We start from the raw sequence: 62,066 nt of genomic DNA on the forward strand, positions 1-62,066 counted from the left end.
CTCTGTATTGGCTCTCTAGCCTGTGGAGAAGCAACCGGTTCTTAAAGCGCTCGCCAGTCGAACCAACTAAGAACCAGCTATAGCACTGGCTCTGAACTAGCACCTGGAACTGCTTTGGTGGAAAAGGGGTACTTGTAGACCATGTCAAGTTGGGAATTGTGAGAATCACTATAATCAACCTCTATGGGAGGAAGAGTGTGACGACTAAATCTAGTGAAGGTCACAGTGCAAAAAAGTATAAAATATAAACCAGAATAAGAGGAAACAACTGAAGAAAATAGAAAAGTATAAAAAAATATATAAAAAACAAAAGGCAAAAAAAAAAACCATTTAAAAAAATATAAAAAAATAAATAAAACACTATTAAAACAATGATTTTACAGTACCACACAGTTTTAATGAATTTATTCTTTATTGGAATCAAAAGAATTACGAACCACAGAAACCACCAACACTAGGCAAAACAATATGAGAAAGGAGAAATATGCAATTACTTAAGGGGAATTGTACTTATTTTTCGCATAAATATGCTTGTAACCAATTGATTTAATATATAATTGTACTTGTAATCACTTATCTATAATGCAAATATGCTAATTAGAATATTACATGGCCAAAACATGTATAAGACACCAGTATTCCTGGTCTAGGAGGAATACAAAGGAGTAATGGTTATTTTAAGGACCTGACAGCCGCCATTTTGAAAATGGGGCCTTTCTTGGAGTCAAACTTTGGTAAACTTTTAGTATGTTTTTAAGTACATCTGATACTACTGTAAACCACTGAGAAACCTTTTGTTAGAATTTTTTGGGGTCAATCCATATTTGCAGCTGACTATTATGGTTTACACCATCCCAAGTAATCCCACTACCATTGCACTTATTAGGATAAATTGACCTACATATAGACTATAGATGACAACTAGAAAGTCAGCTTCACGATTTGAATATGCAAATACAGGAGCGCATCATAAGAGCTCTTACAGTATATGTGAAAAAAATGAAGCTAAATAATAATCTAACAAAATAAAAAATAAAAACCTAGATGTAGTCACTGTGCCATCTGCCCTATCACTCACAGTTGACTCCAGAAAACTGAAAACACCTGGGGCACAGAGACTAAAGCCGATCACAGGAGGCCTAGTAACACAACTGTGTTTTCCTGACATGGCCAGAGTGTATTACAGTGGTGTCTGGGCATAACAACAAAAACCCTGTTGGTTAAATTATGTAACATTATCATCCCCAGCAACCTTGTACTTGCCTCAGTGTTCAATCACAGCATCCAGAAACTGTTAATGCACAATCTCATGTCTGGACTTTGTCTGCTCAATGTTTACATAGCCTTGTGTTACACAGAACGGTCACAGATTTGATCCTTTGTGAGGTGAACCATTTCTGCTCCATTCTCTTAAGAAAATATATCTGTTCTAGTTGTAATATTGAGCAGAGCTCCAGGCAACAAATGCAAATGCAAAGTTATAGGCTTGTGTGGGAGGGAAAATTGATTCATGTGAGAGGAAAAAAAGCTGAATGCATTGCTCAGACCCAGATGCAATCATTTTAACATCTCAGATCAATTTCAATCTGTGTTTCTCTGCATGCGTATTTATAGCTTCCTTGCTCCTGTTAATTACAGCATTAAAGTGGGATCTGCTGTAACCTATCTAGAAAATATAATAATTATAATTAAAGTGAAGGATCATTATAAGAGACTGAAAACTGTATAGACATTTTTGACAGTTTGCCAAGTGTGAAATGAAAGAGGAAGAAACTCTTTAGGTGCAGGTGGGTTACTATAGTCAGGAAGCTGGCTGTGAATTTATTCCAAGCATTATTCTCTGAATTCCTGGTCCTGCCTCAAAATCACACCAGAGGATTTCCAGTGCATCCCGGAAACAGGAAAAAAAGCCCATTGTAAAGAATACTCTTGTGCCAGAAAGGTCAAAACATCAGCCAGTTCTTAAACATTCTCAGCAGGCAACAGAAAGGCAGAAATGTCACAATTTGTGTAATGAAGAGCTGCCAGGATGAAATTATATCCTTATATTTCAGCAACTCATTTTGGTAAACTAAGCCTCTAAGAAAAACATCCATAAAAATGAATTTCACACAAACGCCTGGGTCTTATTTTAACCCCCAATAGTCCTTATTTATGTATTCCCGTCTATTTATATGAATTTACTTATTAATGTTTAATATCACCAATGGGTTTAACATTTTGAATTATAACTACAGTACATTCCAGCTATCTCCTACTACTTAACAAACGCGCCCCCTCGTGGACCACTACGATCACGATCGGAATAAACCAATCAAGATGCATGAAAACTAAAACTTAGAGCTGCCACAGACTTCCATGGTGGGAGCAGCGCACGATCTGCTCTATTTTTTGCGGACATTAAGTCATTTGCGTTTGTGCAAACCTTCAGGAATTATCGACGGACACGACGCAGAATAACACCACGCTTCATGTAACCAAATATCCACCTTACACTGTACAGAACCAACGCGTCTGAGTGCGTGGATTCGACCACAGATGTGCCTTGGAGCGATACTGTGGACACGCGTGGATCTGTTGCCATGCTGACGAGAAATGAACAGGTTATTTAAATTGCACCGTTGTGTCGTGAAGGATTCAAAGGCTTAGGGTTCCCGCTATCCAAGTGTAGTGCGATGGGCGTCAGACTGATGAAGATGCGGCACCTGTAACCTGCACTAGTCTCCAGTTCCGGTGAATTAAACGGCATTCGGAACGCTGGAAAACGAGTGTGCAGGTGAGGTTTCTAAATCATTTATTGCGATCAACGCTGTTCTTACATTGGCTTTCTGGATCATTTATCTCACAGAACTTAGTTGGACTTGGTGTAGCGTAATGGATAAAAATGGGTGGTGACTGAAAGGTGAGAGGTTCACCTGTAGAGGTCAACTAGGTGTGTTTTTGCTCAAGATGTGTAACCTCAGATTACTCCAGGAGGGACTGAACCTGTCACTTTGATGAAAGCTTCAGCTAAATGAATAAGCCTTAATAAGTCTCTGTAGCATATAAAGTGTAATGCATGTTATAACATATTAAAAGGACAGAGTTTGATTATTCTAATCAGTTTTTTTTCTTTTTCCAAAATGTCTGCATTTTTAATCCAAGCCTAATGTAACTTAACCTGTATTTTACATTAAATAACATATGCATTTAACTTCTTTATGCTGCTGAACTTCAGCTGTTATTGCCCAGGATATATGATGCAGTTCTTTTAACACTACTTTATACAGGATAGCCTCTATCAGCGAAATTCCAACAGCAAAGCATATATGAAACACGAAACAGTTCATGAGACAGCAAAAATGTAAAAAGGATATTAAAGTGTATACATAAATAACATTAAAACATGCGGCAACTTGCCTCGACCTGAAAATTCCTGAGCACAGTTCAAGTAGGGTTGCAAAGCTGTGAATTATTTTTGGGTAAATATCCAGGAAAGTTTCCATAATTTCTGTTATGTTTCTGAAATCCCCTACATTCTTTGCAACCCTAAATTCAATAATTTAGTTTCCACATTTGAATAACCTTTTTTACCTTTAAAAAAAAAAAGAAAATTGCTAAGCGCAAATATTCCATGTAGTCTCTTAATTTATAAAAGGTTATAATAACTACATTATGGTATGTATACAAGAATTATACATTTCTGTTGATTCATGTAGTATGCCACGCTACAGAACAATGCTGTTACTCTTGGGCTTTTCCAGTCAACTACCCATCTATTCTAACACTGAGAAAAAATATATGAGTGTTGTTTGTCACAACTTTAATTATACAGGTGAAGAATAATAAGTAACAGCTATGTATATCATATATAGATATATCATGAGCCTTATGAGAAGTATCCAGTTTGGTTGTCTTGGCAATGCTTCTTTATATACTTTGTATAGGGTAGTAATTTGTGATGGGATCTATGAATAAACATCTTTTATGTTGATCTGTCTTCAACAGCAAAATCACAGTCATTTTTGGACTGTCACATAAAATGACTGAAAATGAAAGCAAACATTCATAGAAAGCCAGCAAATATATTCAGGGAAATTGTTTTATTATTTGATTTTTTTGACCTATTATTTTTGTATTTTGACCCCTGTGTCACTCGCACATGCTAACATAGTTAAAACACACATATATTACTTAACTACTTGTTAGTCATCTGACTCATTTATCCAAAGTAACCCACAGTACAGTAATTACAGGGAGAGTCCCCCTGGAGCAATCTTGGGATGGGCGCTTCCCTTGAGGACGCAATGGTTAGAGGATTCATGAATGATCCGTAATAATTTGATCCTGTGACCTCTGGGCAGACAGCTTGTATCTTTAATCGCTACAGTACCCCACCCCCCTCCATATGTTGTTGATTAGTTAGCTGTTGATTTAGACATTTTGTAAAAAATACAGTCAGCACTTTATTTGTTGTAATGAGGTTGCTGTTCACTGAAGGCACTTCTGTTTTGTTTTATGGCTTCTAATAAATTGCAGACATGTGAGGTATATTTAGAGCAACAATCTGGATCCTGTCCATGATTTCTCGCTCTCTTAAGAGAATGTGTACAGACAAAGAAAGCAAGCAAGAAAGAGAAAGACTATATGACATCATGCATCTGTGTTTAAACTTTGACCCCAAACCCTAACTCCTCCTTTACTCACGCGCTCTCTCTCTCTCTCTCTCTCTCTCTCTCTCTCTCTCTCTCTCTCTCTCTCTCTCTCTCTCTCTCTCTCCCTTTCTCTTGCTCTCTCTCTTTCTTGCAGTCAGCTATTTCACTTCATGCCCTGACATGTTAAGGAGCAGGAGGGGAGGAGATAAAGGACCAGAAAAACCGGTAAGCAGCTGGGAGCCGAGGAGAATATGCGAAAGGAGGAGTAGATTTCAGTCTGTCCGGCAAAACCATAAGACCTGTGAGGAGGAAGAAAGGAGCAACAGAAAGACGTGAAGCGAGAGTAATACATTTGAGGCGAGTTTGAACACTGCCATGGAGAACACATAAAGGAAAAACATGAAACTGCACATTTCAAAGGTAAGATTTTGTGTAGTCTTTCTCTTTCATTCACTGTTTTTCTTGATCTCTCTTTAAGTTTATTTCTTTATTGCTTAGGACAGTTTGAGTTGAGGGTTGGGTCAGCACCTTGACTCACTTGCATATCCGAGCTCTCGCTTTCATGGGAGTTTGACAGATACGTTCTACCCCTCTTTCTGTTTCTGTTTCCCTCTCAACCTTTCCCTCTCCCATATCATGGCTGAGTTAAATGCAAAGCTTTTATTTATAGGTGAAGTGTGTAATTTCTGTGCCGCTAGCATCATCAAACAGAATTGAGAAAATAATGACTTTTCAGTCGGTAAAAGCTTCCATGTTTTTGGAGCATAATGGCTAAACGCAGCACCACCAGATTGCTTGAGATATACATTACAGTAGCCTATGCCAAGATCGCATTCATAAAGTAAGCCACTCACAAATTAATCTCTGAAACATGAAAGTTATTATTATTATTATGACTTGTATCTTCATATTAAACTGGGTTAGGAGAAAGTATTTAAACATCAACCGAATTACACCCTTCTCATCAAGCTTTATGTTTGTTTTGTCTTACAGGGCTTCTGACTAGCAGCATGACTTGGACCTACGGGATTGCAAAATACAAACACACCTGCAGCCAACAGTCATCTGAGGACACTCTCTGTGATTCTCCATGCCGGAAACCTTTCGGTAGCAAACATTTGCATACAGCCCAACCGAACTCCACTGCTTTTTCTGTGTTAACATCAGGGCAAGCTGTTTGAAGAGATTCTAGGAGCCACCTGCTTCGCTTGTTCTGTTAGGGACTATGGAAAAGGGTAAATCCTCATGGTCCATCCCTGTTCATCTCCTGAGGGCCAGATGAGGAGCATGTTACCCAGCTTGTTACGGGGCCGGAGGTTCTACTGCCGTGAATGGGCCCTCGAGAAGCTACAAAGATGGCTAGAGGCACGAGACTCCACCAAGAGTGTGGAGGGAACAGCCCGTCTCTCTCCAGGGGTCCTAGTGACTGGGGGCCCAGGCACGGGTAAGACAGCCCTCCTCACAGAACTGGTTTGGCCCCAGTCAGAAACATGCAGGGTGGCAGGGTTGGCATCACGGTGTTTGGCCTGGCACTATTGCCAGCGAGAAGATGTGGGCAGTATTGAAGTGTGGAGATTTGTCCTGGGGCTGGTTGAACAGCTGAAGGAAAATCCACTTCTGGGACCGAACTATGTGAAAGCGATAAGCAGTACTGCTATTGCTGCTGTCCTGGAGCCCCTCCACTGCCAAAGAGAACCTGATGACACTTTTAAAAGGTTGGTTTATTCATTGCAATGTCACTTATCATAATTGGATAGAAAGTTTCAGAGTTTGTTTTTTTTTAGACAGAATGTTCCTTCTGAACTGTAGAAAATTATGTGAACACATCAGTTAATTATTTTGAAACATAATGAGTAAATACAGTTATATTGTTATTAGAACCTGATGTATCATTGCAATCTGAGGAAAAATATATAATTAATATATGAAATATGTAACTGCCATAATACTTTTTATTTTTCAAGTATTTACTCAGTTTCTTCTTGAAAATCATGTTTATGTACAAATGATAACATTTTAGATTACAAATCTTAAAAATTTACTATTTCAGTACATCTAAAAAACACTTTTCCCTTTCTCTGAATTTCTCACATTTTTCTCTTGCTTTTGCTCTGCAACAAATCACTCACTGTTCAAGATCCTTTTGAACTCATTTCTGTCAGCCTTTAGTCCTCCAAGCATTTCATGTTTGCTCTCCAAGCATTACTCCTGTGAGAAATCCCAGATGTTTCACAGCTAGGCCTTTGGTGTACCTTGCACTATCCCTCTGTATTTCACATTGTTTGTGCAAGGAAAATGACACTTCAGTGGGGCCTTTAAATGACTTTTTGTTGTGTTTCTTCTCTAACAGAGTGTCAGGCTCCTGAACATTGTAGCATTGAACATGGAATTTTAAGATCAAATAATCAATTATACCCTCAATTCGTGACGTTTTGTGTAACAAATACATTGAAGAAGATGCTTGTTTTTAATATAATCCACACAGCTTTCTCTTAGTCTTTAAAAAAAAAAAAAAAAAAAAAAATGAGTGCATTTTTGTCTGTGATATTTGGTTGGCAAAGCCAGAGGGGAAAAAAGACTTACAATTTTAAAATCATGTAAACACATTTTCTTGCATCTTCTGGTTATTCATAGTAAGCTGATGTTTTTAGTGTTTGTTGTGAATGTACAAGAAAGACTTTGTCAAAAGCAGGAAAAGGGGCTATTGTTCTGCTTTTCTGCCACATATATTTATTTATTTATTCCTCTCGTCGCAATAATGACGCCTATTCACAGTTATCACAATAGCCCAGCGTTCAGTGTAGATGGATGACGCTATTTACAACCTTTGGAGGAAAAAAGGGGGTAAAGACAGAGAGTTTGTGTCCCTTGGTGAGGTCGCCAACTTTCTCTGTTCTATTTATCTTCTTTCAGTGTTTGCTCTTACACTGGTTCTTTCAGTTTTCCCTCACAGATCTGACATACAGGCCCACATTTCACATTTTCCTTACACATGCTGACAAACTGTTGTGATGTTTTTCTCTGGTCCTGGTGAGAGAATGTAAGAAGGTTTAGTTTAGGGGTGAATTGCGAGCGTTAGTCCCTGCTGTATTCAGCATACTCTCTGATGTACATAAGCTATCATTAACACTGTTTATTTAAAAGACAACCAATGATGAGGACAGTTTATTTTATCAGGACATTAACTTTTGTCATCAGGAAATAATTATGACTTGTTTATCAGTTTGAAGCTCAATAGATAGTGATATAGTTGTAGTAAACAGAAAATTCCTTTAGCATTATTGTATTGTAAGTAGATTAAATCACTAAATGTTTTGCCTAGTGCAATGGAATTGTACTTATAGCAACTGTAACCTATTCTCAGTTCAAGTTTGGACTTCATCTGATTTTGGCAGTGAGGACTTATTTAGTAAATATTTCCAGCTGAAGCAGTGGTTGGTTGTAAATCCTGTATTTTAACCTTCAGCTGCCTTGCCATGATCAAAAGCCTTAAACCTCCCAATTTGTCCACAACTAAAGTATAAAAAGTTTCACGTAACCGTTCTCTGTTTGACAACTTTAACTTGCATGGCCATTCCTGGGGTCAAGACAAGCCCATAGCTTGTCTTTTGTAGACAGAATGAGTCAGGAAGAACATTTATTAGGTTGTTCGGCTCAAGCTGTGATCTGTGAGCATGTTAAAAGGGCATTAGCTCAACAAATTATGTGAGCCCACGTGTTGGAGATAAGGAACTGATAAACACGGCATGCTTATGACTATGTATTTTATGGTGGAAGTATGAGACAGGAAGTTCAATACTGAACTGTTTAACCAAAACAGACAAAATAAGGTGTGCTGTTTAAAATACTATACTATTAAAGAAAACAAGTGCTGATATTAATTATTATCGGAACTATGAGCTATGCTGACTAAACAGAATGCAGCGTTTCCATTAGGCAATTAATTTTCTCTATGCAATTAAATAAAACCAATAAAGAGTTCAAAAAAGTCCATGGGCCAAGTTAAGCAGATGTGAAAATCTGCCTTTTATGTGAAAATCGTTTTTTAAATTTGAATAAAATTAAAACTAAAAGACTTTCAAATCATCATGAGCCAATATTTTATTCACAATAGAACATAGAGAACATAACACATTTTTAAACTGAGAAATTTTACCCTTTTATCCGCTAAATGAACTCATTTCAAATTTGATGCCTGCTATAGGTCTCAAAAATGATTCTGTCATTGGCCCAAGAATACTTCCAGAAACCACTGTCGGTAAACACAATCTGCCGTGCCATCTGCAGATGCCAAATAAAACTCTATCATGCAAAAAGGAAGCCATATGTGAACATGGTCCAGAAGCGCCGTCGTGTCCTGTGGGCCAATGCTCATTTAAAATGGACTGTTTTAAAGTGGAAAATTGTGCTATGGTCAGTCAAGTCCAAATTTGCCATTCTTGTTGGAAATCATGGATGCCATGTCCTTCGGGCTAAAGAGGAGGGAGACCTTCCTGTGTGTCATCAGTGTTCAGTTCAAAAGCCAGCATCTCTGATGGTATGGGGGTGCATAAGTGCATATGGTATGGGCGGCTTGCATGTTTTGGAAGGTACTATGAATGCTGAAAGGTATATAAAGGTTTTAGAGCAACATATACTCCCCTCCCTCGACGTGTATTTCAGGGAAGGCCTTGTGTATTTCAGCAGGACAATGCAAAACCACATACTGCAGCTATTACAACAGCATGGCTTCATAGTAGAAGAGTCCGGGTGCTGAACTGGCCTGCCTGCAGTCCAGATCTTTCACCTCTAGAGAACATTTGGCGCATCATTAAACGAAAAATATGTCAAAAACGACCACAAACTATTCAGCAGCTGGAAACCTATATCAGGCAAGAATGGAACCAAATTCCAACACCAAAACTCCAGAAACTCATAACCTCGATGCTCAGACGTCTTCAAACTGTTTTGAAAAGAAGAGGAGATGCCACACCATGGTAAACTATTTTGAGACTTCTAGCAGGCATCAAATTTGAAATGAGCGCATTTTGTGCATAAAACTGTAAAATTTCTCAGTTTGAACATTTGTTATATTATCTATGTTCTATTGTGAATAAAATATTGGCTCATGTTATTTGAAATTCTTTCAGTTTTAATTGCATTCAAATTTAAAAAACATCCCAACATTTCCGGAATTCAGGTTGTGTATATATATATTATTATTTAAAACAAGACTTCTACTTGTTGATTATGAAAATAAGATATTTTACATTTATTGGAAAATATTTAGATATTTAGTGTTGGAAGTTTAAATAGATTAATTTATTTGGCTGTATCATGATTCTCAAACTAACAGAGCACCTCAGTGTTTAGTTGCCTGCATATTAAGCTGGGATAGATGAAAGCATATTATCATAAATCACATCACATTTAAGTGTTTGATTAAAAGGGCAATCGAGTCAAGTGGGTCAGTGATAAGAGCAACACAGATATGTGAATGTGAGTTTGATAAGGAAGCAGCACCTTCACACTGTCTACTGGTATGCCCTAGAAGCAACAGGAAATCACTGAGCTTCCATAACACTGAGTCATGATACCTCTGCAACCACACCTCAAATCAGACGAAGTGGCCAAAAGAAAAAATGCTGAAGAATAAGACCGCTTTTGAAAAGCTGGGAGTTCATTGGATGGTTTTTAAAGGATGTTGTATATAATTCCAGATAAATCCTTCTTATAATTGCATTCTTTACAAAACAATGTCACATTTGTGCACTTGTTTCCTTCTCAGATAAGCTCTGTTTTAGTTCTGAATTGACTTTTCAATCATATGTGATGACATGTCTTTCCTATTTTCGATTCTTAAAATGAATTCCTCACTTCCTCAATGTTTTTGAGAGAAATATGTCCCTCCCCCCACCCCTGTTTATGTATGTTTAATTATTTTGAACTCTTTCTCCTTTTCATTTTTCTTTAGGGCAGTATTAGAGCCCCTCTTGTCCTTGACACCACCCGCTCACAGTGTGTTTATTGTGGTTGATTCACTGGACTTGGGGTATTGTGGAGGTAATGGAGTTGGAGAAGGCTCAATATCAGGATCTGCGGCCACTCACAGTTCCTCTATTGCAGAGCTCCTGCTAAAATACATACAGCTCTTGCCCCCCTGGATCTTGCTAGTCTGCTCTGCACGCCGCCAGAACAAAGCCATTTGCAAGATGTTTTCAGGTACAATCTCAAGATGATGCACAAATCACTTCATAAGCACAGTGAAATGTGAGTTGGTTAGCTTTACTGGTTTCTTTAAGTGTTGAACATTGTTCATCTTAGTTAAGACTACAGGGACTTTATGTTCTGTGTTTAGAAACCCATTTAGTCTCAAATGAATAATGTTCTCCACACTTGTATTCACACTTGTATTCTGACAAACATTCTGTATTCCCAAACAGCTTGTGATTCCTTTTTTCTTTGCGTTTTGCTCTTATGTCAATATAATATGACTTTGTAGTACTTTGTTTTTTTTTACTTGATGAAATGACATGGTCTTATGAGATGAGGGTCCCACGCACTCATTAACTCTTGTGGATGAGATCTGAAGTATAGCGTTAAGAGACTACAATCTATTGTGCACTAGTTGTCTGTCTATTTCTCCTTTTATAAACACATCTTAATGCAAGATCCTTAACTTTGGCTTGGAAAGCCTCAAAGGCCATCATGTTTTACCTCAGCCCACGAAATGAAAAAACAGGAAAAAAATAACTGCAGTTTGCTAAAAACATACTGAAATTATTTTGACAGTTTTGTTGTTAATTTGTATAGTAACTTGAAGTAGCAAAAAAATATTTGGAATTACATAAATGTAAAAAAAATTAAATGAACTAAAGTACTAGTACTGCACTCATAATGCACATTAAAAGTAATACTGTATACATGCATACACACATACTGTATTTTGAACCACTCAGAGACACTATAATGATAATAAACACTATAATGAGATTCATAAACATTTATGTACAGACAGAACATGCTGCTGACTATATATAAAATTAAATCACAGCTTTTTGTTGCATAAAGCAATTTCAATGTTAATCATGCAGCCATAAAAACTCATTATGATGCTTTAACAATTGTTGTGTACACTGCTCTGATTTTATCTCATGTCTCTATCATTTAGGTTTTAGGAGGTTGTGTCTGGATGACTTAAGAAAGCCTGCAACTGTACGAGATGTACAGCAATATATCCTGCGGAGACTTGACCAGGACGGGGCTTTGAGAAGACAACTTACACCAGAGACAGCTGAAATGCTTAATCTTTTGCACATAAAAAGCGGTGGCTGTTTCTTGTTTCTTGAGCGAGTACTAGATGGTGTTACACATGGTCTAGTAGGACTTCGAGAAATTCGGGACATTCCTGGCACACTGAATGGCCTCTACCTTTGGCTCTGTCAGCGCCTCTTTCCTCGAAGACTATTTGTCCATATAAGGCCTTTGCTGAATATCCTTTTGGCATCCCCACAACCACTAACAGCTGAGCAGCTCTACACTATTGCCAAAAGCCGTGACTTCTACCTTGGGATTGGAGACTTCAAAGCGCAAATGGGGGCACTGGCATCTCTGTTTGTAGATGGCCCTGAGGGCAGTAAACTCCTCTTTCATAGCAGTTTTGCAGAATGGTTAACTGATGTTAAATACTGCACACAGAAGTTTCTGTGTTGTATGAAGGATGGTCACCTCTCTTTGGCCATGTCCCTCTCTCTTCGTGCCAGTAGTTTGGATACAGAGGAGACTTGCCAGCTGGCCCACCACCTCCTCAACGGTGGAGTCCATGAAGGGGAACCAGCACTCCTGGCACTGTGGTTGCTATGGACTGGAGTTCCATCACTTAATGGTGCCAGAAAAGACTGTTCTTGTAGTCATACACCCGTATTAGTTCAGCAAGATGTACTGCAACTCTTAATGAAATGTGGAATTTACCCTGCAAGCTGTTCACCAGACAATAGCTCCAGTGTCAGGGTTCACTGTGTTGGAGGAGGACGCAGGATAGTTCGGCGAGCATTACAGAGGGAAGACTCTGTTAGAGCACTTCTTGACAGTGGAATCAGTGTCAACCGTACAGACCCATCAGATGGACGGACTTTACTAGCAGCTGCAGCACATGCTGGACTTGTAGATGTAGCAGCATTGCTGTTATGCCGTGGAGCAGACCCTTTACTGAATGACAATCAGGGGCAGACTGCACTGACGCTTTCTGCCAGACAAGGCCATGTTGGTGTGCTGCAGGTGTTGCTAGAGTGGGTGCTGGAGCAAGGGAGCAAGAGTTCTTGCTCCCTTGCTCCAGCACAAGCTCCAGTACAAGCCCTGCTGGAGCATGTGGACAGTGAGGGATGGACTGCTCTTCGCTCCGCTGCATGGGGTGGCCACAAGGAAGCTGTGCGTCTACTTCTGGAAGCAGGGGCAGAGATTGATGGCTGTGATTCAGATGGACGGACAGCCTTGCGAGCAGCAGCATGGGGTGGACATGAGGAAATTCTGTTGACCCTCCTTGATCATGGTGCTGAAGTAGACCACTCAGATTGTGAGGGACGTACTCCACTAATAGCAGCAGCCTACATGGGTCACAAAGAGGCAGTGGAGATCCTTTTGAATGCTGGGGCTGATTTGAATTTAGCGGATGGAGATGGACGTACCGCTCTGTCTGTTGCTGCATTGTGTGTGCCATCAGCAGCTGGAGGACGAGGGCATGGAGAGGTTGTAAGCCTTCTGTTGGAGCGAGGTGCTGATCCAGAACATAAGGACAGAGATGGAATGACGCCTTTACTACTTGCCTCTTATGAAGGGCACGAGGAAGTGGTTGAACTCCTCCTAGAAGCTGGAGCTGATGTAGATGAAAGTTCTGGATCTCATTCTTCTGCAATCACTCCTCTTCTTGCAGCTGCAGCTCTGGGGCATGCTGGCACAGTCAACCGTTTGCTGTTTTGGGGGGCAGCAGTGGATGGCATCGACGGAGAAGGCCGCACTGCTCTCTGCTTGGCTGCAGCAAAGGGTAGTGTTGAAGTTGTAAGAGCACTGCTAGACAGGGGTTTGGATGAGAATCACAAAGATGACCTGGGCTGGACTCCATTACATGCTGCAGCTTGTGAAGGTCACAAAAGTGTGTGTGCAATATTGACAGAGCAAGGTAGCATGGCGCGTGTAGGTGAGCTTGATGTAGAGGGTCGGAGCCCTCTAATTCTAGCTGCACAAGAAGGGCACTGCAGTACGGTCAGGCTACTTCTAGACCGAAAGTCACCCATTGATCATTGTGCATATGATGGACACTCTGCACTCAGTGCGGCCACTCTCCAGGGACATAGGGAGATTGTAGAGTTGTTGATGCGTAGAGGGGCAGACACTGATGTCCGTGATGCTGAAGGAAGACCTCTTCTTTATTTGCTGGTCCTGGAGGGGCGTTTAGACATGGCCATCCTACTCATTGAAAAAGGCGGTGTCCCTCTGGAGTCAAAAGATGAAGAGGGGCGAACTGCACTCCATGTAGCAGCTTGGCGAGGAGACCTGGAAGGTATTGAACTGTTGCTGAAATATGGAGCTGACCCAAATGCTAGAGATCTTGATGGTCGGCCTCCTTTGCACTCTGTGGCCTGGAGAGGCCATGCAGCTGCTGGCAGGCTGCTGCTTAGGGCTAAAGGTCTTAACGTAGACCTGGCTTGCAAACAGCAGGGTGCCACAGCACTTAGCATTGCTGCTCAGGAGGGGCATGCTGAAATTGTGGCCATGCTTTTAGAGAAAGGTGCAGAACCAGACCACGTGGACCGTTATGGCCGCAGCCCAGTCAAGGTAGCAGGAAAACAAGGTCATTTCACAATTGTGCGACTTCTGGAGAGCTATGGCGCAAAACCCTTCTCAGGTCTCATACCTTTTACACCTAGTGGTGCTCCCAACAATTCTTATCTTTCCACCATAATCAAGACCCAAACATCCATTAGTTCAGGAGAAGTGGGTGTTGATGTAGTTCCAGCCACTTCTTCTCCATCTTCGACCTCAGTTTCTGCCTCCTGTTCCCCAGCTTCCACTGCAGAGCGTTTTCACTCCATTCCTGCCTCACAGACCTCCACCTCCACCTGCCACTCCCTGGCCACAGTACAGACTGTGCCTGCTGACAGCCTAAATTTCATCCAGCAGATTCAAGAACATTCGCTTCCTCGTTGCCGCAGTCGGCCATCCACCTTGCCCCTACCTGGATCAAATCCAGCCAGTCTTCAGGGCAGAGCTTCTAGGCACAATCAAAAGGCTGTTCCCAAGAGCAGTCCCACAAATGAACAGTGCACACTCACTGAACATCTGGACTCAGACAAACCCTTAAAAGGGCTTAGATATTCAGGGGATGGCAACTACCTCTTAAAACCTAAAACTCCTTACATCATAGAGGATGTGATGGAGAAGAGCCTCAAACAAGCTGGAGGGGTAGATCTAAAGTGGAACTCTGTTATGGCTTCCTTAGGGGTAATGCCAAATCAAGAGAGCCCAATTCGACAAACAAAAATTGGGGAAAGCCCCCCTTTGGGGTACCCACATTTTCACTTCCAATCACATGCACAAAAAGATGATTGGGGGGGAATTCAAAAGACATCCATGTCTCCAACCATTGACCTTTCAGCGATTTCCCCACATAGTGCCTTACTTGATGAGTCTGTGTTTAACATGACAACTACTGACCCCCAGCTGAATCTCAAGCAGGCAATTAAGCTGCAGTTTGAAGGGCCAACCAGTGCAGCACTTTACAAGCGTGAAACCCCTCTCTGAGGTGAGGCATTACATTTCTCAACATATAAAACATTACATTTGCCTTGTAATTTGTTGATTATCTTGTAAATATAAAGTTTATTAATTAATCAAAGGTTTATTTATTTGAATGCCCATAATGTGTCTTATCGGGCAGTTGTCAGATATCCCAGATGGAAGTGAACCACATTCTGCTTTTAAGCTTCACTCTTTATGATTGTAACTTGGAATGTCTGGAATTCTAATGACAACTTTGTCTTTTGTAGGCAAACCTGGACATTTAGGAGTTCAAGGAGGTGAGGGTTGTGTGGGTAATCACTGCACTGTGTGTGGGAGGTGTTGATAGTAGAGGAAGATGGCAGATGAGAGAGTCATAAGACACTGACGTCCACCTCTCTTTAACCCTTTGACCCCAAAGCACAAAAGAAGAGGGAAAGACATAGGGAGCTTAGAGGAACCGGAGTTCAAAAGGCTCAAGCTGTGTACATTCCAGAGTTTTTCCTCCTCATGCCGTCACAATGAGAGCAGCTGGCACTCTCACATACTCTGAAAATATTTTTACATTAAGAGGAACATTTATGGATATTTGCTCTGCTTGTGTTATGCATTAGCAAAAGTCAACATATACATACCCCAGGGATTTTTGTGCACATATCTTAACATAAATGACAAATTTTTCATAGACAAAAGAGCTATTCATTCTTTCATCTTCATACACATTGAGGCTCAGCAGTACCACCTTTGTTTTATGTTGGTGAAATATAAGAGCTAATAAGAATTCTGTTGAAATTGGAGGACATCTACATTCAGAACAGTCTTTTTGGGTGACCTGCTGTACATTGCTCAGATTTTGTGATTTGCACCCAGACTTGGACTTGCTGGGACAAAAAGGTATTTTTCTAAGCGCCACTGTCGCTTAGTGTCTTTATATTCCAGCTTTGTTTTCACGACTAATGGAAGTCATCAGCAATGCTTATGTCTTTTAAAGATGTGCTAAATTTAACATACTATTTGTTTCAGGACATAGACATGTCCATAATTGCTATTCCTTATTTACCTAGAGTTTTAAATTACGCATTCTGTCATATTGTCAACAGTGATCTAGTTGACCTATCACCAAGGCAAATTAATATTTTAAAGCTTCATTCGAGTTAAATTACAGAAAGAGATAGGAAAAAGAAAGTGAGAAGTTACTGTTCTACAAGCAGTTAGGGAGGAAGATTTGACCTCCCATACATGCTCATCAGAGGATGACCAAATTTAAGTGTAAGGTCTTGAAAAACTTAGAGGGGCAACGAGAGACAGTAATGTGAACTGTACATTTTGCCATAGGTAATTTATAATGTTTTATAAATTTATAAAAATTTGAGATGCACTAATTAAAACTGTATATGATTTTGTGTGTCTGTGCAAATTTGTGTGGGAACGAGCAAGAAACAAACATTACATCCTTTTGTTTTACATGCAACAGGTCCTTTAGCACCTCTGCCCCTCACATTTATTTAGTAAATGGAAAAATGTTGCACATTCTTCAACAAGCTTTTCCTTATTTATACATTATCAGTAATGGCTAACATTTGTTGTACCCCCCCCCCCCCCCCCCCCTCCTCCTCCTCCTCCTCTTTCACGCACACACACTCACACAAACATCTCTCCCTGTGAGGGGTATTTTTTTATTGCCCCTCTAAAGTTTACTGGCTACTTCCATAAATCCCTTCAAAGCAAACAACTGTGGCTGTGTGTGCAACAACAAGCAAAATGCCACTCATTTGGCATACAGACACTGTTCATACTGTAATATACACACTGTAACCATAGGATACAGCACCCACAAACACCTACACTAACCACCCATATTCAAGAAACTGTTACACACAAACACACTGCAAGGAAAGGTTTATTTATTCTTAATAAGAATTCTTATAAGGTAAATTTCCTTAAGACATGCACAACACAAACAATAGAGACATACTGGTCCATATTAACAATTATTTCTTATCCATAAGCACATCATTATAGGTTGCATGTGGATCTCAAATATGCAGCTACATACTGAGACTTGTGGCAAAACTGTTACTGTTACAACAAGCTAGACCTCATAAATGAAATTATCAAAAAAGTTTACTATGTCATTATCATCTATTTAAAATTCTCAGAGACATTTTAATTTCTCAGACTGCCGAGACATTTTAAAGCATATCATTTTGAAAGTTGGTTATCTGTGTTCTTTCATTTATTTTATTTTTTTTCAAAACATAACTAGTGTTTATCCTATCTGAGATTATGTGGTTTGGGGTTTGCAGACAAACTGCAAACTCAGGCATTCCTCTATAATGAAGGACAACTTGCACCCAGTTCTTTTATAGGTGGGATTTTTTTTTCTCCTCTTGTAGACACTGCAGGATATATTTTTATTTGAGAATTTTAAGAGCCATCTAACATTCCTTTCTGAATATCATTATTTACTAGAAGGCTTATTCATTGCAACCAGTATATGGGACTTCACAGACAAGATGGTGGTTTAAAATAATTTTTCTATTATTCCTGTTAAGTCACAATAATGCACACCAGAATATCTTTATTAAGACTGAATGTAGTTTTGCAAAAATCCAGATCGACTCAGGTTGCATTCAAAATATACATTTGATTAGTTAATTCATTCCCTGTGAGTCAAATCCATGACCTTGGCATTGCTAAAGACATGATCTTCTGTTTTTAGCTACAGAAATGTAAGCATTGTTACCTATTAAAATGCCCATGGTTAAATATTCAATGTAAAAGGCTGATACATTTAACTTCCTAAAGCAGTTTAAGAATGGAACAGGTAAAACAGGTTTCTCTTTCTGGGAAGTTCATCTGCCTGTTTTTTTCTCACAATTCCACATCCCACACTATTGTGACCTGACAAGTAAGCATATCTGCTATAAAAGTTTTTCAAACCACTGTTAGAGGTCATTCATTGCACATGAGGTGAAAAAGGTACATGCGGACTTGTGATGAAAACCTTAGTTGAATTAATTCCGGCTTCAGTCACACAAAGCCAAAGACAAGGCTCCACTTCCTGACCGACAAGGAGACACCATATCCTCTGACTGTGTAAACAAGGGAGAGGAAAACCTTTCTATCGAATAACAACCCATTTTTAGGGCAGAGGAAGGATATCACAAAGCCTAAAACATATTTCTATCAAGTTTATTTCTGTATGAAATTAGGTTATTTAAATGTTTGTGTAGACCCTTCAAGAAGTGAGCAATGTCTTTTTGATTAGATTATAGCCATCCTGTTTTTTTTGGACCAAGCGAATGCGTTTAGCCTAAATTCAAAAACTGAAAAGGAGTAGCAGACTGGGTGTGTTTGTTAGTCAACATTCCCTGTTGAGCTTTGAGAGACTCTCACTCATGCAGCAAGTCATTACAGAACGCCGAGGATTCTAGAGCTAGCAGGAAAGCATTCCAGAATTATTCAAAAGATTCCAGCGGTTCTGGTTCACTTTTTAAGATTTCACCATCATACCAAGAATGTTTCACATTCAGTAGTTACATTCCTGTTTTTATTCAAGGGCCAAGTATACTAATGATGAACAGAAGTGCTCAAATAGAGAAGCTTCTTTAATGTTATGTTTTAAGAAAGACATTTATGCATAAAAATTTTGGTATTCTCTCTAATCAATCAAAGCATCCTTTCTAATCAATCTTAAAGACTTTTTCAACAGGAGCCATGTCCATTATGAGTTGGTGTTGGGATTTTTTCATTTTTTTTTTTCATTCTTGAGTTCACTGGTAAATAGTTCCTTTCCAAATGCATTAACATGCTGATGTATCATTACTGCCTCCTGCTGGCAAGGTTCTTCAGTATCAATAGCATACAGTATAGTCTCTTTACAAAGTCAAGCAAGTGTGGTAGAAAGAAAAATCGCCAGGGATTCGAAACAAATGTCAAAGCACAACACACAATATCCTAGGTTAGTCAGCCTATGCATTCTGTCTGACTTGTCTATAAAAGTAAATACATTTTTTCCCAAGCCCTTTTCTGAATATGTGAAGTGTTTTGTTAAGCTATACGTATTCAAACACACATACACACACTTGTATAGATATATCACCTCCACCCCAATAAAATATCTAACAAAGCAGAGTTTAGAGTATTTCGAGTATTATTTAGTATTTAGTATTATAAGCGGTTATTTGGCATGTATATTTGAGGGATTTTAATGGTTTTTAAATACAGATATTACTCATCTCTACTACTATTCCTGCTCATTGTAGATTGTCAAACATTGCTATACACCATGCAATATGATATTGTACTGGCAGAAAATAGTAAATTTAATATATATTGCCAAATACTCATCTCATTAAGTGACATGTTCCTTTTGGGTCACTTTATTTTAAGGTCCAATTCTGCTGCTTATTAATAGTAATGTAGTTGTTAAATTTAGGTACTGGGCAGGATTAAGGATGTAGAATTTGGTCATACAGAATGTGCTTTACAAGTACTAATAAACAGCCAATATGTTATCAATAGGCATGTTAATAAGCAACTTTAATAGTGAGAATTGGTCCCTATACTAAAGTGTTATCCGTTTTTGAATTTTAAGATTTGTGGTAACTCTTCATTTGTACTGATAAATTTTAATGCAGTGGTGCATGCTGTCTGACACAACTAGGATATCATTAGGTAAAAGTGCCAGTCCACGAGGGCTGCTCAGTCCATCAGACGCAATCACTCGTCCTGCCCCTTCAGAGGGATATAGAAGCACCCGATGTTTTTCTCCCCAGTCTGCCACCAAAACAGATCCATCCTTATCAATGCAGAGGCCCCAGGGACAGGAGAGTACGGGTCCTAAGCTAGAACAAACACCCAGTATTCGTAGGGTGTCCCATCCTGGTCCTAAAATCTTCACACAAGGCTCCTGCCCCATTTCACTGCCTCGCTCAGACACTGCAACCAGACCAGAGTGCAAGCATGCTGCGACCAGGTAAGGCCTGTGGAAACCGGTCACCACAGTGCGTTCCAATCTGGAACCGGTTTTAGGTTCAAGTTTTAGTGCTGTAAGAGTACCCTTTCGTATATCTGCAACTAAGAATTCATCTCTTTGGGTGACTGTCACTCCCCTTGGTGCTTCCAACTCATCTCGAGGTACTCCTGCAATGTAGGGTCCCCCTCCAAATGTTTGGAGGAGACGCCCATGCCGACTAAGGATCAGGAGAGCCCTCTCAGCCGCACAGCTCAGAGCAATCAAACCCTTGGCATTAACAGCCACATCGAAGTAATTGCGGCAACGTCGCAAGGAGCCTCCCAAGTCATTACTTGGAGAAGTCACTTGCTGTAGGACATTGCCATGGGCATCAGTTACCTGTACACGAGCATTCCCACAATCCACAAGGAATAGTTGACCTTGCGGTGTTGCATGGACACCACTGGGCAGATTGAGATCCGCACGTCCTGAGCCTTGTTTACCAAACTGACGGACAAGACGCACCTCTTCTGGTCCCAATGATTCGTAATCTTCCTCTAACTCTAGAAGAACTGGCTCACTCCTTTCTCCACTCAGTCTGTTCTCATTTAGAGAATTCTGCCGTCCTGATGTGAAGTGGTTCAGTCTTCTCTGAGATGATTTATCGATAACAGACATAGAGAGTGAACGAGACACTCTATTGGAACAAGAAGCATGTTGTTGGGTGTTCTTTTGAGAGAAGTTACCATGACTGGGACAGGTTTTAGTCCGTGATACCTCCTTTCGTTTTTGGAAGGTGGGGCTTGAGAGTGAGGACATATGACTCTTAGTTACACTCCATGTGCTTGACTGGTGTGTTCTGGTTTCACTGAGGAGTCTGTTGCTGTAGGAAAGGTCAGCAGCTGATCTGGAGAGGCGAGCAGTAGGACGCAGGGAGTTGGTAAAATCTCTGGGGGAGCTGACAATGAAAGTGTACCCAGAATCTACACTGTCTGCAGGGGATGGTGCACGGTTTTGTGGGTGGTCTTCTGAGCATGCGCTTAATTGAGAACAAGACCTGCCACGAAGGAAATGGTTGTTGCTGCCTTGACTAGAGGTGATCTCTCTGGGGCTCTGCGGTGATGAAGATCCAGTCCGTCTGACATGACCTTTATGGTCAAACTGATGTAAGAACCAGCCACCTTGTTCCTGGTGACCTTGCTCTGGAGATGGAGAGAGTTCTCGTTGCCTTCTTGTTCTCTGTGAAGCAAACTGTGTGATTGGTCCATTTTGTATACGGGCAAAATCCTCACCCTCTGACTCACCATGACTAAGTGATGGTACAGCTAAAAAGAGCTCATCACCTTTGCATTCAGATGAAGGAGATTCACACTCATCCTCCTGTGATGAATCCCGTTCACATGGGACGTGTTTAGGGGATCTGTGAGGCAGTTGTGGGGACTGAAGCTTCACCTCTTCCCCTGATTCTTCATCACTTCGGGCTGACAAACGGAGCTTCCGGACAACCCTCAAGTTCCCACTACTATTTGATGAGTGCCTTGGATTAGACCCAGGAGACAGGACTTGGTTTTGCCCAGGACTTGTTCCATCAGGTGTGCTCTGGCCCTCTCCACTGACATGAGCCCCACCGCGTGCTTCATTCGCATGGAGAGAACACATTTGCCCCTGTGGCCCACAGCCTCCAACAGGAAAATGGACATTGTGGTCTTGTACATTGATCTCACCAAATGTTACAGTGTTTGGTTGGGCACTTGGTTTAAAAGACACACGTTTGAGCGTAAGCGAGACTTCCCAAGATTGGACTAGTTCTGCAACACCCTTAAGAAGCTGGTCCCGCTTCAGATCCCCTTCTCGATCTTTTTTACCGTCACCACCACCACATATCTTTATTAGCTCTCTAAGTTTAATGACTTTATATAACCGCTGGTCAACCAATCTTTGTCCAACCCTTATGGCTGCTCCATTGTCCCTCTGCACCTGTTCCAGTCTGAGCTGTAGGTCCCTGTGATCCTGTTCTACCCTTTCCAGTAGACGGCGCTCCTCCCTTTGTGCTCCAAGCAGTGCACGCTCCACACCTCGACCTACCGTCTGTGCTTCAGTCACTTGTTGCTCCCTCAGTCGCCTGAGGTCTGTTTCACATCTTGCTAAATCACATAGGGCCTGGGTAGCCCAACACGGTAATGAAAACGAAGAGGCTGAAGGAGTAGGCTGTAGGTCCTCATGACCTTCTACGTCTGACTGTGCTGATGGGCTTAGAGGGGGCTGTGGAGATGTGCAAGGGGAAGTCTTGTTGCTCAATGGAGATCCAGTAGACATCTTTGCAGAGAATCTGTAGAGGCTATTTGAGAAGGCTTGTGTCAAGGCCTTTTTTGGACCTGTTAGGAGAGGTACAGAGAAAGAGGGATTGATACTGAGGCCATTAGAAAAATGAGCTTCATTGCACTAATTTGTATTTAATATTAAGGCATTTACCAAAAAAAGACTATGGTAATGACATTAATTTAATCAATATAATTGATAATATCATAATATGACATTAAAGCACAAAAGAAACAGGTTATGAAAACTCATCAGAAGATCCTCTCTCAAGTAAAAGTTTTAATCTTCATTTTACGATGCACTCATTTTGTTAATGTTACTGTCAAACAGGTTTCACATCAACTTTGCAAACACTCAAATTAGCCAATAATTCTAAAATATTCAAGAAGAAAAAGTAAATAAGAAATCCAGCTTGTATCGATGTGCTGAAACACACAATCAACATTTCATGAAGCATGTCTACGTCTCCCTTTTGAAACTGACCTTTACAGTACATGGCACCTCTATTAGTAATTTATACGCTTTTAAGTATTCTTGTCATATTGGAGTCTCAAAGTGAAAAATAAAAGGCAAACACCTACTTATGTGACTTATGTGAATAAAACACCTTAATGTGCTTTTTAGGTCAAGCAGTCATGCATCATCAATACTCTCTTTACAGTTTAGGAAAAAAGGAGATGTAGTTGCTTTGCTGCAACCACAGTCATGACAACAGCAGCCATGTCATAATGATACCATAGTAAAAAAATAAAAGAATAAATACACCAATTAAATAATTGTAATAAAGAGTAAATTAACATATTATAAATAGCTTAACATATAATTATATATAATATAACAATAATGTGCATTATATTTTAAAATAAGCATTGAGGGGACAGTAGTGCAGGTGTACTGTAAATTCACTCTTATACAATTATTATCCAAATTATTGTAACAATGTTATGCAATTAAATTTATGATTGTTAACACCAATTACTACATCAAAATATGTGCTGGATTATAACTTCAGAAATATTAAAACATTTAAACAAATAATTCAAAGAAGTGAATACATTTTTTTAGTTTTTTAAAAAAGTTGTTTCATCTTACCCTTTTTTATTGTCATAGCTAAGATGTTTCTTGGAGATAACAACATAACACTCAAGCTATTGTTTCAGGCTGTTGTACTGACTGAAAGTAGGAAACATTAAGAGGCTTGCTTCTGGAATTTGATATGGTTTGCTGTCTTGCGGAACAGTTGCTGAGCACATTTGAGAGGGCAAATAGTGAAACAAGTCCAGAGAACAAATGATGCACATTTTGTTTTTCTTTTCTGACTGCATTCATATTACTGGTGTATCAGCTATATATGGAACACATTATTGTGCTACTGATTATTTATTTGCTTTTTAGTGTTAGCATTATTATTAGTTCTTTTATTACTTTCCCTATTTAAGAGTTGCAAAGAAAGTATCCCTTTCCCACTGTACTGATGTGCATGTGATAAACAAAACTTTGACCTTGACTGACAGATAGAAAGCTGAGAAACTCTGACAGAACTGATGAATCGAGGGAACCAAGGAATGGCTAGAGGAAGACTACTGGAAAACAGAAAGTGAGGCAGACAGACAAATGTGAGCAAAGGAGAGGGAGAGACAGATAGAAGAAAGAGAATCAGAATATTTCTAGCACTGAGGAGATTATTAGCATTTCAAATTCAGGCAGGCAGGCAGTCAACGAAGGAGGACAGCATCTATGTGGGAGGCAAAAGACAGACTGTCATCGCAAAACTGAGAAGTGCACTTGCTCTCCGTTGCTCACTTGTATTCTCTTCAGGCCCCTTCAAGCTCAGTGTGACATCAGGCTACACATCAGCACAATACTCTAATACTTAATTCATGATGAAGTTTAAAGCAGTCGAGTCCAAAGTGTGCATGTGTAGTGGGAGGAAGAGATATCGCAAGTAAAGAACATTGCGTTATTATCAGAGGCCATGAATATTCATGCTGTGAATATACCATTTGATAGCAGTGCATACTTGAGATGCATGATAAATATAATGCAGTTGCTCTTAGATTTGGAAAAAAAAAGAACTACACACTATAAGTGGGATAAATGGCAATATACAACAATCTAAAGAAAAGCTTATCAGCAAAATTATGTAATGTAGTACAATATTTCCCATTCTTCCTATACAATTTGAGACAGCGCCTACTTTATACAATGCTATTTTACAGCACTACTCCTGATTGGTTCAGTTTGAGAGACAACGGTATAAAAGAGAGGAGGGACAAGGTAGAAATATAGATGTCAGCAAGACATGCCAAGCAGGAGAATTTCTGAAATAATGACATAAGGGACTATTTCCAGTATCTATTTGCCAAATCAGCAAAGTTGTCTCTGTGTGTAGTTTAAAAAAAATGTGTGCAATTGTAATAGCATGAAGAAGATTCAGTCAACGAAGATTTATAAATCTGAAAAAAGAATGCCAATGTTGTCTAAGTTTTCCACAGTCTTGGTGAACTTCTTTTGTATGCTAATTTAGAAAACTGGAGATGAAACCATTGCATTGCAGTAGAAATGTGAACAGACATTTGCATAATTGTAACTGCATGCAAAGTCATTTGATATGCTGCATGTGTTTGTGTGTTCTCATGTGTCTTTTCTGTAGGTATCCGCTCACGTTACTTCTTACATTATCTATGAGGCTGCTGCAGAAGAACTCTGCGTATTGGCTTTGCACAAGAAGAACAGTGAACAAAAGCAATTAACTATTTTTAGTGTGCAATAAACAGTTATTAAACTAAATCTGTATCTTCATGCAAAAGCAATTAACCATAAATATCACTCCACTAAACAAACTGCAAACTGGCAGTGCCAGATAACATTATGAATAGATTCCAACTACTTATAACCAAAGAATGTAACACAAGTAATTCACAATGATGTTCATTAACTGCTCTTTAAAGCTATTGTAAAACATTGTATTTCTTTAAACAACTTTAAAACGGCCATTAGAAGAAAACAAAAACATTAGCGCATTTCAAAAGTAGTGTGCAACACAAAACTAACCAGAAAAAAAAAATAGTATTTGACACTATAATACTAATGAAAAAATATTTGGTCTAAAAACTGAACTGAAGTTGAAAGTCTTACCTGTGGCTGTCACCTGCTCCTCTGTCACTACCCTCCTCTCCCACAAGCATGAGGTTTTTTTCTCTTGCTAGTTGCCCCACTGTTGCTAGGAAACGGTACAGAACTAATTCAATTAACTAACAGTAACTTTGGTGTGTGAGATTATGAGCTGACCTGAAACACATTTTTCATTAAGAATTAGTTAAGAGGAAAATTAAATTCAAATGTAAACGTATTTGTCACAATGTAAAATTAAAAGAATTTCAGGACCTGCAAGTTCTACTCTCCTCCTGCACCAGGGTATATGTTCATTTCAATAGAGCAAACAATCACTGAATTGAAAAACTTTGTATTTTTCTACATTATCATTTTCTGCAGTCAGTTCATATATACAGACTCCACGCAGCAATAATTTCTTAGGTATGCCATTTATTACATTTTTTATAAAGTTTAATTTTACTAATCTACATCGTAACTTTATTTAATTATGAATTTATTTGCATTTAAAAATTAACAAGCAAGTACTTGCAAGAACATGCAAATCTTGGTAGTTTTCAGCTAGCTGACTATTACAGAACAGACTGATCTGACATTAGAAGAAAACAAAGTTCAGCTATTGGATAAGAAGCTCCATGAGTCACGTCTAATCAACATGATGGCAATCATGTGGGAGTTTGAGGACCTTCCGAATAACACAGACACTGGCGGTAGCTATATCAAAGTGTGCTCTTCACACTGTACATCTTTGAAATGCATTTAACGAATCACGACATCTGATAAAGCCCAGAGGCTGTAGAGGTCCTTAGTACAAATGGAAGAAACTTGTTGCTTCTACAGGGGATGTTGAAATGAAATGGCTCCATGTCCATGGCAACTCATGGAGGCCGAAGATTACAGAAATCTCTTATCATTTAAAGTCAGGGCTCACGAGTTAAACTTTACAGTAATCATGTGATTGATACTTCAACACAAAATAATGGTGAACAAAGCTGCAGCCCAATTAAGTTAATGAAAGCTCATATGTGAATAATGGCCACTGAAGGTAATGAACATACTAGTGTGTAATTAACATTTCTGAATAAATTGGCTCAATTACTAACTGTGAAGTGGCAAATCATATGACTTAAACCACATTTAATACAATTTAAAGAGGGTGATTGCATTTCACTAGATTGTCTGTTAATGGTGAAATAATCTACCTCCATCCAATCACTTCAGTCGGTATGAAACTGTAAATGTGTGAGAGAACTAAAGTTGTGAAGACGTGATGGACCAAATGGTTTATTCAGATCAAGGCCAGTTCGCCACATCTTTGTTAGAGAACCCATTTGATTCATGAGCCTTCAGAGAGCAATCTCATATGCTGGTTTGGTGCTTGATAAACATTTTTCAATGTTGAAAACACCTTTTGTTGCTTAATATTTTTTTAAACTGATACATATTTCTTTTATTGCAACTCACTGCTCTTATGCCTTGTTCATACTGACAAATTTGACTGTTAGACTGCATGAAAATACAAAAACGTAAATACCTGAAATACCAAAGGAGATCAAATCTTGTGAATTGTTGATTATCTTAACATTCAGGGATTTTGTAGCATGACCCGAACTTCACGTCTTTGTTCCTTAACAGCAGCATAGCCTGTCTCAGATCCTTTCTCCAGTGAAGACTTCTATCAGAAGATGAGGAAGCGATGATAGAAATAGGGAGGAAAATAATCTCAATGATGAGTATGACGGCTCAGAGTAAACTGGGTCATTTTTCTGACAAGCCAATATTTAAGGTGTCATCTAATCTGCAGCTTAAAACCAGTCTTCACACCAATAAAAACAGTGTCATTTATTTTTAAAATCCTGATTTATCTAAGTCCAAGCAACAGATCAGAGAAAGTCTAAATTGTGTATTCAGGAGATGTGATCATTTTGTTTACATTTCATATGCATTTTATAATCATTATTTCTAATGTATTTGCAATCAACCACATCAATTAAAACAAATGACAGACGATCTCACCTTTCTCAGAAATAAAGACAAAGAAGCCAAAGGTATTGCCAGGTAAAACATTTATAAATTAATAAAAACATTCCCTTTTAGTATTTGTCTTTGAAGGTTTTATCGTTCATTTAAATCTCCATTCGGTTCCACTTTCCTCCTCCATTTTATATATAGAAAAATATTTTGATAACATTCATCATTTTGCATCAGTTTCCACACAGTCCAGTAGATTATTGAATCGATAAGGGATAGCCAAGTCACCTTTATTTATATAGCGCTTTTAACAATACAGATTGTGTCAAAGCACTTAACAGTATCAAATTGGAGGATAGTGTGTCAGTAATGTATAATAATAATAAGCTTAAACTCTCAATTTTCAGTTAAAGGCATTTCATATTGAATTCAGAGATGTCATTGTCTAGCTCTGTTTAGTTTAAATAGTATCTGTGAAATCAAATTGATGATAATCGCTAGAAATTAAGTGTCCCCAACTGAGCAAGCCAGAGGCGACAGTCAATAATTGACAGACAAGTCAATTATTGAAGAGTGGGGTTCTGGATTGTAAATTTAGTTTGTGTTTGTCCCCAAAGGTTTAACCATCTTTACTTACTCAGAAACACGGAAACCAGTTTGCATAGATAAGCCGCAGAAGTCCTTGTCAACATCAACATTTCATTCAAACAAATGGACAGTGAAAGAAAAATAAAGAGAAAACCAAAAACAGAAAAATTAACTTAACAATTGTGCAATGCATATTGATCAAACAAACACTTTTCAATAACAAGCATACACAATCAATGAGCTCCTGATTTTTCAAAATTTCCAAAATCATACCAAACACAATTATGTATAAAAAAAAAAAAAATTGCATCATAAAAACGATGGGCATTTCTTGTGCATTGGTATCTTACGACACATCAATTGTATAGGCCTGTTTGATTTCTAACTTAGAAACTGAAAGAAAGCATAATAACCACCGTCTCCATAGAGATAACTGAACCCTAACATATATGTACCGTTTTTTCATTCAACCTCGTTCTCTTTATCCTTTCTATTTAATCTCTCACCCACACAGACATCAGAGCATGTTTCAAGGAAAGCACAAACTATTTTTGACACTATCATGGGCTACCATTATCCTTAAATATGGAATTTACATGCTAAACATTTCATATTTCAACTAACAAAAGCAGAGAAGCATCAAACTAATGTTCCAAACAGACCCTCTGTGGAGAAAATGGGTGGATTGACAATTTAGCAACTAGAAAATAATATATAACTTCCTTTCAAATTGTCTGCTCTTACATCTAGAAACTGATCAAAACGCATATTTGATCGAACAAACACAAGTAAAGCCATAAGAACACTGCATGGAAAGAAAATGAAGTAAACTGAGGTAATGCGCATCTGGCTTGTGCATGATAAAAGCTCTTGGATGGATGATTTCAGATCAGTATAAGTGTTTAAGACACAAGGGGCAAAAAAGATACTGAAAAAAATAAATAAAAACTCACTGTTAAAAACACTCACAAATCTTATGCACATGCATGTCCTAACTTCCATTCTGAAAATTAAAGTGTCAAGTATTTTGGTAATAAACAAATTAAAAAGTGATGTGTGCGTTTCTACTATGCACACATCACGGCTGAATTCACTCATACTCCATAACACTAGCAAACTCAAGTAATGAACAGAAAAAAACACTTTGATTCAACACGAAGATGGCTTATGATTCACATAACTTGGCTCACTCCTTAAAGGGACAGGTAATTATTAAGCAAGCTTTTCTTTGCTCATACCAGTCAAATATTTAAGACATTAGCACCTAGTCAGATGCCAAAAGGGATGCTAACATCCAGTACAGGAAATCTTTGTGGGCAGAAAGATCAGTGCCTTTCCCAAAACAACCAAAGAGGATATGTAATGTCATGCTAGGTGAATGTACCATTTGCATTTCCCTAAAACGGACAGAATCTCACCCTAAAACTCATCCTAGAATATGTGCTGCTGCAACACGACAAGAATGAAAACGAAAACTTTCCATCTATGCTTAATTTGTCAGGCTTTTATTGGGACGGAGGTTAGGAAAATTAACTCTCTCCCCTCTTTACGGACTCTAACGTCACTCTAGCTGTTGGACAAGAAGATTTGTGCTAGAGTTTGGCAGAACTTGAGCATTTTGTCACTTGTTGATTTTTCAGAGATGTATCAATAAAGGGGCAAATCCTGTTGCGATACCGAGGACTTATTGCCCAGCTTGTGATTGGTAAACAGTATCTGACATCTCGTCCTTTAAAAAAGGCCAGATGATTATTTCAGATTTATCCTGGTGTTATCTCACAGACCTATATTTCTATAAAAGAGAAAATAACCATTCGACTAAAAATGTAAATGGCACTTCCGCACCCATAAAAGTTTAAAAGAACCGTGTGTAGTGAGTCTACTTTAGCTGGTCTCTGAAGTGACTTAGAAACGTAGGGAGTGCAAGTTTACAGCCAAATTCCTCCAGCTTAAAGGATCCAAGTCTCTCTGAGTGTACAAAAATCATTATACACATAGATATTTTATATAGGCTATATACAAGATTTATATGCACAATTTCCTAAAGCTTAATGGATAAATGGTCCTGTACAATAATAAAACAAAATTACATTATGAACATGAGATTATTAACAAGAGATGTCCTCTCTCTTTTCCTTTATGATCAATTGATTTTTCCTGTCTCTGAGTGCATTTGCAAACGTTTGTTTGAAAAATCTCAGGGATATAATAGTCTACAGCTCAGTGCCAGGAACAGTGGATAAAGCAAGTATAGAGGAACATTTTGGCCTGGTGTTATTCCTCAGTGCCTTGACTAGGTGGGAAGGGCAGGGCTACGGCATGCTCCTGTGCAAGAGCTGCTAGCTCTTTGAGAAACTCTGAGAAAATAACAGCACAGTAGACTGCGTTTTTCACCCTTAGTGCCTCTGCCTGCTTCCCCAGGCCAGAGGCCCCACTGGCTGCACCACCCCGAAACAAAGCACTGTGCAGAGACTGCCCTCCGTCTCTCACGTGGGCCAAGGCCAATTGAGCTGCATTTCGAGCTCTCGTAGGACTGTTAGTGTGCCTCAGGATAAGATCGCCCAGAGATGGTTTTCGGCTTTTAACTGTGAGAGAAAAAGAGAGAGAAGAAAAGAAAAAATAATAAGTGAAGATACCTAGTGCGTTACCATTTTTGCTTAGGGTATTTCACAAATGAGTTGAAAAGTAAGTGAAATGTCTCCTTTAAACTGACTGAATATAATGACAAATTCTAAGGATATATGAAGAGTTTTAAAATAAAATGTAAGACTTTAAGACTTCTTCTGAGACCTGCACAAATAAAATTAATACTGTGTGTTTATACAGAACAAATACTGAAGACATTTTACACAATATACAGTATACACATACTGACATTGGTTTATGTTCTATATTAATACTAGTGCTGTCAAAATTAGCATGTTAATGAAGGTGATTAAATATAAGGTGATTATATTAAAATATTTAACCAGGGCCGCTGCTGGCCAAATGGGTGCCCTAAGCAGGATTGTATTGTTGAGCCCCCTCCCTAATATTATGGAAGAAAAAAAAAAAGAAAAAAACACCTACTATAGGGGTCAAAATAGAACTTTAATAAAATATAAAAGTAAATAATTAAATAAACTGTAATTAAATTGCATTATTTAAAAATTACATTTGTAGCTCTAGACAGTTACCTCTGGCTATTATTTTATTAATACAGTTGTCGGATTGATTTTACGGTCTCAAGAATTCAGAAATCACGCAAAAGAAAACTAAGCAGTTTTACTACGATAAAACCATGGTTAATTTTTGTAAGGGTTGTGATGTCCACTAGTTTTTTGTTTTTTTTAAGAGATTATAGAGGCTGTGTCGTCTATAGCAAAAAGGTGGCCAAAAATTAAGGATTAAGTGGATATTTGAATTAAATATTTGGTCAATAGCCTATTAAACAAGGATATGATTGTCCTGTAAGTGTAACAGCAGCAATGACCAGGCCTTTGGCTCCCGTTGCAGGCATTTGTAATAACAAGTAATGTTGAAAAAAAAAAAAAATAGACACCATGACAAAATTTGTAATGGCTTTACTGGTTATAATGGGACTTGGTATTGGTTTTAATGGAAACTAATGGACCCTCTATGGTCTCTATGGTAATTGGTCACCTTCTATTGGTGGCTTGTTAAAACCAATAAATCCTAATGGGATATGTCCCAAAACACACTGCAGAAAACCATTTTTTTAATGGTTTTAATAGTTAAAAGTTTATGGTTTGTAATGGTATTTGTGATTTATTTGTGATGGCATTAGAATTTTCTGTGATGGATCTATTGTTTTTTTAAGCAGGGTTGCCTCGTTGTTTTTATATAATGCATGTGAAGTCATTATAAAGGCTGTTGTTGGCTTAGGTTTGTTTTTATAACCACAAAAAATATTATCTTAATACTTCTTTTTAAATTATTATTTGAAGTAACAAAACCATGGTTAATTTGCGGTTACCATGGCTAAAAGAACCATTTTTTTTTTAACTCGTATTAAAACCATGGCTAACTTTCGTAAGTGAACATGGACACTCGGTGAAATTATTACCGACATGAAAACCCGTTATAACCTCAACAGCCAAAAAAGTTTCCCAGTATTATGAATGTAGCCTAACTGAAGATGACGCATGGGCTTCGTTTTCAGCTTTTTTTTTTTTTTTTTTTTCTTGGAGGCGGATTCAGCATTCAGCAGCAAACACGAGGTGTGGGAATGGCGCGTAGCAGTTTTTTGTTTTTTTTGGAGCAACTGGGATGGTGCCCCCTCCCGGGAGTTGGTACCCTACGTAGACTACATACTCTGCGTATAGGGAGCGTATTTAACGCACTTAACACAGGGAGGAGCTAGTTGGCCACCCCACTCACAACTGCTGCTTCTGTCACTTTTTCCTTAACAAGAACTGCATTTATTTAGATGCGGAACGTATGTCAGATCTGCATCATGTTTAGCAGCGGCAGCTCTTATAGCAGCCAAAAAACCCTAATAGCCCAGCTGTTGTGCTATCTGTTAATCAAAGAACAAAAGTAAAAAAGGGGAACATCAATAACTGTTGTAGCTTTAAGGATTCATCTATAATTTAGAATTTCATGTTTCATAACTTTATTCAATTTCTGTATATATCCTACTTGCTGAAGTTAAAATTGATAGCTCTCAATTATACTGTAATGTTTAACGGCTATAGTCAATGGTTAAACATTACAGGGAAAAATACTATTTCCTAGAGACATCGGTAGTATTGGTATCAGTGATACTAGCCTTCAGTCATAAAAAAGATGCCATTAAACAAATATTAAAAAATACTATTTTTATGTTGTGATTGAATGTGAAATTACTGCAACATAAGTATATTTAAAAACTTTAATATTAGGTGGGATTAATATAATTAATAAATTACATTTAAGGCAATTAATTAGTTAATTTTTGAATCGATTGACTGCACTAATTAACACATACCAATTAGATCAATATTGGATTTTGCTAATAAAGTATTAATGTTTAATGTGTCTTCCTGTGACAGAGCAGCTCAGATAGAAGTCACATACAGTGCCTTGCGAAAGTATTGATACCCCTTCATTTTTTTCACGTTTTGTTATGTTGCTGCCTTAACTGCTTTAAATTATTTTATTTTTTCTACACAAGTCTACACTCCATACACCATATTGACAAAGCAAAAACAGAATTGTCACAACTTTGTAAATTCATTACAAATAAAAACCTAAATATTTAGCTGAAACACCTTTACAGCCTCAAGTCTTTTTTGTTTGATGCAACAAGCTTTGCTCATCAGCATTTTGGCAATTATCTGCTATTCTTCTCCTCACCTCTCAAGCTCTGTCAGGTTGGATGGGGGCAGACGCACATTTTCAGGTTTCTCCAGAAATATTTGATTGGGTTCAAGCTCAGGCTGGGCCACTCAAGGACATTCACCGAGTTGTCTATAAGGTGAACCTTCTGCCCGTCTGAGATTCTGAATGCTCTGGACTGAGTTTTCATTAAGGCTCTCTCAATATTTTGGTGCATTGAGCTTTTCTTCTACACTGATGAGTCCCTCAGTCCCTGCCACTGAAAAATAGCCCCATAGCATGAGGCTGCTACGAGCACACTTTACTTTTGGAATGGTACTCTGCGTGTGATGAGCAGTGCCTTGTTTCCTTCAAACATGATGCTTGGAACTGAAGTTCATCAGACCAGATAATATCATTTCTCACAGTCTGAGGCTCCTTTAGGTGCTTTTTTGCAAATCCTAAGTGTGTTTTCATGTGTCTACACTGAAGAGAGGATTGACTCTTGCCACACTGCCATAAAGCCCAGATCGATGGAGTGTTGGAGTGGTGTTTGTCCTTCTGTAGATTTCTCCTATCTGCATATACGATCATGGAGCTCAACTACAGTGACCATCAGGTTCTTGGTCACCACACCAACCAAAAGCCCTTCTCCATTAATTGCTCAGTTTGGTCAGGAGGCCAAGAGTCCCGGTTGTTTCAAACTTCTTCCATTAAGGATAACAAAGACTACATGTGACCCTTTAATGAAGCAGAATTGTTTTCTGAATTCTTCCCCAGATGTGTGGCTTGACGCAAACCTGATTCTGAGCTCTACAGGCAGTTCTTTTGACCTCAGGGCTTGGTTTTTGCTCTGATATGCATTATCAGCTGTTAGACCTTTTATTAAGACGTGTGTGCCTTTCAAAATCATACCCATTCAATTGAATTTGCCACAGGTTATCTTCACTCGAAGTGTAGTAACATCTACAAGCAATATAAATGCTCCTGAGCTAAATTGCAACTGTCCCAGATAAGAGTATGAATACATACGCAATGGAATCATTTTTTCAAACTTTTTTATTTTGAATAAATTTGTGAAGATGTTAAAAACCTGTTTTTTGCTTTACCATTATGGTGTATGGAGTATAGATTTATGTCAAAAAAAAAAAGTAATTTAAAGCAGTTTAGCATAAGGCAGCAACATAAAACGTGAAAAAAATGAAGGGGTATAAATAATTTCGCAAGGCACTGTAACAGCTTATGTTTAAATAAATACCAGATATAGTTTGTTTTAACAAAATCCCCAAAATATCCAGAAAAAAAAAGTATGCACGATGCAGGACTTTTAATTATAAACAAGCCTGAAATACACAGGACTCTTAATTGAAATTGTCTATGCTTTACTACTTCCAGCCTCTCATGCTGTATAAGGGGGATATGCACTCTTACAACCATCGACAACATTACAATATAAAACCCATAAAGTAAACATTGTTTTTAATTCACCGAAAATAGATCATAAGCAACTGCTTGGCATAAATGCGAGGTATGAATTTTAATACTTTCTGTGTTCCGTTCCCAAATTTAAGACCCCTTTAAATGTTCATTAAGATTTCTTTTATACCATTTAAAATATTTATTTTTATGGTCTTCTATTCCAAATATCCTTCAAGGCTTATTTTGTGATATGACCAACTGTGTGAGTGTGTATTATCCTTTACAAAGGCAAATTCCACAAAAACATGTCACATCAAAACATCAATAAACCATGATCTCTTGTTTTTGTTCCTGAGAACGTTCATTTCCTTTCATCCACCTACTTAATGAGTCTGATCGACGGAGGTTGGGCACTCCCATGGGTGAGTCAGACCAGTCTAACTTTCCTCTTGCAACCAGAAAGCGGCGAGCCTTTCTTAACATGGCAGGGAAATCCTCGTGTACTGCTGCAAATGCTTCAATGCGATTTTTTACTGATCCTAGCACCTGAAGAGTAGAAAGAAAAAGTAAGGGTCAAAGTAAAAATAAACATTTTGGGAAAAAAAAAAAATCTTTTTGATGCAATGCATGTTTATAAACTTAAGCTCCAGTCAAATACAAATCTGAAATTAATTGCTTACTCAAACTTTATCCCTGAACATTAAACAGCTTACATTTTTAACCATAAAAACTCAAAAAAGCACCAAAAGACACACAAAGTTGTTTTTGAGTAGTCAAAAATCTATTTTGATTTCATATTTTTGAACAGAAAATGTACAAACCAATAAAAAGAGCAACTGAGAGTGATTCAGTCTTTGCATATTTTGTATTAAGCAGTCATGCAGATGGATTTGTCATATTTCTTCATTATGTATTGCTGCATTACCTGAATGAGTGATTTAACACTGGGCTGAAACACCATGTTGGCGTTGAGCAGGAATGAGCGGAGGAGAGGCTGAGGGTAACAGGCCAGCTGGAACACAACACCCGTCAGCAAAATGTTCACATATAGGGAGTTCTGCATCATACTCTCCAGTTTACTGAACAGGACTGTTATAAATGGACCTACACAGAGGGAGAAGCGGAACCAGTGACTTATGGTTAGCACTTGCTGAACTTGCACAAGTAACATAAGCACTCAAATCTTTAATTTGGTCATCTCTACATCGAGAACCTGTGTACGGTTGAGTGAGAGGTTGTCCGAGGGGTCGCGCGGGGCTAAACACCCCAGGGGTAGAGCTGTCAGGCTTCGTTTCACTGGAACGCTGCTCAGTCTCCACTGGAAGACAGTCCTCATCTGTCAGGCTGGGAGCAGGAGCGGTGCGAGATTCCCGAGAGGACTCCTCCGAGCTGCGTGAAAGAACCCTCCTCTCCCTTACACGTTCCTCCAGCTCCCTCAGCTCCTGGTGAAAAGCCTCAATGCTGATTCCCTGGCATTTTGAGTCTCCAGACAATGGCTCCGACGGCGCCCGCTCCAGCAACTCCTCAATCAGACGCTCAACGGACTCTGGACCCCTGCTTTCATGGGGAACTGTGGAAGTCTCGGTCAAGGCAGGAACAGGAGACAATCTCTGGCTCTCGCTTTGTAGACACTCTTGGGTAGAAGAGGGCACAGAGGTTTGATGTTGCAGATGTGGCTTCACCTGCACCTGAGATGATTTCATTGCCGATCCTACATGGAAATCATTGTAGTCAACCGGGCCTATACCCATAGACCCATTCATACCTGACTCCACCACGCTGTTATTTACATCAGAGTCCCTTTTCACTTTCTTAACTTCCATTCTATCATCCACACTGTCTGTGAGCTCCACCTGCCCCATCCCGTTATACAGCGTTGGATGAGGTGCCGAATGAGAGTGTTGGAATACGGTTTCCACAGCACCTGTTATTTCTGTAGAGATTGATGCAGAAGAAGACTGGAGAGGTACAGAACTGGGAAGAAGGCTGCGTTTCTTACTGCGGGGTGTGAGACTGATACAGTTCTTGCTGATGATAACATCCCACTCTCCACTATCTCGATCTGAACTGCTCCACTCGGCACGTGCTGCAGCCACCACTGCTGCCCTCTGCTGAGCGGGGTCCATTATGGAGAAATGCTCTTGTACCATACTGAGGGAGGGGTTGGACGTAGGAGGGGGAGGTGGAGGAGGAGCAGAGTTTGGAGAGGGATTTTCTCCATCGTAAGGGGCTGACCAGTCTCGACAGGCCCAGGAGCAGAGCTCAATGCCCTTCCGAGCATCACGCAGGTACTCCAGGTAGCCAGTCTCTCCCTCTGAAGAGTCTTGGAGTTGGTGCATAGGGCTGTCAGGAGACAGAGGGGAGGAAACACCACCACGAGGAGAAGAGGGAGCGTTCTCCGAGCCAGACGAGGGGAGGTTGGATTGGCCTCCTGAGCTTTGCTGTCGAATAAAGAGAGCAAGGCGGGAAGGAGTGCTGGGTCTGGGGTGAACTGGTGACTCTAAAGTGGGACTACTTAACACTGTAGAAAAAAAACGGAAAGAATATACATATGAACAGCAGCAAAGTTTTTTCAGCACAGTTTAAAAGCACATCTGTAATGGTGCTTTTCACTGCGTGGTACGACTCGGCTCAGAACGGCACAGCTCAGTTTGGCTTGGTTTGCATTTCCACTGCAGTTTAGTACCACTTTTAGAGTGGGCGGGATTATTCATGTGTAGTTATAGTTGCGCCGCCTCTACTGCCGTGACTTTTTAATTCCGCGTCGCTCCGTTGGATCCGCTCCTCGGCTATCAAAGAGAGGGACGTCTGTACTTCCTCAACAGACAACGAAACAGCCATTTTTGGTTGTTAAAAAAGGTACGGCCATTCAAAACAGTTGCGTTCGATCCTTCGCTGGCTGTGCCGATTTAAATCTAGCGGGTCTGTTGTGTCTCGTGCCGCAAGTTCAATGACGCAGGCAGAGACTCTCCGGCCAATCAGTGATCAGCAGTGTTTACACGTCACGTTTTGGTAACGGTACGGCTCGCTTGGAACCTCGGCCGAGGTGGTACTAAAAAAAGTACCAGGTACTGTACCCAGTGGAAAACCCCCCAAAAGTGTGCTGTATTGAACTGTACCGTGCCATACTATGCAGTGGAAAAGCGCCATAAATGTGCCTGACACAGTCTTACCCTTTCCCCAGAAGGCAGGTTCATCATCCCGCTCACTAGAGGGTGCTGCAGTGATTCGGCAGCATTCTGGTATGAGGGAAAGGAACTTGTCAGCTGATTTGCCATAGAGGTCAGTTTCTCTGACTGCCCTTCGCTGACTCAGCATTACATGTGTGCATGGCAACAGATACCTAGAGACAAACATTAAATAAACGGTTTTATTTTTTACACACAAATAATAATTATCTTTAAATATTATTTTTACTATGACAACAATTTATTTAAAATTCATTTAAAATAGAAATCGCTTGTAACATTGTCTTTACTGTCACTTTTAATCAATTGAATAGATATTTAATTTCTTTAAAAAAATCTTACTGATCCCAAACCTTTTATGTAATGCATTGCAGTTTGCAAAATGCACTGTCCAAATCCATCTATAAACAGCCAAAGCTTATTTTGTAGGCTTTCTTGATTGCAAATTGAGTCACACACCCAAGCACACAAAATACCTGAGAACAAGCTGGAGCATGAGGTCTTCACAGTTGAGACTGAGCAATGTCTTGAACAGACTCAGAGAGACCATGCACAGCTTCAAAGAGAGGGAAAGAAAAAACAATGCAACTTTAGTCACTCCATATTCCCAGGAATATACTGCCTCTTCAATGCCAAGCCTACAGCACTGACAAAACAGTATATTTTCGATCGATAAATGCACCCTAGCTGTAGCGTGTGCCAAACTAACCCTTGAATTGCTGCTGATGCGTGTGAGTAGTGTATCAAGGATGGTGTCGTTGTCATGGCGATGCAACAGAATGAAGCGCAGGAAGGTCTTAAGGAGGGAAGTTTCTGTGATACTGCGTAAAAACAAGTCCAGATATGCCGTGCTTGCTATCATCTCATCCACTGACGACTGACAGAGGAACCATGAAAGAGAAAGAGAGAGTGCAAAGAAATCAAAATGAGAGAAAACGAATACTGTTCAAAACATTGTTTTATAATGAATGAACATGGAAACTGTCATCTATGCCAAATATGGCTCACGTCTTCAGCCCAGTTCAGTGTGGTTCACCTTGTGCAGAGCGGGGCCCATGACTGGAACCAGGAAGCCGTTGTGGAGGTAGTCAAGGAGTTGGCAGCGCACAAGAGGGTGTGCCACCTGCACTACAGCATTACAGAATTCAAGACTGTTCATGAACAGCACTAGAGAGGAGACGCCCATCCAGTCCTCCCTCCGCAGGGCGTGCCAGTCGTCGCCCCGTACCTCAATCTTCCGTGGCAGGGATGAATACAGTCCACTCAGCCCTGTCGCTAGCACCTGGGAACAGAACAATAGGTGCCAACATTATTTCATAAAGTTCACCAAGCAATCTCTGCATTTTAAACATAAACTGAATGAAAAAACATTTGCAATATGCGCATCTGAAAACACAAAGCAAATGAAGCCTATACATTTGACAAGCTGCAACAAATATAATTGACTAATGAACTGTATAAGTTGTAAATAAACTTAAGTTCACCGCTGCTTCAGCCTGTGTAATAACACATTATGGTAAAATCACTGAAACACACAGGATCTTCCTTTTTCTTTTTTTGCTAAACTACAACAAAACGTACAGCTCTTATTTCAAACACAGTTATTGTTATTCCAACATCTTAGCAAGGAATAATGATACAGTCACTTTAAAGAAAATTCTGCAAAATTTAGTCTTCAAAATGGAGACTAATTTGCAATTACATGACCATAAGGATTGCTATTGAAATTACTGGATTGTTAAATGTGAACATTCACTGAATAATGGTAAACACCTTAATTCTCAAATATGGTGAAGAACATCATTCACATTAGAGCTAGTTTTATATCCGGAACTTCACCATGTCTTCTAGAGCTACAAAACAGGCAACTACCAGCTAGACCTATGCATCTCTAGCATAAAAATAGATATATGTGTATAAAGTATAAAGTAATAAAGTAAAAAAATAATAAAGTGAGAGGTACTGCAGCAGCATGGAGTCCTAGATGAGACCTCCAGATGCATGTGTTAAGTGGGTCAGATGAACGCTCATATATTATTCTCAAGAGAATGGAGGACAGAGGAAAGCAGCACATCCACTGAACCCAACTGAGTCCAAAACTGTAGCATAACTGCAGATGACAAATGGCCTTTTCATTTCACAGTATCCAATGCAGCAGAAAGAAAATACTACAGGACTTTATATCTCCACTGAAACAGCTCCAAGAGACACTCAAGAAATTAACAAGCGGCATTTAAATTGCATGGCAAACAAAAAAGGCACATCATAACATGAACAGAAAGGATATATTAAAGATGTGCTAACAGAAAAACAGGAGGATATGAATATATATATATATATATATATATATATATATACACACACACATACATACACACACACACACATCAGCGCACGCACAACAACACATTCATGCTTACTGGGCAGAAGTAGGAGTTCTCTGTGATGTGACGTGCAACAGCGTGGTTGCTGGCAGAGGTTGCCATGACGAGCAGCAGCGCGTCACGGGCCTGCTGCCCCAGAGAGCCATCTCGATGAATAAATGGCACCAACAGGGAGAAGATCAGCAGGTTAGTGGGACCCTGCTGCACCAGTCCACACCTAAATATCAACTCCAAAACTGAAGTTTCCTTCGCCATGCACACACATACCTGACACAAACAAACATTATTTAGTTACAAATTAGGAAAGCACATTAATATTCAATTATGCACAAAATCATTGTACATTACAGCTGTATGCACCCCTATGAAAGGCTCATATGAAATTTCAGGCCTGCTTTTTCAAATAACTAATAAGAGCATTTCCATTTGGAAAAAACAATTGCAACTAATTTAAATAATTAGTTTTACTTCTCATTTGAGTGGAGAATTGTAAAATAGCAAAGATGGTTTATGTCAAGATCTGTCAAATATTTTGAGTCCTGAGAAGACCAACATGGAGTTGTGTTTCTGTGCTGATTATAATCACATATTCTAATTTTGCTAAATGTTTAGTTGGCCCTGGAAAGATATTCTTGTCAGAAAAATACGTTCTAACCCAATCCAGACCCCTAACCCAAAACTTAACAATAACCCAACCATTAAATTACATCGAAAAGATGTACAAGCCCCTAACCAAGTTCTAAGATCAATTTGATTGGTTGTCATGAATGTTGTTCCAAAAATGTTGACTCTACTGGAACTCAAGGACAAAGACCGGTTCAATGATTGTAATCTGCAAAATTCTGTGGAATCATTTTAAATATGGGAACATGTGCTAATGACAAGTCTGCAGTACAGGCCTGGTCATAATTAAAAATAAATGGTTCAAACAGGTGTCAGAATCTGCCTGTCAAACACCTGATTTAGCAGCAGTACGAGGCTGGACTCTAGGGCAGCAGGGCAGCCCAGCTGGGAATCTACACATGCTCCCAGCAGGCTTAGGAGCGGTTGTAGCACTGCACTGTGCAGGAGCAGGGGCTGATGCGACTGTCCGATCAGCATCTCAAACAATTTCAACAGCTCCAACTGGCTGTCTGGATCCAGACCACGACGCAAATGCCATTGTACCAACTCATCCAGGATGTTCTCCGCCACCACCATCTCCAGAATAGGACCCATTGCTGCAGACATTTTACAATCCAATGTCACATAAAACACCCTCACGTGTATTAAACTAAACTGTGAAACAGTCCAAATGTATGCTCCATCGAGCTCACAGGAGAGTGTTTTAACCTGGTGATTCAATGTCTCCCCCTGCTGGTCTCTCTTCAGCTAGCAGGCACAGCATCTGATCTGTGTGATTGCGAACTGCAGTGAGATCATCGGCATAACCGCCCACTGAAGAGTCTCTCTGTTTCAACACCCCTGACACCTGACAAAAAAAACAAGGAACAGTTAAATTCTATTTGTGGCAAGTTCAAAGAGGAATAGGTGTCTATATTGATGTAGTGGCAAACAATCCCAATAAGAGAGCACGGACGTAAACCAAGGAGGAAAACCTGTTGGAGTGTGGGTGTACCTACTGTGTGTATTATATTTGAGCATAAAAGGTTACTGACATGCCCTAAAGACATAAAACTATAAAGGCATTTGTTTTTTCATAAAAAACATATTTCCAAATTGCAAACCAAGCATATAAGCCAAGAGTTTTTGACTTATTAATATGGAAAGATAACTATGAGAATTTTAGTCAGAGCAGCATGCAAAGCATTCATTTTAACCCACATTATCATGTTTGAATTGATACATGAATTCATAAGCTCTCTGTTTTATCAACAATCAAAAACCTGTTGCACACAATCAACTACATGCCTTCTGCCCTCTGACTGATAGTTCATACTTCTTTAACAAGTAAAAACACAAAATTCTATTTACATGATTGCAGTTTATTTAAAGAGTTTATTTACACAGTTATTATGAAGGAAAATAAGACTATGCTGTGTCTCACCTGTCTCCAGTGGTTTTCAAACACCATAAGACAAGTCTCAGGGTCGGCGGTGCATGGGCTGGATGGGGCTGCATGTCGACCGGTCCGAGTGCCTGGACCTCTTGGATTTAAACGACTCAGCCAACTCATCTTAGCGCATAGGCTGGTCCAAATTTGATCAAAAGGTCAAGAGGGAAATAATAAAGGGGAGAGAGAGAAGAGAAGTGTGGAGAGGGAGAGGAAAGGGAAAAGGGGAGGGGGGAGGGGGGGTAAGGCGGCTCACAAAAGGCGTCCAAAAATCAAGAAATGAAGAGTCCAGCTTGAAGAAATAAGAGGTAAGATCATAGAAAGGATGGAATCCTGCTGAGGTCTGCAGCAAGTCACTGTACACCAGTGATCAGTGTGTGAGCATGCGAGGCTTGTCTGCACTCCCTGTCATCCAGTTTGCTGTCGGCACTATACGCCATACCGATACATAGACTCCTCCACACACACCTGCAGGGACAGAAAGAGAGCGAGAGGTCATTGATGACACATTCACACCTGCAGGTAAAAACAAAAACAGTACAGCCAGCCAGTATAAAGGTTAGATTCTGTGGGAGATCGAAATGTCAAGGCACACAACATAAATTCCATTAGGGTAGCAACTATTTTGAGAATCGATTAACAAACATGCTAATATGATTAATATATACTCTACTTTTCAAAGGTTTTGGATGAGCAAGATCTCTTTTTTTTTTTTTTTTTTTTCTGGCAAGGACACATTTAATTGATCAAACGTAACCGGGACTGGAGTAACGGACATGTTGCCATCACAGGAATAAATTTCCTTTTTTAAATATATTATAGAAAATACTTGTTTTAAATTCAAATTAGTGCTGTCGATCGATAAAAAAATAATAATAATTAATCCCACCTAACATTAAAGTTTTTAAATATTTCAAGATTCAAGAGATTCAAGATTCAAGGTTTCAAATATACATTTATATTGCAATAATTTCACATTCAATCTTCAAATTAATGTACAAACAACATAAAGGCAGTATATTTGTAATATTTGTTTAATGGCATCTTTATTTTTATGACTGAAGGCGAGTATCACTGACACCAATTAATACTGATTTCCCTATAAAAATGTTTCCCCCTAATATTTAACCATTGACTATAGTCATTAAACTTTACATTATAATTAAGAGCTATCAATTTTTACATTTATTAGACTTTAAAAATAACTTCTAATTTAAGTGAACTTAAAACAATCTTCACATAAACCCATTATAATAAATGTTAGATTTATCTACCTGTGCCCCTCAGCAGAAATATACAGAAACTGAATAAAGTTATCAAACACTAAATTCTAAACTAAATACAGATGAAACCTTAAAACTATAAAAGTTATTGATTTCCTCTTTTTTCTTCTGTTCATGATGAACAGACATCACAGCAGCTGGTTATTAGGTTGTTTTGGCTGCGTTTCTTTAAGAGCTGCCACTACCGAACATGACACAGATCTGACACGCATTGTATTTTCTCTCAACTCTACCTTTTCTGACCCATTTCAGGTCAGACCCATTTCAGTCTCTTCTAAGGAGCTGATGAGTTGAATCGAGTGTGTTAGCTGAGGGAGACAGTGCTAGGATGCTCCAGGACAGTTTTGAAAACCATTTCAGAAACATGTTCTTAATGTAACTCATATATAACATATTACATGCATGCACAGATTTATGGCAGCTTTAATTGCCTTTTTGGTAACTTCATGACTTAACTGATCACGGCATTGAATGCTCGTAGTTTCTTTCGCGATTTCATATAAAATGGTACAGGGTATGCGCGCGCCGGCACCTTTGTGCGTGTACTGAAGAGCATGCGCAGCGAGCACAGTACAGTTTCCGCACTCGTTTGCCTCGCGCCTGACGCTGAAGTAAATTTGAAGCGTGCGTCTGAAACGTCTCCTGTTTGATGTGCTTGTAATGACATTCTGCGACTGAATAAATGCACTTCTTGTCAAGAAAAAAAAGAGACAGAATTAGGATTTATGAGTGGGGTGGCCAACCCTAGTCCCCGCCCCTGCGTTAACAGCGTTAAATAATTTTAAAGTGTTAAACTGAAAAAATTAAATCGCCTGCGTTAACGCGCATTTTGACAGCACTAATTAAAATATAATTTCACAATATTACTGTTTTTATTGTATTCATGATCAAATAAATGTAGCCTTGGGGAACATAAATGAGTTCAAAAAATTTTACAATTTGCACTGTAGCATAAATTCTTACTTTAAAAAGACAACATTTATTTCTGGAATTTTATTAAAAATATTTTTTTTGCCCAATCCTCACATTTGCAAAAGGGAAAATGAACTATGGGATGAACTAATCAAAAGTAGGTCATTACACTTAAATCAGATCGCGTCATGGATTAGAATCTGTAAATATTAAGCTGCAAAAATTGATTCAAATATGAATCCTGCATGTTCTGCGAGTCTCTGTGTGAATGAAAGAATGGGAGAGACACGCGGTTTTTTTTACTACGTACACTGAAGCGCGCCTGATGCTCGCGGTGATTTCATCATCTACCGTCTCAATGAGGACATAAATACATAAACTACATCTCCAGAACTGCTCTGAGAATCACTTCACGAGCATTTTACCGTTTCATTTGAGTAAAACCAGCGTCATATCATATAGCTACACACAGAAATTTAAAAGGTACTCACGGCAACCCGTCAAAATAAAAGTTTATCTTAACGACATTGTGCCAGAAATATATTACTATTATTTAGTAGAACGTATGTGATACTATTACTACTGTTGAAAAAATTTATAAATATTCATTTTTAAAGAAATAATCACACAATATTTCTTCCATATTTTAATTTTAATAGTAAATCCCCTTTATTTACCAAAAAAATTAAATGTGTTTAAATTTCATTAATTAAAAGACACATTCAATTTGAGTGAAACTTGTTTACTCTTTTTCATACTTTATTACTTGCGGAAAAAACTTGAAACTTCTTTTAAATAAGTATAAAGAATGGCATTGATTTTTGTACATTTGATCTTTGTTTGACGTTATTAATAAAAATAGTGTGTTTTTAATTAGCATGTTTTTGTGTTTTGCTTTGGTACCGAAATTGGTACAGAGAACCGTGGATTTTCACTGGTATTGGTACCAAATACTTAAATTTTGGTACCGTGACAACACTAAATCGAGTCATGCAGATGTTGCTTGGTAAACTTCTTGGAGCAGCCAGTCAAGTAATTTAATGAATATTCATCATTCAAGCATTTCCCATAATAGGATTCTTCATCTGATTAATGCACATGTATTTAACATCTGCCTTCATTTAATACGTTTGAGCCACTGGGCAAATGTACTTATTCATAAGTGTCCTGATTAGGACCTCCATTAAAAAGCATCACCAAAAAAGGGCCAGTGATCTTCAAAGTGCTCCTAACCAGAATTTGTTAGCATAGCTCCCTGAGATAAAGAATTAATGCTTGAAAGCAGAAAGGAATGAAAGGTTTAATAATAAATAAAGCACACTAGTAGAATGCAGCACACCAGTAGATCTCCATACCATCGAATCAATATGGTGTCTGGTGAAACAACTGCACTCATAATACAACAGGCAAATTCACTCGCAACTCTAAATACTGCAAGTTGCAGTCTACTGTATATTCATCTATGCATTCAGCTGGCATTTCTGAAAACCTACCTGCAAACTAGCAGTAGTTTGTCTGTGATGTTACACACACCTCTTCCTGTGGTCTTAACTAATACAACAACATTTCCTGTGTTATCAAAAACAGTGACACTTTATTGTTTTGGTAGTTTTTGAGAGGATTTTTTCAGAAGGGAGGACAAAAAAGCAGATTTGAGAAATGGGTCAAAAAATTCAAACAAATTCAAAAGCCATTTTCAAGGAAGCACCAAACACATACAGACACTCCACCCTGCCATTCACTAAAAAATTCCTTGACCGAGAGAAGTAGTAAGGCTTCCTTCCCTACGAGCACTCCCTCATCCCAAGAAAGACAGTTCACAATTCCAATGACATAATTCTATAGAGGCTGTCTTTTGAGGAAGGGCGCCTGTACAAGGGAGGAGCTATGTGTCACAAACTCAAGGGGATACAAAGGATTCTTGGTACTGTAAATTGGATAGTATGAGTCACAGGCAAATTCAACTACAGCAGGGTCCAATGTTCCAGACCAAGTCAAACAACATCTACAAGTGCACAGTTTCTAGCCAGCAAAGAGGCAGTATGACAGCTTGGCATAGTTTCTCCCTTAATTAGTTTAGTGTCTTTTAGAGTGCGCACAGCCCAGCTGACCACTACTCCTCTGATACTCTGTCTCTCTCTCATAGTTATTGCTTAAGTCAGTCACTCACTAGTTACGTCACTGCCAAATCATACTGTGTGGCAGCTGCAATGACTGTTATCATCAACACACACATATTATATTAGGGCTGGGCGATATGGCCTAAGCAAAAAATCCCAGATTTTTTCACAAAATAAATCTAATTTACGATTTAAATCGATTTTTTTCCCCCTACTTAAAATCAATCTGCATATGACAAAAAAAAAAATTGTTCAAAACAAGTTTTAACTTTATTTTGTTTTGATTTTACTTCTGGGATTTGATCTGGATTACCCCCTTGGGGTTAATGTGCAATCAGAAACAACAAGCCAAAAAGACAAGATGGCAAGCCCTGCCATTGTAAAGAGTGAAAATGTAACATAACATAATTTAACATAGCATAAAATTATGTGAACCTTTTTGATAAGTTTTCTTTAAATACATGTTTAACATCTTACTATTCAGTAGATAGGAGGTAGTGCTGATAAAGTGCAAACAAAACATTCAACACCATTAAATATCAGTGACTGTACATTTTTTTGGGGGGGGCGGAACGATGACAAATGATTTGCAGATCCTGAGCACCACTGACAAGCATCTGATCTTGTAAAATGTGTGGTAAGTACTGCCGCTCCATAGTATAAGCAGAGTACGTGCGATTATGAATCTCAAAAGTGAAAGTGAAACTAAAAAGTGATTCAAAAGCAATTTCAAAGCCCATTCAGAACTACGGGAGCCCAGAGGGGAGCGTCGGCGGGTGTAAAAGAGAAAACCGATTTTCATTCAAACAAGTCGACATAAAACTACACATTCAAGTTAATTTCTAAAATCGATTTGTCGCGCAGCCCTATATTATATTCAGCACAATTCAACTGAATTGCTGTAGGGAAATTACTGAATCTGTACGCATATGCACAAACAACAGTCATATAATGACATTTACTAACTATAATAAAAAAATTTACATTTAGGTTAAAATACATTTCCTTAGTAGTAGTAAGTAGTAGTGGTAGTAGTAGCAGTAATATAAAAAAAAATGCTCAGCCTTTACACTCAAGAATATTATGAAGCTGTTTCACAATCAGAAATTTGAGGTTTCAGATACAGCGTTTCTGGAAGTGTTATGAAGGTAAAAGTAAGACAATTTAAGGCCGTTTACACTGGTGCATTTTCATTTTAAAACGGAAACGATCCTCATCTACACTGGTGTTTTCACTGCATTTCAGAAATTATCTCCATCCACACTACACAACCGAAAATGCATATCACATGACCAATCATGCAGGTACAACCATAGTTATATAGGTAGATGCCTTATTATTTAGATGGTGGATGCATCTACGTGCTTGGAGCAGTCGAATGGAGTATCTATCTATACCTATCTATGGGTACAACGAGCATGATGTTATTGTCATAGACATATATAGATTCCCTATTCAATATAGCGGCCCATAGAAACAGTTGCTAATGAGGCATCTACGTGTATATATATATATATATATATATATATATATATATATATATATATATATATATATATATATATATATACTGTGCAGACTCGGGCTCCAAATGACAATTTTCTCAAGATGGCAACAGCCACACTGAGATGTATTCACTTCACTTTTCTATAGTGGAAGGAAGCGGAGATGCGTCGTCCATCTTTTATTACAGTCTATGCTCCCAACACTGCACATTTTGCATGTCTCCTTTATCAATCACACCTGACTCAACTCATCAGCTCTTTAGTAGCAACTCCATGACCTGAAATAGGTGTGTCAGACAAAGGAGACATGCAAAATGTGCAGTGTTGGGGAGGTTCCAGGAACATGTTTGGGAACCCCTGCTATAGTGAATGACGTCAAGTTTACCGCTACAATATGGTGGACGGCTTACGTATAGCGGCCCATAGAAACAGTTCCTAATGAGGCATCTACGTATATAAATCTATGTATATATATATATATATATATATATATATATATATATATCTATGGTTATTGTTTACATGAACGAATGTGGGCAGCCACACCATCATTTTTAAAAGTCTCCGTTTTGGTTCGTTCACACTGAAATGCAACCCCGGAGTTTTTAAGCTAAAACAGGGTCTGCAGCATTTTCAAAAGTCTCCATTTTCAAAGGTCAAAAAACGCCGGAGTAGTGTAAACGACAGACGTAAACGCACTAGTGTAAACGTAGCCTAAGGAATAATTAAATTAAAGCAATACATTAATATGGTCTTTAAATGTAAATAACTTGTATTAGCAATGATTTAAAGTTTCAGAATCCAACTTCCAACATGTCCATTACTTTTCATTTTACAAAAATAAAAAGAGCTAATGGCTGGAATACGTCTGCTCTCAACCACGATAATATAGAAATAACCTGCACTGTACTTTCTGATCATACTACAAAAAGTGATGTTATTCAACAGCTTTTTGTCATATTTTCCAAATATCTAAAGATTCTTCCATCATGATACATTTACTTAAGTAAAATAACAAAATAAGAAGTCTTGTTTTAAAAGAAGTTGATCAAACTTAAGTGAATTTTATTAAAACAAGAACACATTTCTGCCAATGAGTTCAGAAAAATATTTCATACTCTCTTAGATGTTTGTTCGTGTTTTAAGCATAAACTCACTTACATTTTGCTCAGTTTCTTTATATGCTCAATTTTCATCTCAAGTAAAAGTGTCTTGATTAAAAGATCTTTAGATATTTGTACTGGAAAACAAAACAAAAAATGTATTTATTCATTTAAAGATTTATTTATTTTGAGTTTAAGACTATCTGCTAAGATTAAGGCGTTAATTTGTAGAAGTGCGAATAAAGCATGCTTACAGTCTATAAATAATATTAGCTGCCACACCAATGCAAAGAATAATGTGTGTGCTTTGTCTCTGTCTTACCTTATTGACACTGTCACTCACCCGTTTCTCAAATCCCAAGATAAAGTTTTGGTAACTCACAGAGACAAAGAGTTTTTACAAACGCTTTGCTGGCTACAACATTCCAGCATAACACAACTATTGGTGCCGTAATGGGACTAAACAACGGAGATTATCTGAGCAGTCCAGAGTCAGTCAGCTCTGCCTGCTTACTGACTGCTTAATGCCTCAGGGAGAACAGTCAGCTCCTTGTGTTTCACTGTGATTTCTTTATCGACCCTGCAACCACAAACACCACAGATGCACACTACTGGCATATCAAGATTCACATCTATATGTCTTTTAAAACATTAACAAACACAAACAATTGTGAATCACCACAGGCACATGCAAAGTGTTTCATTAACTGTAACTGAAAGTAACTAAGAATCAATATGTCATCGTTGAAAACAATCACGCGGAACCAAAAGATAATCTCCCAGGCAGTAAGGACACGTAGGGACACCTGCATCATGTGCATAAACATGCACTCAGAAGTCATTAATGCAAGTGCGTACTGCTTAATCTGGCTCATAAACACCAAGGCTCAACAGTAAGAGGAGAGGTTCAGGCCATCCCTTGGTTGATCAAGTCATCAATTCACACATGTTTTTGCATTCAAAAACAGCTAGACATTTACAAAATTATAGAAAATACAAATGTATATTACTCTTCCCTCACTCTACAACAAATCCTTTAAATTTAATGGTATTCAGAACAGAAAATAAAAAAATATATATAAGTATAAAACAAAAAGAAATGAAAGTGGTATTCATTATTAACAATGCTTATTTTTAATGCCAAGCTTAAACAAATTTATTTAAAGTGAAACTAAATCTATCGCATGTGCAAGATGTGCCATACAAATAAATTTGGGCCTGCATAAGACTCATTCACCACAAATGCAAATGTGCTTTGAGCATGTTTTATATGCTATACATTAATTATCATAAACATCATAAGTTCCAGCATGTTTTAGGTATATAAAAAAGTGTTTGTATTTGTTCATATAACAAAGTATATATCTAGAGAAATACAAATTTTGTAGTATTTTTAAAAAAATATATAAAACACATACTGCTGCCAAATCAATTACAAAACAATTGTTATAGCAATGGCTTTGCACGTTGACCTATATTACAGTGCAAGCAAGGCTGTTTGAGAATGTGACAGAAGAGGAAAAGGGGTGGAGAGAAAAAGAGAGATAGAGAAGCAAATGGAGAGGGATCTCTCGCTCTTATAGCCCTGAGGACAATGAATCGTTAACCAGGTGTCTGTCTTGGCAGCTCACAGGTAAAGTCTTAATGGTAGTTTAGAAGATCAGGAGCAGGTAAACATGCAAGTGTCATTACTAGATTCACATCAGTGCATTCTTTAAACTGATGAGGTGGACCTAACCTAATGGTTATGGATCTGTGCTGCTACCACTAAGTAAAAAGAAAAGGGGTTAATAAGATAACAGTTCTGCTCTTCAATAATCTCTGTACCCTAAATCAAGACATTGCACAAAACACACTACCCCTAAATATAGTAGTCTGCTTAAACAAGGCTGTTTTCTACTAGATTCATATTACTCTGCAAATCTGAGCCAAGGTTATTTAAAAGAAAGGACATCTGAAAAATGTATTTGCCACCAAATGCTTATACTTCCTTATGATTCAGGTTTTAGGCCACACATTTACTTCTCTTTTGACATGCTTCATATTTATGCCAATTGAGGCAAAAATGGAAAAGGTGAATCATATGAAACTATAATTGACTAAATTCACTGGAATCCAACTAGAGAGTGTTGACCACTGAGGGTTGGAAATAATAAGGAGAACAACAGAGAGTGAGAGAGAGAGACAGAACGAGTGCAAGTTTGTTTGCACTACAGGTCACATTCATTCCTTGGGTTATAATCATCAAGGGTTCAAAGTTCAGTCTTTCTGACACTGAAATGAGTTTAGGACTGCTGCAGCATTTTCTGAAGGGAAATAAACCTGAACACAGTGACTCCAGCAATTGTGTGTATGTGTCTGTGCAGAGGGGGTGTAGACAGAAAGATAGACGAAGAGAGTCTGAAGTACATCTTCACTAGAGTACAAAAGCTTACATGGTTTTATGGCATAGAAATGTTCCTCTAGTAGCTGATATTATATAGACATTATGGAGCAAAGGTATGATTGAATCAAAGTTAATGCAGACAACTAAAAATAATAAAAAAGGGACGTGAAATAAAATATTTTAAAAACTTAAAACATATTATACTCAACTCAGCTAGCTGCCAAAGCAGCAAATTTAATTTAGTTTGAGATAATATACATAAAAATTTATAAAAACTATATGGACATACAAAAAAAGACAAAAACACATTTTATAAACAATATTTAAACTAAAAATTACATGAAACAGAAAACATGGGGGAAAAAAAATCTAAATATTAATGAAAAATAACACTGGTCTTAATCATTATAGACATCAGCTTTTCCAAGTAAAAATGTTTTCAAAAATGGGCTTTACACAGAATTTGTTACAATAAGATAAACGATGGGAATCATCAATAAAGTCTTAGTTAAAAGTAATCAATAATTAGTAGCTGAGAGGAATCCCAGCTCCTACACCTGAAATATAAGCTAAAACCTGTTAAACATTGAATAATACACTATGAACAGAAATAAGGCTGAGAACCTACTACTAGAGCATCATTACTTTTCGGCAAACCCCTCAAAAACTTAATTTCAACTTATAACTATGCCGTTATATCCTATTATAAATACAGAGCATATATTCAATCTAGGAACCAGGAATACTGTCTACTCTCACATTTATTGATAAATAGTGACTTCATGTATAGTCTTCATAAAAAGCTCAACAGGCTTTTATATGAATAACACATTCCAACTCAAAAGAGCAGCTTCCATTGCTGCCACCCAGTGTTGTAGCCATAATCATATTCATGAGACTGTTCTCAACCACACATCACATCTGTGTGAATAAACTATCATAATCAGACTTGTGGTTTGACTCATTTAAAAACAGGTTAGTTACAAAAGATAGACCACATGATTATATATGATTTGAACTGAAATAATGCACCATAATTCTCACCTGCCACACAGGTGTTGAGTACTCACGTTACACAACAACATAACAGTCATTTTGAAGCATGGGGTTCATCACTTATGATACATAAACATTTTACAGGTTAAAACTGGAACCATCACACCATTTACCATAATCATACAGGTCAAAAGACACTTAGCACAGTAAAAGCATGACCACTAAATCGCGTTAATGGTCCATACCAAGAAGCTGACCTACAAATACCTAACCAGCTGTCAATCACATATTCAAGTTTATGCCAATGCAGCGTCTTTCTCGCTTTCAGTACGAGTACGTTAACGTTATGTGTCACGATACACATTCCCACGCAGTGATGTGTCGTTTAAAAACGTAAACTAGAAACCGAGCGGTTAAGAACCGTTATTCTATATGGTTATGTCAAGCGGATAACACATATAAAACCTAATTGTTGACGCATTCAACATTAGCATGGTTTATGGAGTATAACTTACGCATATTGTCTTCCACAGCCAGTGATATTTCTCGTCTCATCTGTGAGGAGCGTCACCGTTAGTCGCACAGTGAGCTCGCAACGGGTCAGATTTGACGCTGTCCGTTGAGCTCGCGAGCCGAGCGGTGACGAGACCACACAGCGCGATTCGACCGTTAGCAAAAACTACTTACGCAAGCGAGTGCTGTTTTCCGCTTTGTCCTCCGCCGTAAACCCGTCTATCCTGAAACAGCGAATCTCAGACTGGTAAACCTCTCCCTTCGTCCCGCAGCCATCTTTCTCAGATTCCACGGACACACCCACGCGCACGGGACGCTGTGACGTCACACCGGAGGGTGGCGGCCATGCAGAGAAGTCTGTTGTTTTGCTCGGAGCGCCACCGCCGGGGAAATTGGAGAATTGATAAAGTGGCTTATGAATATTTATTATTTAATAGAATATTTATTAGATCGAGATGACGTTGCGTTGGTTTGTAACCTTTAAGGGGCGACCAAACACGGTGCGTAATTAATATTCAAGAGTCGGCCACATGGCAGGTAAAATGCGTCCACCTTTGGTATAAATGCTGCCACCAAGGTGGTAATATGATGTATTTTTCCTGCCTAATACAGTTAAAATCATAAAACAAAGATTTCATTATCAAAATGCTTTATTGATAATAAAGTACATACTATGCTTACTATTCTACTTCATATATTATACAGTATTCAAGCATAATAGAGCTGAAAGATTCAGGTTTTAGATACTTGATGGATCATAGGCTACTATTTTCCATTTCAGTTACCTTTGCTCAGCTACCCCACAGAGTTTGCAGAAATCTAACTGGTTCACACAGATTGCTGAGCCAGGAGGAAACTGCTTACCTGTTCCTCTGGAGAAATGGTGTCATGGCAATAAGCATCACATGGTACCTGTGTTATATGGGTGGGGCTGCTTGTTGCTATGACGACACAGCTATGTGGTCAAACAATGGTCTTCATCTGTCTTGTAATGTTGTTAAAACTTGCTTAGCTTCATATTTTCTTTGTAAATACTAAATATGAACACAAATCGCTGGGCAAGGCTTTTCACATGGCAACCCATGAACAAGAATGGTGAAGAGGAAAAGAATAAAGAACAAGAACCAAAAGAGAAGAAGAAAGAAGAGACTACAAAATTAAAGTGAGTTTTAGTTCAAATATTTAGTTGTCAAATTCCTTACTGTAATATTATAATGTAAAAAATCTATGGAGTTTAAGTCTGACAACAAACCATGCTCCAAATACACACACACACACACACACACATACACACAAATACAGTTCTTTGACATTTTAAGGGGTTTGGATAAAAACGTACACTATACAAAAACACTAACATAAAATGTTGTAATCTTTCAGCTGGAAGGAATGGATAATTGATCCATCTGAAGAGTTTTATTATACATGGTTGCAAATTATGATACTCCCTATCTGCTACAACTGGGTCATAATAATATTCAGGTAGGAAAACACTGAGGGTTTAACTGATTGGTACATCTGTATATTTAAAAAAAAATCACTTTTATTTATTTATTTTACATAATTTTAGAAAAATTTTGGGTCCCACTTTATATTAGGTGGCCTTAACTACTATGTACTTACATTTCAATTAATCATTTGGTACAATGCACTTATTGTGTACATGCGTGTTTTTACATTGTACTTATATTTTTTAAAATACCTATATGTAATTACATCTGTAATTAATTTCTGTAATTACATTTATATTTACACTGTTGTCCAATCCCTTACACCGTAACCCACCCTTAAACCTACCCATACCACCAAACCTGTCCCCAACCTTACCCGTATCCCACCACAATAGCAGCAAATGTGTTTTGCAATACAATATGACCACAATAAGTACATTGTACTTATTTTTTGATGTAAGTACATAGTAGTTAAGGCCACCTAATATAAAGTGGGACCAAATTTTGTAACTGAAATGACAACATTAACAAAGACACTAACATTTTAGTTCTTAAAATTATATAAAATGTGCAGATATAGGCCTATTTTGGATTTCAAGTCCTAATTTGTTGAGTCAATACAGGGAGACCTTGACATGAGAACTTGTTAAAATATCTGTGTATTATTCAAAGGACATGCTTCTATGCAATTGAGGAGAAGTTTGTGGCAACATGGCTCACCTTGGATTATATCTGTGATTTGTTCTATGTGCTTGACACAGTTATTGGGTTTCGCACAGGTAAGTGTGCATCTTCTTGCTTTATTTGTTTGTTTAGCCTTCCTATTAGTCTGAATGTATTTAATTTTCAACTTTGCTTCAAATATAGAATGACTTTTTGTCACTGTACATATGAAAAGGAACACCACTTGTGGTTCCTCATATCGCCACTGGAAAACCTCAAGACATAATTTCATAAAAGGCTTTACTCTTTTACAGGTTTTCTGGAGCAGGGTATCCTGGTGCGAGACCTGTCCCTTTTAAAAAAGCGTTACATGCGCTCCTCTCGCTTCAAGTGGGACATTGCCTCTCTATTGCCCACTGATCTACTCTACCTGAAACTGGGGATCCACACACCTCTAGTTCGGGTCAACCGCTTCCTGCGAACGAGCCGTATGAACGAGGCCCTGGACCGCATGGAAACGCGCACATCCTATCCAAACACCTTCCGCGTCGCCAAACTCATGCTGTATATTTTTGTGCTCATCCACTGGAACGCCTGCGTCTACTTCTCTCTGTCTAATTACATAGGCTTCGGTGCGGATCCCTGGGTCTACCCCAACATCTCCGACCCGGAATTTGCTGCCTCGAGACGCCAGTACTTCTACTGCTTCTGGTTTTCCACTCTCATCCTCACCACAGTGGGTGACACTCCGCCGCCCGAACGAGAAGAAGAGTATCTGTTTTTGATCGCAGACATGTTGATCGCCGTGCTGGTGTTTGCTTCTGTCGTGGGGAGCATGGGGGACGTGATTTCAAGCTTGCGTGATCGTGACAACGTGTTTTTTCCCAATCACGAACTCGTAAAGGGTTACCTGCGCAGCCGGCGCATCAGCAAAGAGCTGCAGACACGCGTCAACGACTGGTATCAGCATCTCCACATCAACAAGTGGGTTTTGACTTTCTGTTATAGTGTGGGAGCTCAAACAGCAGAATTTAAAGACCCTAGTGAAAAATAAATATACTAAAATGTCTTTAAAATACATTTATTTCATGCCATAATATAGCCTACATTTACATATTTATGTGCTTAATAAAATACTCTGCAATTGCACTTGTGGTATACTAAATACTTAAAAGTCTGATCTGACAACTAATTTTTAATGCACTTTAATTGTGCGGAAGTTCATGCCAATATTGTCCAAAACGTTTCCAAACTTTTGGAGGGCAGTGTAGTTTTAGCCATTTTCTTTCGTAACATTAGATTAAATCCCTAAAGCTGTTCCTCTCTCATTAATAATATCTAAATGTTTATTCCATCCAAATCTTCTCATGTGTCTGGAACAGAAAGATCACACGGGAGAATGAGATTCTTCAGCATCTTCCAATCACACTTCAGACAGCAATTGCCGTGAGCGTGCATCTGCCCACTCTGTCCAAAGTCACCATCTTTCAGAACTGTGAGAACAGTCTGTTGGAGCAGCTGGTACTTAAACTCACCCCACAGGTTAGAAAACAGGTGGCACACCTGGACAGGATTAAGTCTAACACTAGAGCCAGTTTAACTGAGACTTGCATATACTTTACCTCAGCAATACTATGTTTATAATGTTGTCATTATTGGATGGTATCATTTGTTAGTAAATTATCCAAAACATACTCTAATCATTGCTATCCTCTTTAGGTTTATAGCCAAGGAGAGTATGTATGCAGGAAGGGTGATGTAGGTCATGAGATGTACATCATTAAAGAGGGGAAGCTGGCAGTGGTTGCAGATGATGGAGTCACTCAGTTTGCTGTTCTGGGGGAAGGAAACTTCTTTGGAGAAATCAGTATCTTGAACATCAAAGGTATAGGAAATGATAAAGATGAGAAAAGTATTCAATATATTCAATATAATCACATTCCTTATATAACAACATAAGGTATATCCATCATCATGGTGATGGCTAAAGTTTTTATAATTTCCTTCATAACAACTAAAATGCTTTTTACTGTTTTGTAAATATGAAAATTGTTCTCAAGACTTTCCTTTAAGGGCTTAGAAATAATAAATTCCCTTCTTCCCTTCCATTCTTCCCGTCTTCTCTTCCCTTCTTCCCTTCTTCCCTATGCATCTGAAGAGATTACACTTTTTCCACAATGTTTAAATAAAATAATTACCTTTTTTAAAATGTATTTGTAGTAGTGAGTGGGCGGGGCCGAGAGCCGTGGGAGCGGAACGAGGCCGGTGGAGTGAATGATAATGAGCGACACCTGCGCCACTCACCGGTCTCGAGTCCCACGGAGGAGCTCCGGAAGGCTAAAAGGAGGAGGGACGACAGTGGAAGACGAGAGAGGACCAGGCCTGGAATTTAGTTGTGTGTTTTGTGTGCGGCAGTCGTCCGTGAGGGGCTGCCGCTTACAAAACACAAAACTAAATTCCAGGCCTGGTCCTGGTAAATTAGTTTGGATGGACTACATTAATGGTGTTTTTTATTTATTTATTCATTTTTATTTTTTGGAGTTCAGCAATAAAACACCATCTGCTTTTGTTGTCTAAAAACATATTTAGCTTTATTTAGTTGTAAACACATAATTAATCACCATATATACAACCCGAATTCCGGAAATGTTGAGACATAGATAAGATAACAAATGTTTAAACTGGGAAATTTTGCAATTTTATGCACAAAATGAGATCATTTCAAATTTGATGCCTGCTACAGGTCTCAAAATAGTTGGGACGGGGGTATGTTTACCATGGTATAGCATTTCCTCTTCTTTTCAAAACAGTTTGAAGACGTCTGGGCATCAAAGTTATGAGTTTCTGGAGTTTTGGTGTTGGAATTTGGTCCCATTCTTGCTTGATATAGGTTTCCAGCTGCTGAAGAGTTCGTGGTCGTCTATGACGTATTTTTCATTTAATGATTCACCAAATGTTCTCTATAGTTGAAAGATCTGGACTGCAGGCAGGCCAATTCAGCACTCTTCTACTACAAAGCCATGCTGTTGTAATAGCTGCAGTATGTGGTTTTGCATTGTCCGGCTGAAATACACATCATCTGGAGGGGAGCATATGTTGCTCTAAAACCTTTATATACCTTTCAGCATTCATAGTGCCTTCCAAAACATGCAAGCTGCCCATACTGTATGCACTTATTATCACTTATTATCAGAGATGCTTTGAATTGAACGCTGATAACATGCTAGAAGGTCTCCCTCCTCTTTAGCCCAGAGAACACGGCATCATAGAACACTTTTCCACTTTGAAACAGTCCATTTTAAATGAGCCTTGGCCCGACACGGCGGCGCTTCTGGACCATGTTCACATATGGCTTGCTTTTTGCATTATAGAGCTTTAGTTGGCATCTGCAGATGGCACGGCAGATTGTGTTTACCGACAGTGGTTTCTGGAAGTATTCCTGGGCACTTTTAGTAATGTCAATGACAGAATCATGCCGATGAGTGATGCAGTGTCGTCTGAGGGTCCAAAGAACACAGGCATCCAACAAAGGTCTTCGGCCTTGTCCCTTACACACAGAGATTTCTCCAGGTTCTCTGAATCTTTTGATGATGCTATGCACTGTACATGATGATATTTGCAACTGTCCATCAGTTGTACACTTCGAAATCCTTCATTCCGAAGGGCCCTTTGAAGTGGCTAGTTTGGAGCACTTCAGTTTGGAACGACCCTTCAATATGGCAGCCATGATTGTTTTCACTCTGAAGTGCCTTTCAGAGGTCGATATATCCCGTTTGGAACTCACTGTAAGGCAGGGGTTTTCAACCTTTTAGGACATGCGCCCCCCCAAGTTTGTCTAATTTCACTCGCGCCCAGCTGATTCGGTGTGATGGCTGAACCTGTTTCTGAGATAACAACATGCCAATCCGTGGTTGGATTTCTGACATGACTAACCGTAAATGATTTTACACCATTCTCACTGTCGCCTAACAGCGGGAGTCAGATTGCCCCCTAGCGGATGGCTAAAGATTTGAAAGCTCGTATTCATAAATCTTCAAGGCAATGTCTCTGAATTAATTGATGCTCGCGCCCACCTTGACAGGTGCTGGCGCCCCCCTGGGCGCCACACAGTTTGAAAACCCCTGCTGTAAGGCATCCCTTTTATAGCTAATCATATTACAGACCTGATGTCAATTAACTTAATTAGTTGCTAGATGTTCTCCCAGCTGAATCTTATCAAAATTTCTTCCTTTTTCAGCCCTTTGTTGCCCCCGTGTCAACTTTTTTGAGACCTGTAGCAGCCATCAAATTTGAAATGAGCTCATTTAGTGGATAAAAGTGTAAACTTTCTCAGTTTAAACATTTGTTATGTTCTCTATGTTCTATTGTAAATGAAATATAGGCTCATGTGATTTGAAAGTCTTTTAGTTTTCATTTTATTCAAATTTAAAAAACGTCCAAACATTTCTAGAATTCGGGTTGTGACACAAATTCATCACAATTCTCATTAATGCGCAGGTAACAAATCAGGAAATAGACGAACAGCCAACATTCGCAGCATTGGTTACTCAGATCTCTTCAGCCTATCGAAAGAGGACCTGACTGAAACACTTCTTGAGTACCCTGCAGCCAAACGCCTATTGGAGGAGAAGGGTCGTCAGATCCTGACAAAGATGGGGATGCTGGAAGAGACAGACGAAGGGGAGGGAGAGGTGGAGAAAACGGAGGACAAGGTGAAGCGCTTAGAGGCCAGCCTAGAGGCCCTGCAGACCAAACTGGCTCGGCTGATAGCTGAACTGGAATCTACTGCCCGAAAAATGATGCAAAGAGTGGAACAACTGGAACTGCTGACCGAAGGATGGGAAGGCATTGTGGCCGAGGGTGCCCAGGGAGAAATAGAAGAGCAGGAAAAAGTAAAAGAGAGGGAGATTGGGGATGGGGAAGGAGAAGGGGAAAGGGAGAAGGAAGATGAAGAGGAGCCAGTGGAAGGAGAGAGGGGAGCGGGTGATGGAGGAGAGGAAAGCCAGGGAGAAAAGGAGAAGAACGTAGGAGGGAATGAGAAAAGTGAAAAGGAGAAAGAAGAGACAGGGGAAGAGCTAATAAAGACAGAAACACAGGATCAGAAAAGAGATGAAATGTAAGTGGAGGATATATGTAAAATATACAAATATATGTAAAATATACCGTTTAAATGTTTGGGGTACATTTATAAATCATGGATGCATTAAAATAATCAAAAGAGACAGTAAACCCATTTTGAATGTTGCAAAAGATTTCTAAGAAATAATTCTGCTAAAGAAATCCACTTTGTCATCACAGGAATAAATTACATTTTAAAATATATTAAAACGGTTATATTGTAATAATATTGCACAATATTACTTTATATTTGATCAAACAAATGCAGCCTTGATTAGCAGAAGAGACAAAAACATTTAAAAACACTTAAATGTTTGAACAGTATAGTGTATATCAGTGTACCATACTATGAATATGATAAAATGTGATCCTGGACCACAAAACCTTAGTCTTAAGTGTAAATTTTTCAAAATTGAGATTTATATATCACCTGAAAGATGAATACTTAAGCTTTCAATTGATGTAAGGCTTATTAGGATTGGACAATATTTGGCCGAGATACAACTATTTGAAAATCTGGAATCTGAGGGTGCAAAAAAATCTAAATATTGAGAAAATTGCCTTTAAAGTTGTCCAAATTAAGTTCTTAGCAATACATATTACTAATCAAATTTTTTTGTTTGTTTTAAAAGTTTTGATACATTTATGGTAAGACATTTACAAAATATCTTCATGGAACATGATCTTTACTTAATATCTTAATGATTTTTGGCATAAAAGAAAAATCTATAATTTTAACCCATACAATGTATTTTTGGCTGTTGCTACAAATATACCCCAGCGACTTAAGACTGTTTTTTGTGGTACAGGGTCAGGGTCACAAATTGTGGCATATAGATATAAAAAACGTTATATCTGTTATGTTATGAATGCAGTTTTATGAGATACATTAAAGGAAAGTTAATTACACTTTGAGAGCATTGTTTTTTATTTAACAAAAAGAAAATAGTTTTTTATATTATAATGTAATGTAATGTAATCAGTCTCTTAGTTATACTTGTATATAAGGCCACTGTTAGCGTTGCTTAGTTGCAGATGTGAAACTCTATCGAGGCGCTAGGTGGCAGCACATACTCCACATTTTCAGTTACCAGAGGATGTCAGTTTGGAGGTAAATGTCTCATACAGCTGTGCTATTAAGATTTATAGGTTGTTTTTCTTCATTAAAAAACAACTCCACAGAGGAACAATAGAGAGAACTTCAACAACTGTATAGTCCACCCAAAAGAGTCCTGTGGCCCAACTTAATGTTGCATGGTTTTCATGTTGTGAAATTTCCTACCATGCAGAGTTCATTGTTTGTTAGTCTCCTTACCACATTCTTGCAAGAATGTAG

At 38.6% G+C, this 62,066-nt stretch overlaps 3 protein-coding genes across 3 annotated transcripts; 2 read left to right on the forward strand and 1 right to left on the reverse strand.

The window, feature by feature from the left end:
* Positions 1-4,887: 4,887 nt before the first annotated feature.
* Positions 4,888-16,787, forward strand: LOC306876388 (uncharacterized protein). The gene is made up of 5 exons (XM_079427501.1): positions 4,888-5,054; positions 5,628-6,349; positions 10,588-10,835; positions 11,785-15,411; positions 15,656-16,787. Exons 2-4 carry the CDS (start codon positions 5,880-5,882, stop codon positions 15,408-15,410), a joined length of 4,344 nt encoding a protein of 1,447 aa, XP_079283627.1. The 5' UTR covers positions 4,888-5,054; positions 5,628-5,879; the 3' UTR covers position 15,411; positions 15,656-16,787.
* Positions 16,788-27,828: 11,041 nt separating this feature from the next.
* On the reverse strand, positions 27,829-53,800 carry LOC306876449 (FHF complex subunit HOOK-interacting protein 1B). The gene is made up of 13 exons (XM_079427618.1): positions 53,673-53,800; positions 42,675-43,148; positions 41,960-42,098; positions 41,585-41,847; positions 40,664-40,894; positions 39,280-39,525; positions 38,953-39,120; positions 38,720-38,799; positions 38,229-38,398; positions 36,269-37,576; positions 35,981-36,159; positions 35,439-35,601; positions 27,829-30,923 (listed from the first exon to the last, which is right to left on the reverse strand). Exons 2-13 carry the CDS (start codon positions 42,801-42,803, stop codon positions 30,613-30,615), a joined length of 3,387 nt encoding a protein of 1,128 aa, XP_079283744.1. The 5' UTR covers positions 42,804-43,148; positions 53,673-53,800; the 3' UTR covers positions 27,829-30,612.
* A 738-nt stretch (positions 53,801-54,538) lies between these two features.
* On the forward strand, positions 54,539-60,732 carry cnga4 (cyclic nucleotide gated channel subunit alpha 4; the record flags this gene model as incomplete). Its single annotated transcript, XM_079426326.1, has 7 exons — positions 54,539-54,660; positions 54,879-54,980; positions 55,622-55,728; positions 55,927-56,596; positions 56,995-57,154; positions 57,332-57,497; positions 60,110-60,732. The coding sequence occupies 7 exons, from the start codon at positions 54,539-54,541 to the stop codon at positions 60,730-60,732; spliced, it is 1,950 nt and encodes a 649-aa protein (XP_079282452.1).
* Between the last annotated feature and the right edge of the window lie 1,334 nt (positions 60,733-62,066).

The sequence above is a fragment of the Barbus barbus genome (assembly GCF_936440315.1).
Source record: "Barbus barbus genome assembly, chromosome: 10".
NCBI classification, from domain to species: domain Eukaryota; kingdom Metazoa; phylum Chordata; class Actinopteri; order Cypriniformes; family Cyprinidae; genus Barbus; species Barbus barbus.

What these genes read in the sequence shown, in the direction of transcription:
- LOC306876388 (XM_079427501.1), top strand. Translation starts at nt 5,880, where the DNA reads ATGGTCCATCCCTGTTCATCTCCTGAGGGCCAGATGAGGAGCATGTTA. An exon ending in CCTGATGACACTTTTAAAAG is followed by an intron (nt 6,350 to 10,587) that starts GTTGGTTTATTC and finishes ATTTTTCTTTAG; the next exon opens with GGCAGTATTAGAGCCCCTCT. An exon ending in CATTTGCAAGATGTTTTCAG is followed by an intron (nt 10,836 to 11,784) that starts GTACAATCTCAA and finishes TCTATCATTTAG; the next exon opens with GTTTTAGGAGGTTGTGTCTG.
- LOC306876449 (XM_079427618.1), bottom strand. Translation starts at nt 42,803, where the DNA reads ATGAGTTGGCTGAGTCGTTTAAATCCAAGAGGTCCAGGCACTCGGACC. An exon ending in TGGGCCCCGCTCTGCACAAG is followed by an intron (nt 39,121 to 39,279) that starts GTGAACCACACT and finishes TTCCTCTGTCAG; the next exon opens with TCGTCAGTGGATGAGATGAT. An exon ending in GCATCAGCAGCAATTCAAGG is followed by an intron (nt 38,800 to 38,952) that starts GTTAGTTTGGCA and finishes CTCTCTTTGAAG; the next exon opens with CTGTGCATGGTCTCTCTGAG.